The 69,536-nt window shown below is 64.4% G+C and overlaps 1 protein-coding gene across 1 annotated transcript; it reads right to left on the bottom strand.

The window, feature by feature from the left end:
* Window positions 1-19,062: 19,062 nt before the first annotated feature.
* On the bottom strand, window positions 19,063-58,154 carry KIF26A (kinesin family member 26A). Its single transcript, XM_055556204.1, has 16 exons — window positions 57,994-58,154; window positions 57,382-57,627; window positions 45,458-45,892; window positions 39,005-39,171; window positions 33,085-33,274; window positions 29,249-29,461; window positions 27,661-27,754; window positions 27,196-27,458; window positions 26,713-26,872; window positions 26,480-26,621; window positions 25,988-26,150; window positions 22,594-25,435; window positions 21,132-21,337; window positions 21,020-21,040; window positions 20,515-20,665; window positions 19,063-20,327 (listed from the first exon to the last, which is right to left on the bottom strand). The coding sequence occupies exons 1-16, from the start codon at window positions 58,033-58,035 to the stop codon at window positions 20,146-20,148; spliced, it is 5,517 nt and encodes a 1,838-aa protein (XP_055412179.1). The 5' UTR covers window positions 58,036-58,154; the 3' UTR covers window positions 19,063-20,145.
* Window positions 58,155-69,536: the final 11,382 nt, after the last annotated feature.

Raw genomic sequence — 69,536 nt, 5'->3', positions numbered from 1 at the left:
CGCAGCTCCTCACCGGCTTCACAGCAAATCACCCGATCAGACAGACGGCACCACGTTTCGCCTCCTTCTCCTCGGAGCCCCGCCTCGGGCATCACAGTGCCGGCAGCCGGGGCCCGGCACGGCTGCATGAACGCCCGCAGCCCTGGTGTCCAGGACGGGCACGTCTCCTGCCAGGAACCTCGGCACCCTCGCTGGGAGAGTGGAAACGGGGGTCCTTGGGTCGGCACAAATGACTGTTCCTGGCACTGCTTCTCCCCGACTGGAAAGAGGCTCCTGATCAGACGTCTTCAGTGCAGATAACCTGCCCCATCCAAGTCCACAGGTGCCTGTGTGCACACACCCGCCGCCCACAGCCCCTGCAGGAAACTTCGGGCTTCAGTCCCTCAGGTCCAGGGAGCAGCAGAGGGTTCCGAGCCCCCAGGAGTGGCTCCCTGAGCCACACAGCCCCCAGGCTTCCTGCATCCGGGCTCTGGAGCCCCTGAAATCCTAGGGGCCCTTCTGGGCCCCCTACCCCCATACACACCCATGCAGTCAGTTCCAAGAAGCACTAAGTGCCCTGAGCTCCTGGGTCACTGTCCCCAGTTTATAGATGAGAAAATGGAACCTCGTGAGCTCATGAGACTTGCCTGAGGCCACACGCCCGGGTGGCACAGCCCCACCTCTGCAGACCGTCTGGAGACTTCTAGAGGCAGGGCTGGACAGCAGGGTCAGGTGAGACAGACCCAGCAGCAGGTCCTGAAGGCCGGGCAGGGAGCCCAGGGCACAGGCACTGCCTTGGGCCCCTGTGGGGACCAGAGACATCTGCTCTGAATGGAAAGTGGCATCCAGCTATTTGCCTTTAGGGGCAGAGGGTGGCACCAAGGCCTGGGCTCACTGTGTGACCTTAATCACGGCTCTCCCCTCTCTGGCCTGACTTCCACTTTCTCAGGGGCCTCTCTGACCCTCCGTGTCCCCTGGGCTGGGTGTCAGGGAGGTGGGAAGCGGGCCATGATGTACCCTCATAGGAACCCATGGAGTCAGTGCCTAGGGGACCCTTGCCCACCCACCTCCCCACAGAGGACCCTCTCCTGCTGGCAGGTTGGCCAGAGCTCAGCCCCAGCTCCCTCAGGACCCATGTCGCCTGAACACCTTCAGAACTGCACAGACCCCACAGACACACCTCCCACAGGGGCTTCTCCTGCAGGCAGAGGGGTCTCCAAGGATGGGGTGGTGTCCAGCTCCTGCCTGTGCCCTCCTCCCAGCACTGAGGCCAGCACCAAGGAGCCCTAACTGATGTTGGATAAGTGAATGGGTGGGTACTTGGGAGGGTGGGTGGGTGGACAGGTGGACAGAAGGAATGAATGGATGGATGACAGATGGATAGATGGGTAGATGGATGGATGATGGATGACAGATGGATAGATGGGTGGATGGATGGATGATGGATGGATGGATGGATAATGGATGGAAGGATGGATGATGGATGGATGATGGATGGATGGATGGATAATGGATGGAAGGATGGATGATGGATGGATGATGGATGGATGGATGATGGGTGGATGGATGGATGATTGATGGATGGATGGATAATGGGTGGATGGATGGATGATGGATGGATGGATGGATGGATAATGGGTGGATGGATGGATGATGGATAGGTGGGTGGATGATGGATCGATGATGGATGGATGGATGGATGATGGATGGATGGATGATGGATGGGTGGGTGGATGATGGATGGATGATGGATGGATGGATAATGGGTGGATGGATGGATGATGGATGGGTGAGTGGATGATGGATGGGTGGGTGGATGATGGATGGATGATGGATGGATGGATAATGGGTGGATGGATGGATGATGGATGGGTGAGTGGATGATGGATGGGTGGGTGGATGATGGATGGATGATGGATGGATGGATGGATGGATGATGGATGTATGTATGGATGGATGATGGATGGATGGATGGATGGATGATGGATGGATGGATAATGGGTGGATGGATGGATGATGGATGGATGTATGTATGGATGGATGATGGATGGATGGATGGATGATGGATGGATGGATAATGGGTGGATGGATGGATGATGGATGTATGTATGGATGGATGGATGGATGATGGATGGGTGGGTGGATGATGGATGGATGATGGATGGATGATGGATGGATGGATGGATGGATAATGGGTGGATAGATGGATGATGGATGGGTGGATGGATGATGGATGGGTGGGTAGATGATGGATGGATAATGGATGGATGGATGGATAATGGGTGGATGGGTGGATGATGGATGGGTGGGTGGATGATGGATGGGTGGGTGGATGATGGATGGATGACGGATGGATGGATGGATGATGGATGGATGGATAATGGGTGGATGGATGGATGATGGATGTATGTATGGATGGATGGATGATGGATGGATGGATGGATGATGGATGGGTGGGTGGATGATGGATGGATGATGGATGGATGATGGATGGATGGATGGATGGATAATGGGTGGATAGATGGATGATGGATGGGTGGATGGATGATGGATGGGTGAGTGGATGATGGATGGATGATGGATGGATGGATGGATAATGGGTGGATGGATGGATGATGGATGGGTGAGTGGATGATGGATGGGTGGGTGGATGATGGATGGATGATGGATGGATGGATGGATGGATAATGGGTGGATGGATGGATGATGGATGTATGTATGGATGGATGGATGATGGATGGATGGATGGATGATGGATGGATGGATAATGGGTGGATGGATGGATGATGGATGTATGTATGGATGGATGGATGATGGATGGATGGATGGATGGATGATGGATGGATGGATGGATGATGGATGGGTGGGTGGATGATGGATGGATGATGGATGGATGATGGATGGATAATGGGTGGATAGATGGATGATGGATGGGTGGATGGATGATGGATGGGTGGGTAGATGATGGATGGATAATGGGTGGATGGGTGGATGATGGATGGGTGGGTGGATGATGGATGGATGATGGATGGATGATGGATGGATGGATGGATAATAGGTGGATGGAGGGATGATGGATGGATGATGGATGGATAATGGATGGATGATGGATGGATAATGGATGGATGGATGGATAATGGGTGGATGGGTGGATGATGGATGGGTGGATGGATGATGGATCGATGGGTGGGTGGATGATGGATGGATGATGGATGGACGGATGGATAATGGGTGGACGGATGGATGATGGATGGATGGATGGATGATGGGTGGGTGGGTGGATGATGGATGGGTGGGTGGATGATGGATGGATGATGGATGGATGGATAATAGGTGGATGGATAGATGATGGATGGGTGGGTGGATGATGGATGGATGATGGATGGATGATGGATGGGTGGGTGGATGACGGATGGATGATGGATGGATGGATAATAGGTAGATGGATAGATGATGGATGGGTGGGTGGATGATGGATGGATGGATAGATGATGGATGGGTGGGTGGATGATGGATGGATGATGGATGGATGGATGGATGGATAATAGGTGGATGGAGGGATGCTGGATGGGTGGATGGATAAATGGGTATATGAATGACAGACGGATGAGTGGACTGTGGATGGATGGAAGGGTGAAGGGTAAATAAGTGGGTGGCTGAATAGATAGGTGAGGATATGGGAAAGAGTGGGGAGCTGGACACACAGCTGCATGCCAAGGAACTGGAGGACAAGGAACAGAGAAGTCAGAGTGTCCGTGAGTGCTGGACAGAACAAGAGGAAGAGTGGATAGCTGGGTAGATGGGTAGATGGGCGTATGGGGAGCATGGTCCACGGAGTCCTGGTGCTCCGTAGATATTTATCAAATGAGTGAATGAGCGCCCAGGTGGAAGTGGGCCCCTGGAGCAGCAACTCCACCCCTCTCACCACATTGGAACAACAGAAGAGCCCATCGAAGGCTCTGACCCTTCAATTTCCCCCCAGTGGTGGAGGGCGAAGCTGGAGCAGACCTCAGGGCCAGCTCCCCAGGCCCCGCCACATCAGTGGCCAGCGTGGCCCCTGGCCCAGCCCGGCCTCTTGGTCTACTTGCCGCCCCTCCTGCTGCTCGGGTCTCAGCTGGTGCCATGAGCTCCTGGGGGCCGCTGGAGGCAGAGACCCCGCACTCTCTGCTCACCCCCTGGAGGCCCTACTGCAGGCAAGAGGGCCGGGTAGACCCCTGGGGCCATCAGACGGCTGCCCCTTGGAGGGCACCGCCACACCCCCGACTGACAGGCATCCTGATGTCTCATCACAGCCACGAGGCTCAGTCAGATGTGCCGCTCCTCACAGCGAGCTCGGCGGGGCACCTGTCAGCGCGGGGGCAGGCCGAGGCGGCCGAGGGCGGGCAGGGCAGGCCGCCCGTCTGGGGGCTGGGCTGATGTCTGTCATCACAAAAGCTGGGAGATTGAGACGGCTGGAAATGGCCTGCAGGGAAACTGGATGGCGCTTTGGGCATGAGCCACCTCGGTTTCAAAAAGAGAATGCAAGACAGTGAGTCTCTGGGGCCCCTGCCACCCACCCACCCCTCCCCACCTGACCCCACCAAAGTCAGCCCCGCCATGTCTGGGCCCCTCCCCTTAGCAAGTCCTGTCTCTGATTTATCCCCACCACCCTCCCCACGATCAGCGCTAGGTGCCTCCAAATACCTTCCAGGTGACTCGGTAAAGAACCCGCCTGTAGTGCATGAGACGCGGGTTCCATCCCTGGCTCGGGAAGATCCCTTGGAGAAGAGAATGGCAACCCACTCCAGTATTCTTGCCTGGAGACTCCCATGGACAGAGGAGCCCGGCGGGCCCAGAGGGTAGCAAAGAGTTGGACACGACTGAGTGACAAGCACCCTGGGAAGCAGCTCCTTCTACCCGCCCCCACCTGTGCTAAGTCCAACAATCAGCTGGCCAAGAAAACAGCTTTCCCAACACAGGCACACAGCTTATCACCAACCTTACCTCCGTAAAGGACGTGCACGTGCAGTTTAAAGACAACAGGAGAGGACACCCCACTCTGCCCTCTGATTCCCACCTGGCCTCTGGACGACTCCCCGCTCCTCGAGTTTCCAGCGCCAACCCCGTGGATGCCACGGTTCCACCTACGAGGCCACGTCCCACACCAAACTCTCCAGACTCGGCTTGTGGTCGTTAGGTCCGCCATGTGAGCCACGGTCCCACAGTCTCTTGCCCTCCTGCAAGGGGCAGCCACTCAGCCCAAGCCTCTTTCTGCACCAGCACTAAGGCCTGCAGTTATCAGCTTTCCACACCAAGGCAGGGATTGGGACGTGACTCCGTTCCACATTTTTCAATGACAAATGTGCTTCACAGATGGTTCACAAAAGCCCTGAAAATGTCGCAGCTCTCGCTGGCTGAGAGGACCCAGCCCTCAGCTCGGCCTCTACCTCCACACCTGCCTGGCGTGAGCAATTGAATGAATGGATGAGAATGAATGAGCGAGTGAATGAGTGAATGAATGAATGAGTGAGTGAATGAGTGAGTGAGTGAATGAGTGAATGAATGAATGAAATGACGAATTTTGGTCTCAGCCCAAAGCTTCCTTCTGAAGCCTTCTGTGGGTCCCCTGGAATGTCTAAAACATTCCAGACTACGTGAGAGCCGCTCATTCATGTCCGACCCTTTGTGACCCCATGGACCGTAGCCCGCTAGGTTCCTGTATCCATGGAATTCTCTCGGCAAGAATACTGGAGTGGGTAGCCGTTCCCTTCTCCAGGGGATCTTCCCAATCCAGGAATCAAGCCCAGATCTCCTGCATCTCAGGCAAATTCTTAACCAGCTGAGCCACCAGGGAAGCCGTATTCAGACCAAACAGGTTCCCAAAACAGCACTGGCAATCCCATACTCTGGGGCTGCCCACTTGGCCGGTCTCCTACCCCAGAATAGCTGAGGACAAGGCCATGCCCAGAGGCCCTGCATGCAGCTCACCGGCTCTATGCTGGGTCCCGTCCCTGTCCTCCCTAGGTGGAGGGTCTAGGAGAGAGCTGGAGCCATGGGCAGGGGTGCTGCGAAGGCTGAATGAGGTCTCAGGGGCTCAGCGAACTGCACGCTGCTGTCCTCCCAAGGCCCCTTCTCGGCCTGGCCACCCCCGATGGGCCCCCCTCCTCCTGCAACCAAGGCAGGAGTGGAACAGAGCTTCCCGCCTCACCAGGGACATACCTGCTGTCAGGAGGACCCTCACCCCTGCCAGTCTATCCTCTGCCCCCCAGGATCCAACTACCTCTGCCTCAGGCGGAAAAACTCCCCTTCCCCTGAGTGTCCCACCTATGCTCTCTGCTTCTCTCCTAGCCTAGGTCACCTGGCTGATGGCAGGTCACCTGCTGGACCGTACCTCCTGCTTCTGGACCCACAGGCGCTCAGCCTGGGCAGCGGTGAGACAGGTGGCAGGCACCTCTCCCGGCAACACAGCCTCACCCCCACATTGATCAGGCATGTGGGGCAGAGGTGGGGTCTCTGTGAATGGTTCTCCCTGACCTGCCCCAGCCTTAGCCAGACCTTGACCACTCCCTGCACAGGGCGTGGCATCCCCCTTGGCCAGAGGCCCGCCAGGGGGCTGAGCTGATAACAGAGCAAATGTCTGTTTCCTTGAAACAGCAGGAGACCCTCAGGGGCATCCCTGAGGAAGTTGTCAGACAGACCACGAAATCCACTCTAGGCCCACCCGGCTGGTCCACTATGAGCAGCCGATCAGCAAACGCAGCGATGACCGAAAGGAGGCCGACAAGAGCCGGCCAGACTTCACGGGAAATACGTGTTCTCTCTCTGTGAGACGCTACGTTGTGAGCCGAGACACCGGGCTCTCTCCCACCCCACCCGTCGCGTGTCTGGGGGCCAGGGGCAGGGCGGGTTTGGCTGTGGGTGGTGGAGGGGGGGCCTCATGGGCAGAGGGAGCCCAGGTCACCCCAGATTCTGGGGGGAGGATGGAGTTGACACAGTGGGGGGGGGGGCAGGATAAGGGGCAAGGGCAGGCTGAGGGAAGAGGAAGCCCTGGGTTTGATCCTGCAGGTCTGGGGAGTCTGAGGGGGCACAGGGCGGGGGTGGGGGGGTGTCAGAATCACAGATCGGGGGACGTGAAGTCACCAGGTGGGACAAGGAGGTCCAGGGGGAGAGGGAGAGGCAGGAGGGTCCCTGCAAGGACTGGGCAAGGACACCCACAGGGCCGGGAGTCGGGAGCATCCAGGAGGAGGGGCCCAGACATCAGGGGCAGCGGCCCCGTGTGGCGCCTTCATCTGCAGCCTGTGACCTTGGCAGGGGGGCAGCCCTGAAAGAGGGCCCCCACCTCAGTCTCAACCCCCCCAAGCCCCTCTCCCCTGAACACCCCGCCTGCCTGCCTTGCAATGGGGTGCCACCTCCGCTAGGAGGACCAGTCTCACCCTGGGCCCCGCTCCTGGGCTGTGGGTCCATTTGCAAGTCTAACTGCCTTGCTCCCTGTTCACACCCCATATATTGGCACCCCCAGCAGAGATGCCACCTGGGTGAGCCCACAAGTAAGGGGGCCCCTCCTCACCTGACTTACACACAGGAGCCAGCCACCCCCCCACCAGGGGCAGGCAGGAAGGTGTGGGGAGAGGACCCAGGCCAGGCTGGGGCCTAGGGGCTTCCAGGAGGAGGGGGCCTGGAAGAAGCCAGGGTAGGGCTCTCTCCCCACCCTGCTTCCCCACCTCCCACTGCTCACAGCGGGACCACCCCCTCCCCCATCACAGCCCTCATCCCAGGCCTCCTGCAGTATCTGCTGGGCCTCAAGTCCCCCAGCAAGCTCAGCTCCGGAGGCCGAGCTGCCCCAGGAATCATGGAACTGACGGGAACCCGGCCCCTGGGCCAGCCCCCCGGGGACTGCCAGGTCTCAGCGGAGCAGGGGCAGAGCCCTGGCCAAGCGGAGGAGGCCCTCTGCTCCCCCGCAGTGGCCTGCGGCTCTACCTGACACATTCCAGGGGCAGACACAGCCCGGCGTGTGGGCCCCAGTCCAGGGGCCTCCCCACCCCACTGTCTCAGGGTCCCCGGGTCCTTGATAGGGAAACCGAGGCCTCGAGGGCTGAGGTCACAGATCAGAGCCAGCGCTGAGACCGAAGGGTCAGTGTTCTCACTTCATCACAGAGGACGGTCAGAGAGGTCAGGGCGCTTTCCTAGGTCACACAGCTGTGTTTGATGACGCGTCTGGGACTGGAGCCCACCCTCTAGACGTCACAGAGTCTGCTGGGTCAGCTCTGGGCCTGGCTCAGGGGCAGGGGACGGGGCAGGAGAGGAGGGACCGGGGTTCAAGCAGGGAACAGGTGGGGCCTCCCTCCCCCAGGACCAGGATTGGAGAATTTCAAGGTGGCCGCAGCTGAGCATTAGCGCAGCGGCCGAGCTGCCCCAGTCCTGACCCTGCCCCTCCAGCCAGCTCCACCCGTTCCAGCCTAGAAGCTTCCCTGCCCCTCCCCTGAGCCCTACGCCTGCTGCCTTCACGCAGGCCCACTGGCACCGCCTTTCGGGGGCTCTGGGCCAGGCTGCCCAGAACTCTACACTGCGAGGCCAGGGCCCCTGGAGACCACCACCCTTGCCCGGCCAGCTGGGTGCCAGCCCACGGTCAGTGGTGGCCAATAGAAGCTTCTAAGAGAAAATCCTTGTACAAAACTCAAGGTACAAGGGAGACCAAAGAGCCCAAGGCCCTGAGCTACACCCTCGGACCCCAGACTCCCCTAAATCTGCCCCCCTCAGTTCACAGACCCTGAGACACCTGGAACCTCATTGCCCCCCTACCCCAGACCCCTATAACCCCAGACCCCCCTTCACGCAGGCCTTCAGGCCCCAGACCCCGAGCCCCAGATCCCCAGACCGTCACAGGCAGAGGCTCCCACACCCAGAGGCAGAAGTTCTCATTCCTACAGGTCAGAGCTTGGGCCCCACTGGGGAGCAGTGGGATAGAGTCAGCGGTTTGAGCAGAGCTCAGGGTGGAGGACTGGAGTAGATGAAAAGCTTCTAGAAGCTTCCATCACCCACCTAAAGGGATGACCCCCTCACCTACACCTCCTTCCCTGCGAGGCAGTCTGTCCTGACCCCAGCACTGGGTTGGGGGACACAGGGGCCTGCCAGTCAGGGGTGCGAGACCCTACCCTGCTCCCTGAGGCCCCGTTCCAGGAGGGGTTCTGCTGGGGGTTGAGAGGGAGGCAGGGAGGCCAGAGAGCAGGGCGAGAGGAGGCTGGCTCTGTGGGAGGCCGGGAGGGAAGCGGCCTGAGCCAGAGCCGTCTCCCATCCCCCTCCCACACCCCCCTCCTCCCCGGCCCCATTCCCGGGGCCCAGGGACAGACGGGGGCCTCCCGGGGAGTGGCCACTCTGTGCTCTAAGTGCCAGGACCCGTCCTCACTCACAGCACCCGCGGAAGGCCGGCCAGGGGCTGGGCAGGTGGCCACTCCTTGGGAGGGTTCTAAACCAGCCGGCGACAGAGGAGAGGGGGCGAGCGGCAGCGGGCAAGGGCTGGGGGCCAGGCAGGATGGATAAGAGAGGGAACAGAGACCCGGAGGCCTGGGAGCCAGTCCTGACCCCTCTAACTGCCTGGGCAACCCCGGCCCCCCGCACCCCCACCCCCTGGCCGCAGTTGCCCTCCCCTTGCTGAAGGAGATGTCCAGACTCTGCCGTTCTGAGCTGAACCCCACCCCCCAGCTCCCACCAGACCCCGGGAAAGCAACAGGAACTACAGAAACCTGGGGAAGGTGGGCAGCGGGGAGTCCTCCCTGGAGCCGGGCCCCTCTCTGCCCATGGAGCCACGTGCATTCCAGAGACAAACGCTTCTGGAGAAACAAGCCTGGATAGAGGATGGAGGAATACTCATGTTTTAAAAGGTACGTGCCTTCCAGACAGTACCGACTCAGCCAGCCAGACAGAGGCTGGAGTGCCGTCTTCTGCAGCCTCCCTGACCCCTGCTCCTCCCAGCCCCTGGGCCTCCAGAGAGGAAGGGTGCCAGGACTTGCCTGACGATCCAGTGGTCCCCCGGGAGAGGCGGGGGCGGTGACTGGGGGGAAGGAGGGTTCCCCTGAAGAACTTCCTCACCTCGGCTTTGGCTGCCAGGAGCCGGGACCCCTGCCCACCCCTCTGCAGCGTGGAAACCCACCCCAGCCCCCTTCCCCCCAGCAGCTCAGGGGCCCTCCTGCTACCTGCTTGCCCCAGACCCTGGATGGACCCTTCATCCCTACAGCCCCAGGCATCCAGCCATGCCAAGTTTGGGACCCTCAGCCCACTCACCCTCTGCCCCAGGGTCACACGCTCACTGATCGGAGGTCACCGCAGAGCCCCTGAGCCGGCGGCCAGCTGTCCCACCAGGACCAGGGCAGGAGGGAAAAGAGGCCGGGGTTCCTGGTGGGGATTCCAAGAGCCCTGAGCACAGAGCTCAGGGGCAGAAACTCCACACATGCGTGCGTGTGTGTGTGCCCCGCATACCAAGTAACGCATCTGTCCTTCTTGGGGGGCGTGCTTCCCACCAGCTATTCCCTTTCCGGCTTATTAACAAATCGCATGGTCTGACACGCGTTTCCCCCGGGACTAAATCTCCCCACTAAATCAGCATAATGTGAACTAAGTAAACACTGGGATGCTCAGGCCACGCTCGGCCGGCGGCCACCTCCCCGCCCAGCCACCCCCCAACCCCCACCCCCACCCCGGGGCCCTGCCGCAGGACTGGCTGAGTCCAGGCCCTCCTCCCAGGGCTCACAACCTTCCTGATTCTCAGCCCACACTGCCTGTCGAGGCCCATGTGGGGAGCCTGGGACCCCTGAAACTGTCCCTCAGACACCCTAGTTCCCCTCACACATCCACCATCCCTGGGAACCTGCCCCCGCCCATGCCCCTGCATGAAGATAACTGAGGGTCTTCAGAGCAGGCCCTTGGTATCACTGTGGCATCTGCAGGGAGGCAGTAAAGTATGTGTGGAAGGGTCCAGCCTCGGCTCTCACAAGGGTCCTCAGGCTGGAGCATGAGGCTGGCCTTGCCCTCCCAGGCCTGGCAGGGGCACCAGCCCACCCGCACCACGGCCACTGCCTCCCGGACCCCCGATTCCCTTCCGGATGGTGGAGGAGGAGGGGGTGGGAGGAGCCCCAAGCCAATGGGAACTTGCTGTGCTCCCTAGGACCCGGGACTCGGAGGAGGGGTACCTGCCAGGTGCGCAGGTCACAGCCGTCTGCTCTGCTGCTCCGAGGCCCCGGGATCTAGGGACTAGGAGGCACGATTTCAGGGTCTCCCTCAGGCTGGGGTCTCCAGGGCCAAAGGGCCTGAGGACAGTAGCCCCCAGCTGACGCTCATGAGGCCCAGAGGGAACCTCAGCACCCCCCTGCCCAGCCCATGATACAGCCCAGAACAGTCCAAATCCCAGGCCTCCCGCTGCCCGGTGCCCCCTCCAAGGGGACCTGTTCAGGGTTCAGACGTTTGCAAGATACATGAACATCTAGGCATATGTTCCTGAAAGGGACAGTCCTGCCTGGCTTCCAGAAAGCCCAGAAACCCCCAGAAGGCCCCAGGAACTCCAACCGAGAAGCAGGTGTCAGGACGCCCATGGCTGCCTGAGCTTCGCCCCGAAGCCCTGGCAGGGCCCAGAGGTGTCGGCCGGGAAGGTCAGACCCTGGGGGGCTGAGTGCTCCCTGGGTCCCTTGTTGCCATCCTGAGGGCCAGGCTGCGTATCCTCTTTACTTCCCCAGTGAGCAGACTGAGGCTCAGAGAGGTGAAGTTGACCCTCATACGGCAGGAAGGGCAGGAACCAGGCCAGCCTGGCTCTGTCCTGCTCCAGAGTCGGGGGCAGAACTGTGCTCCCTGGCGTGGGAGCAATGCCCGCCAGCACACACACAGACCAGCCTTCTGTGACAGGCTCAGGGGGTGAGCGTGTCGGCTGAGCCTGTCTCCCTCCCAAGCAAAGTCTCAGGCTCAGCCAGAAAGAGACCCCGGCAGACCATCTCTCACAGAGGCAAGCGCGGGGTCCCCGCCCCCCCATCTGCAGGATCCCAGATATGGGCCACACTGCAGGCAGAGGGTGGTCTCGCAGTCAGGAGTGGCCAGCAGGCCTGGGGATAGAGTGGGTGCCAGGCAGGGACCTTCCCTGCAGCCGGTCCAGGCAGATAGCCGGCCAGGTCCCCCGCAGGGCTGAGGTTGTTGTACTGGGTGGATGCTAGGGGCTCGGAGGGAGCCCCGGGGAGGGGGGCGGGGCGGGGGGGGCAGGTGGTATGGAGGCTCAGAGGATTCCGAACATGTCCTGCTGGAATGTCACTGATGGGCGGTGACCACAGGGACCAGTAGGTGACGTCACAGCTGGGAACTAGGGTGTCCTGGAGACAGTCCCCCGAGCAGTTCCCTCGAGCAGTTCCCTGTCCCAGGCCTGGCACTCCTCGCCCACTTGTCAGAGGCAGACACGCAGGACCCACCTTCCCGCCTCTAGCCCTGCCCACAGGCGCCAAGCTCCGCCTACATGCGCCAGGCCCCGCCCACATGCGCCAGGCCCCGCCTCTGCGCATCCACTTAGGACTGGTTGCCGCTCAGCGCTTCGTTAGAACTGTGTCCACTTCTGGGCAAATCAAGTCACCCAAAGATGAGCCTCCACAGACTGGAGCGGGCCCTTTGCTCTGGGAAGGAGGTAGAAGGTTCTCGGGGTCGGGGGGGAAGCGACACCCCAGCCCTACCCCTGGGGGGCGAGGGGGGGTGGTGCCCAGCTTTCCAGGAGGCTGCACTCCCCAGGTGGCAGGGTTGGGGGCAGGACCGTGAGTCCAGGACCCTCTCAGGCGCTGGTGCTTGCTGACACACGTGAAGAATTGTGCGGGTGGAGCCCCCATGATCCTCGCCTGGCCACATCTCCGTTTTGGAGATAGTGAGATCCCAGGTGCAGAGCTGGGGTTCACGCCCAGGTGCAGAGCTGGGGTTCACGCCCAGGCACAGTGCCAGAGCCCACCTGTGGCGTCAGCGTCCCTGGGAAGCACTGCTCAGGACGCCCTCCTCAGGCCCCCAGGCTCCAGGCCAGACCCCCACAGACCTCTGCTGCCCCCATGCCCAGGAAGCCCTGTCCCTTGCTGTTGGATTTGCGTCTTCAAAATCTGCTCCCCTGGGTTCAGCCCCGGACACACGGCTGGACACACGGAGCTGGACACACAGGGCTCGGGAAGTCCCCACCAAAGACTTGTGTCCCAGGAGAATTCCTTCCTGAAGCCAAATTTCAAGGTCCCTGGAGCAAGCACCAGCCTCTTCTCACCCTCAGTCTGGGGCCCAGACGGCAGCTGATCTGGGCCCGGCTCAGAGGACACACTGGGGACGGTGAGCGGATGGGCAGGGCCGGCTCGGGCTGTAGATCACCCCCGTCCTGTCCCAAGTTCTCAGCTGAGGCTCATCCCGCCTCGTAAAGATGCCAGCGAGCCCCGGGCCAGCTCGGGCAGGCCCACAAATCAGCAGCAGGCGCTGGATTTAGAGCATCACCCCTCTGCCAGGCGGATCAGCCTCGGCAGACGGCCACCGAGGCCGCAAGAAATACGGCTGCACGTCTCGGCTGCTGGAGAAACGGGAGAGATTTATTCCAAACCAAGGAGGCTGTGTGCACTGTCGGGGCGGCTCAGACACAGCCCGCAGCGGCTCCTCCTTCCACGGGAGGGGAAACCAAAGCAGAAGAGGGGGAGCTGCCGGGACCCACGTGCCGCGGCGGTCTGGTCCTAGGGTTGCTTGGCTGACTGGCAGCCCCCGCGTCGGGAGTTTTCTCTCAGTGGAGCCCCTGGGCCGTCTTCTGAGGACAGCTGAACCAGTTACTCACTTGGACCACGTTTTCCCAGATGGCTGAGAAAAGCGGAAGTCAGTACAGATGGGGGACGCTGCCCTGCTCTGGGTTGGGGGTGGGGGCAAACGGCTGCCCCTGGAGGTGACTGGGCAGGAATGGGGTGGGGACGTGCAGACCAGCTGGCTGATGGCTGCCCAGGGGTGGGCGGCTGACCTCACATTCCCCAGGTGGCGGCAGCATGCAGGCAGGTATCGGGTGACCTCACCCAGAGCCGCCCTGTGAGTTCTCAGGGACGCCACTGCCCCTTCGCCAGCCCCAGGGCCGGGCCGGGCAGCCAGGTCACAGCAGCAATGAGACAGGCATCATCACAGACGTTGAGGATGCAGCCCCAAGCCCTCCAGCCGGCAGACAGGCTCCTGGGTGCCCCTCCCCAACGGACAGCCACTGAGTTCCCGGTGAGACCCAGAGCCTGGCAGGGGCTGCGGCCGCGTGGGGGACAGACCCAGCCTCAGACAGGCCCCAGGGACCCCATCACCACTCCCAGGTCTCCGTGGCTGCCTCCCCAGCACAGCCCCTGACCCTGGAAGCTCCCCCCAACTGGGGAGCCCCAGGAGAGGGCCCACGTCGACTGCTCCCCGGACCTGGACACTCAGAGATCACAGCCCCCCTTCCCCAGTGCCCCGGAGGTTCCCAGTGACCCGGACCGTGCTTGCAGACGGATTGTCAAGTGTGGCCACCAACGGAGTCAGCAGAAAGCCCAGGCTGGGTGGAGGGGGCCCAGAGTTGCCCCTAGATGGCTGGTGGGCCCCCCGGTCCAGACCGGACCACACGGGGAAGGTACAGGGGCCTCCAGGCAATCGTCAAGGACCTTAAACATGACTCCGGCCAAACACAAGGGCTCCCAGGGGCCAAAGATGGAGGATTTTAGTCACAAAATTCAGTAGTATTGGGGTGCAGCCCAGCGTATAAAACAAATATCCTCAAGTCCACTCCTATAGACGGGAGTGATGGTGTAAACCAGCAGGGGAGAAGAGCCCGCCCCCTCGTGCAGGACAGTAATTAATGGAGGCGCTCTCGTCCTTCCTCCCTGTATCCTGGGCAGGACCCTGGACCAGAAAAAGGACATGCGGGGAAATCTGAAGCAAGTACGGACTCCAGTCACTAATAATTATAAGCCAGCACTCTGGCGTGAGGTGTCAACGTGAGAGGAGTGTCGGGTGTATGGGAGGTCTCTGCTCTAGCTTTCAAATTTTGCTATAAACCGAAGATTACGTTTATTTTTGAAGATGATTCTGAAACAAAAACAGGACTGAGGGAGGCTAAGGTTGGGTGCAGCTGGGTGCTCGGCACATAGTCAAGTTCTGCGCTTGCGTCTGTGGGGCTGTTCCTGGTGGTACAGAGATGGGGGCAGGGAGGGGGTCCGGGCTGGCTGCCAGGCCCCCCTTTGTCTGGAAGGCTGAGCAGAGCACTTATGGTGTTTGATGCCTGAGTCAGGACGACCCCCTGGAGGAGGGCATGCCAGCCCACTCCAGCATTCTTGCCTGGACGATCCCATGGACAGAGGGGCCTGGCGGGCTACGGTCCACGGGGTCACAGAGTCGGACACAACTGAGTGACTGAGCACACTCCTGACTGCCCCAGGGGGAGAGGAGTGCAGAGGGGGTGGCCCTCAGGCAGGGCAGTGGGCCTGGAGGGAAGCCCCCGCCGGGGCCCCACCTCATCCGGATGGCCTCCCCTGAGACCTCCCGAAGTCCCCTCGAGCCCACCTGCCCCTAGGCCAGGCCGTGCTGGACTCGGGATGGGGAGACGCAATGCCCCTGGGCCCATTCCCTACCTGGTGGGGAAATAATAGTCCCTGGGCCTCAGCGTTGTGAAACACAAGGCCTCCCGGGCACCCCCCACCCCCACCCCTCGCCCAGGGGCTCTCTCAGCTCGTGGCTGACCCTCCCCCAGCCGGCACTCCACAGACCCACAGGAAGCCCGGCTTCTTGGCCAGCCCAGGGAATTCCTTCCCGGCCCCCTCCCAGCCTCCCAGGCTTCCTGTGTGGAAACGGGTCTGGATCCTGCCTTGGTAAACACAATGTCAGGAGGGACAGATCACCCTTTGAGCTTCCTGTTTGCTGGGAGCAGACTCCAGCCCCTGGGGGCTTCCGGGCACCCCCCTCCCAGCCGAGACAAACCCTCCCCCACCCAGGGCTGCAGGACCCCCTGGGACCACACGGCCAGGGACCCCACGTGAGTGCCGTGCACCCTGAGGCTGGCCTGCACCCCTGGGTGGCCCTGCACAGCAGGAGGCTGGGCAGGCGTTGGCACTAGGGGGGACCAGGGGGAGCACTGACGCCCAGTCACGAACGCACAAATTACACCAACAGAGGGCCCCGCCCTCCCGCCCCAGACCTCAGGAGAGCACGAGGTGGGGAGCAGGCCGGTGGGCACTGGGCAGAGACCTCCTGCTGCCTATCTAGGGCCCCAGGTCCCCCAGACCACCGCCCTCAGGCCCAGTGGGAGCCGCACAGAGGCTGCTGCCGTGACTTCAGCCCCGTTTCCCGGGGGAACAGGGCCAGGAGGGGACAAGGCCTCACAGCTGGCCTCCCTGGGGCCGGAGCCCAGGAGACAGATGGCCCCACGGGCAGAGGAGGCCCCAGCGATCTGGGCTCCAGGAGGCCGTCTGCCGGCACCCCACCTCTGACCCTGCCCCACCACCATCCTCACCACTGCTCCCGGCCCCAGGGCCCCTGTGGGTGAGCACGGGGTGGGGGGAGGGGGCGGGCGGGGCTCAAAGGCTCACTCTGCGGACTCTTCTCCCAGCCTCTGACCCTGAGCATGGTCGCCGGGCCCCCTGGTCCAGACACAGCCCAGGAAGGAGGCAGGATGCTCCTGGGGGGGCTCAGGCCCAGAGCTCAGTTCCTGCCCCCACCCATCCACCCTCCCTGGCTCCGGCCTGTTCCCAGCCATGCACTGGGCCCATTGAGCCCCGTGACCCTGTCACCGGCCCAGCGCGACCCCCGCCTGGCTCCTCCTCCCCTTGCGGGTAGGGCGAGCAGAGCAGGCCTGGACTGGCGGGGTGAGTCAGGCAGGCACCTCGCCCAGGGGAGCCAGCTGGAGGTGCGCCAGGCCGGCCTCAGAGGCCGTGAGAGACGCCTCCCTGGGGGGCCTGGCTCCCAGGCCTGGCTGATCCCCGCCTCCAGTGGGAATGGCCCTCTTCCCAGCCCTGCCTCCTTTCCCAGGAGAGGGGACACCTGAGCAACCCCGCCCGCCCTGGGTCTCGGCTTCCCCGGGTGTTGAACAAGCGGGGTGCCCACAGCCTTCCGGGGCGGCTGGGTCCAGGCGGCTCTGCCTTCCCATCCGTAAAATGGGCGTCTCGCCCTCAGCTGCTCCCTGCCCATAATGACAGGGCTTTGATGACCAGATGAGAGGCTGCCCAGGCTCCCGGGCCCCAGGACGGGGCTCCCCTCTCCCGGGGATGAAAGGCTGCCCAGGCTCCCAGGCCCCAGGACGGGGGCTCCCCTCTCCCGGGGATGAAAGGCTGCCCAGGCTCCCGGGTCCCAGGATGGGGGCTCCCCTCTCCCGGGGATGAAAGGCTGCCCAGGCTCCCGGGCTGGCCCCAGGACGGGGGCTCCCCTCTCCAGGGGATGAAAGGCAGCCCAGGCTCCCGGGCTGGCCCCAGGACGGGGGCTCCCCTCTCCCGGGGATGAAAGGCTGCCCAGGCTCCCGGGCCCCAGGATGGGGGCTCCCCTCTCCCGGGGATGAAAGGCTGCCCAGGCTCCCGGGCTGGCCCCAGGATGGGGGCTCCCCTCTCCCGGGGATGAAAGGCTGCCCAGGCTCCTGGGCCCCAGGATGGGGGCTCCCCTCTCCCGGGACAGGCAGGCACCGCCTCCCGAGCCTCCCCCGGACTGGGGAAGTGGGCTCCACTGGCCCTGAAGGTCACCTGCCCCAGCCTCAGCTGGCTCCACAGAGGACCCCGCCCAGGACGGGTGCTGGGGTAGGGGGCCGGGGGGGGTGGGTCTTGGTGTAAAGCAGGCTCTGGGCCCCTCAGTGACTGAGGGAGGGGGGTGGGGAGGAGGGGCTTGTGCACAAGGAAGGGGTCTACCCAGCAAGGCCCCCACATCACCGTGAGTTCTCCCACGACCCCCAAATTCAGTGATGGAGAAGCAGCTTGGGAGGTGCCTGTCTGGGTCCCTCTGGAAACCAGACCTGACCCCGGAACAGACACCTGCAGGGAGTGGAGGGGGTGGGTGTCCAGAGTCCCCCAACCTCCCAGCCAACAAGTGATCCCGATCCCAGGGGTCCCAGTGCCATCGACTGCAGAGAGCAAGGAGGCAGCCTGGGGCAGGGGCTTGGTACGGGCGCCCCTGCGGTGGACCGGGGTCCACAGGAAGGACCAGGCCCTCTTAAGGATGGGGAGGGGCCTGCAGACTCTGGAGAGCTCAGGGCCGCTGGACCCTCCTCTGGGAGAGGCCGTGATCACGGGGCTCACGCGTCTGTTCAGCTTGTGCCCCGAGGCCCACGGGGCCCAGCCCTGCATCCAATGAGGGGAGCAAGAGTGAGTCACTCACCACGCCCCCGGGGGGCCCCCACGACGCCAGGAGACAGGCGGAGAGCACACACAAGACGCCCCGGTCGGGGGCTGCACCCCGGGACAGCGAGGCCACCGAGCAGTGGGCCCCACGCTGGCCGGCTGGAGGTGGGGGTCCCAGGCATAGCGTCTGCGAGAGGCCCAGCGGGCTGGGAGGAGCCTCCAGGTGCCTGCCTGGGTGCATGGGATGGGGGCACCCAGAGGAGACGAGCGCGGCCACCGGGAAGCACCCAGGGCCACGGGACAGGAGGCCTGAGCACAGGAGAGGGGAGGGTGACGGTGCTGGGTGAGGGGCTCCTGCCGGCTCAGGTGGTCCTGGACCCTGACCCCGTGGAGTGTCCGGGGGTTTGTATTCTGGAAAAGCAGATGGGGTGCGGAGGTGGGGGGCAAAGGAAGGAGCTTGGGTGTCCCAGAGGGGCTCCTCCTCGCCACTGCCAGGGTTCCCAGCTAACACAGCCTCTGGGAAGAGGCCAGGGACCCCCAGAAAGCGCTGTTTCCTGTCGGCCAAGCCCCCCGGGAGCTGAGCCGGTCTGGGCAACTACAGACAAAGGGGCTGGGAGCAGGGACAGAGCGCAGATAGGGGCTGGAGCCCCGGGCTTGCAGCAGGGCCTCCTCCCCATCCGCACCCTCTTGCCGACGGCTGGCCCCCACTGTGGGGTTTGTGGATGGGAGGTGCCCCCCGCAGCCTCCTTGCCCCACCTCGCCCCGGAACCCTTGGAGGACGGCCCGCCAGGTGGACTCAGGAGCCTCGTGAACAAGGGATGCATCTTTTATTCACAAATAAAAACTGCAGCAAGCTGTTATCTACATGTTTGTACAAAGGTTCGGACGACCCTAGAAAATCCACAACGGTCAGAAAAAAAGAACCCGTCGTGATGGGAACGTCCCGCTCCTGTAAGCAGGCTCATCCCGGTCTGCATTTGGCCTCCCAAGGACCCTCGCCCTGCCCAGGGACCTCCCCCGCCCCGGCAAGAGCCCGGCCGCAGGAACACCTTCCATAGAAAACCATAAAAACATAGATCATTTATCTTCAAGTTCCCACTGCAAATACCGCATTTGTAGGCAAAATGATACAAAAATATGAGCCTGACAGCACCTTTACAAAACCCTCATCCCCCAATCTGTGTGTGTGGGTTGGTCTGTTTTGTTTTTTTGCTTGTGGTTTGGTAAGAATTCCTGCCGTGGAAGAAGGCGCCAGGTGCCTTCAGTTCAGCCCTTGGGCGCTGCCCTCCTGGTGACGTCAGGACAGAGCAGGTCCCGGGGACGGAGAGTCAGCCACCCCGCCCAGGAGACCCACCCTCTCCAGGCTCCATCCGAGATCAGCAGAGAGAACACACGGGGTCTGCAGACCCCTAAGGTCGGCTCTGTCGAGAGGAAACGGCTGTGAAGGAAAAGTAACCCTGAACCTAAAGCAGAGAGCCTGGCGAGCCCAGGGCTGCTCTGCTGCACGGAAACCGCTTAGCTGTACACAAGGCGTGATCCGATCCGACACAGTCCGGCGGCCCCCGGACGGCCGCAGGCACCGACCAGGGGCCGCTGTATGCTGGTGGCCTGAGTCCTTAGCACCAAATGCAGAAAGGAGAGAAACCCAGTCCAAGGTTAAAGGCACTTGCGTCACAGTCCTCCCGAGTCCTGCACACTCGCTCCTCCGCCCGCGGGCTCGGCCAGCCCCTCCCGTCCCTCACGCTCCCTCGCCTCCAAGACCCCTCCCCGCCCTGTCCCGCAAGGGACCCTGCACATCCTCCTCCCTCCGACCCCCAGCACATCCTCGCTCCATCCCAGGTCCCATCCACGAGCCCCCGACGCCCTGTGCCCTCCCCCAGGGGCCCGTGGCCCAGCCTCAGACGTCCACCTCCTGGGGCCCCGGGGCGGTGGCGGGGGCGGCCACGCTGATGTCGAAGCAGGTGACCATCATGATGTGGGCCTTGCACAGGTTCACGCACTGCTCCAGGGCGGCAGTGGCGTGCTCCAGGGCCACCAGGTACTCAGCCGACTCGGGCTCCAGCCCCGGGTCCACCTCGACTGCAGGCGTCGGGGGGAGAGGAGAGCCGGTCAGGCCCAGGTCCCCGCATGGCCGAGGCGTCGCCCCTCCCCCTCCCGGCCTCCGGGTCCCCACCCCCCGCCCCCTGGGCCTGGGGTGAAATGGTTGGACCAGGGTGCTGGGCAGGGCTGGCAGTCCGGGGTCCCCAGGCAGGGCTGGAAGACTCACACTGCTCCAGCCAGCGGCCGGGCTCCAGCATCAGCCGGCCCTGGGTCTCGGCCAGCTCCCCGCGCAACAGCTCCCGCTTCGCCCGCACCTCCTGCAGCCGCTGCAGCCTGCGCTCGGCCAGCCGCAGCCTGGCACTGGCGCACACCGGGCCCTGAGCATGGGGGTGGGGGCGTGGAGGGGCTCAGGCATGGACGACAGCCTGCTCCCCAGGGTTCCGGCACCCCAGCCTTGACCCTAGCCCTGCTCCACCCTCCAGGCCTGGACAGGCGCACGGTGGGGCCTCCAAGGTGGGCAGGGGTTAGGCCCTGCCCCTCCCTTACCACCCCGCTCCCCACCCGCATGGGGCTCAGACCATGGGCCCACAAGGAACCCAGGAACCCAGGCCCAGGATGAGTGCCGTGGCTGTGGGAAGGCCCCCCACCGAGCGCAATTCCAGGGCACAAGGGAGGTGGCCACAGGACCCCCTCCACTGCCAGGGGCTCAGGACCAGTGGGGCTGTTCCTACCTTTTCCAAGCTCTGGGAGGGCTGCGGACGAGAGGGGAAGGTGAGGTTGGCGGGCTGCCGGTCGCACCGAGAAGCCCCCCTGCCCTCCCAGCCACACCCCCGCTGTCCCCACCTCCGCCGGGCCCTCCCTGGGGGGCAAACGGCGCCGCTGCAGCCGTTCCACATCGTCAATCTCGTACACCTTGATCTCGAAGGGCTCCTTCAGTGCGCCGGCCAGGGGTGGGGGCAGGTCCACCCACTGCCCCGGGAGGCTGGGCTTGCGGCCCAGGGCGGCGGTGTCGGGCATGGGGGCCTGGTTCAGCCGTCGCCGCTGCAGACCTGGAACAGACAGCCAGGCGCTGGGCGTGCAGAGGCCAGATCCCCAGCCCCCAGCCTGGCCACGGCTCTGACGGGCAGAGCCCACAGGGGCCCCATCCCGAAATGCTCAGCCTAGCGCTGGCCAGAAACCCTGACCAGCCCTGCCCCATGGAACACATAGGACTCCAGCCGCCCCCTAGCACCTCCCTCCTGGACAGCCACACACCAGCCTCCTCGCACGGCACAGCCTCGAGGCCACAGCCCGTGACCCCTGGCGGTCACCCTTGAACACCCTAATGGGCTGCATGGCCTCCTAACTCACAGGAGTCTCTACTCCCACTGCCCCCGGACAGACCGCGAAGCCAGGCCCACACTGGCACCCCCACGTCGCCCGGGACGCCCCTCTCTACCACCTCCGCCAGCCTCCGGCTTTCCCGTGCACCTTCCTTCATTCAGAGCGTGCGTGCCTCACTCACAATGCCCTGGAAAACGTCCACCAGTGCCCAAATCCCCCAGCCACACTCGGCCTGCAAAACAGCCCACCCTAGCTGGGTCCGCAGAGATGGGGGTCCAGGGGACGGACACGGGGCTTCCAGACAGCCAGCGGACTTGGTAGCCTCCCATCCTCTCCCAGCCCTGCACGCCTCGGCAGGGTAACCTCAGGGGGCCCACCCTCGCCAGCCCACTCTGACAGGACGGGGACCAGCCTGGGGGCAGCGCAGGGGGGCAGAGAAGGACACACGTAGGGTGCGTTTACAAACCGCAGAGGGCGGGGCACGCCTATCCCTTCGGCCTGCGTCTGAACCCGTCAAGGGTGCGGCGACCCACAGACGGAAGGGCAGATGAAACCCAGGAGGGCCTGGGAACGCGGGAACTGAAATACCAGACCCTCATCGCCCTTCCGTCCCCGGTGGTGTTGCTGTTAATGGAGCAGTATAGCCTGTCTCCCCTCCTGGCCCACAGGGAGAAGGGGTCTGCCCTGCCCATGCCTCATCCAATCAGCAAACGACCCACAAGACCCCTATCCCACCCCCTGTACCCCGGGTATAAAAGCGGAATAAAGACCCCTGTGCGTCTTCGGTTCTCCCTTGAGCTGGCCCGCTGTTCTAACGGCGTCTCCCGCTCTAATAAACTTTATTCTTCTTTCATTCTGTCTCACGTCTGGAAATTCTTTCCCAACCCACGCCCGGACCACGACAAGGGGCTGCCTACACCTGGGATCCGCCAAGGGGATGCCCGGCGGTGCAGGGTGGCCCGCGGCCGAGACGGACACCCACCTGTGGCCCTCTTCTTGGGGGACTTGAGGCTGCGGGAGCGGGCGCCCGGGGAGGCAGCCCCGCTGTCGCTCATGGAGTCGGGGGCCGAGGAGGCGCTGCCCGTGGCCTCGCTGTCCCGCAGAACGCTCTCGTAGCCGCTGCTGCCGCCGCTGTGGTAGAAGAGCGCCGTGCGGCCCATGGCGGGCGGCAGCTCCCCGCTCAGCACGCTGCTGTTGTCGCTGCCGTGCCCGCTGCTGTAGCGCTGAGGCCGCCGCGGCGCCGTCACCTTGCTGTACGGCGAGGGCAGCGCCGGGCTGGCGGGCGGCCGCTCCTCCGAAACGTTCACGCCGCTGTCGTTGCCGCTGTCCGAGTCGGCCGAGCCCCAGGAGGGGCCGCCCCGGCCGCGGGTGCCCCCGGCCGCCAGCTCGTGCACGCGGCTGTGGGTGGCCCGGAGCGCCTGCTTGGTGCCCATGATGGTGCCCCGGCTGGCCTTGGCCCCGACACCCGGCGCCACCCGCGGGGCTGCCCTGGGGCCCGTCACGGGGCCGCAAGGGGCCCTCCCCACCGTGGGGGCCAGCGGCTTCGCCGAAGAGCCCAGGGCCCGGGGCCCGCCAGCCGCTACGCTGCGGCCCTTGCTCCCACTGCTGGGGGGCTTGGGGGCCCCGGCGCCCTTGGCGGGGCTGCTCCTACAGGCAGGCGCGGGCCCAGGCGTGGGGCTGGTGGGTGGGACACCCAGCCGGGGCACTGCGCGGGCTGGCCGACCGGGGGCTTCCCTGGCCTTGCTGCTGCCGTGCGCCAGGCCCTCACAGCGCTCCAGAGATCCATGGGTGGCAGGTCGGCACGCTGTCTCTGCCTTGCCAGTCCGGGCCTTCAGGCTGGACGTGGCCCTGGGGATGGAGTGGTCAGCCCGGCCACCAGGCCTGGCCTCCCCGTCCCCTCGGAGGAAGGCAGCAGCCCCGGGCCAAGCCGGGCTCCCGGCCTGCGGAGAGGACGGCCCGGGGCCGGTCTTGTGCTCCAGGCTGGACTTGCGCACGGGGGGTGCTGGGGGGGCCACACCTCCAGGCCTCGCACAGAAGCCCCCCTTGGGAGCCGCGCTCTTCTTGCTGGCGGGGGTGGCCTTGGGGCTGCCCAGGCAGGCCGCTGCCTCTGCCGGGGCGTCCCCAAAGGAGGCGGAGGGCGTGCTCACCCCCAGTGTGGTGGCCCCCCTCCGCAGGGGTGGGATTGGGGCCACAACTTCTGGCCTGTGGGCCATGCGGCCCACCTCACAGCCATCCACCACCCTGCGGGCACAAGCCAGCGTCGGGGCTGGGCTGGGGGCCCTGCCGGCTGAAGCCAGGGGTGGCGGGCCACAGTCGTCAGCCCGGAGCAGCCAAGGGTCCTCGAAGAGGCCTCCAGGGCCAGGTGGGCCTGTGGCCAGGCGGGGGCAGCCCACGCGACCGGCTGCGGAGGTAGTCCTCGGTGTGCGGGGCAGGCTGGAGTGGAGGGTCTGTGCAGAGGCTGGCCCCCGGGGAGACACAGCAGATGGCTCCCGGCCATGTCGGCCGGGGTCTGCCACGGCCTCCTCCGTGGGACAAGGACCCTGGGCGGGCAAGGGACTGTCCAGTCTGCCACGCTCTGAGCGCTGAAGGCCACTGTCCTCCGGAGACCCACCGTCCGGGACGGAGGAGCCCAGCAAGGGGGCCCCTGCCGGCACCTCAGAGCCGACGGAGTCCGGGGGGCCCGCTGGCGTGCGGCCAAAGCTGTCGGCCGTGCACATGCTGACCTCGCTGAGCCAGGAGCTGCCAGACGAGCTCTGGCTGCCACTCGCCCAGGCTGCCCCGTCCAGGGCCCCGCCGGGGGGTGGTGAGGTGTATGCGTCGAACTCATCGTTGATGCTGCTGATGATGCTCACTGGCCTCGAGCCCGAGGCCAGGGCCTGCAGGGAGCAGTCACTGCCAAGGCTGGCCAGGCTGGAGGGGCGCCCGGGGCCGGCAAGGCCCCCCAGCGACAGCTCTTCCACCAGCGTGAACACCAGCTCGTCCTCCCCGTTCAGCTCCACGGGCTGCTGCAGGGTTACCGTGGTGGTCAGCAGGCCCCGTTCCAGCCGGTGGCCGCGTGCAGGCGGGCAGCGGCGCTCGGCCTGCCCGCTCCTGCCCACGGGGGGCGTCCGTATCGCACCCCCACCATCACCCCCGCCAGGCTCCTCAGAGGCCCCGCCAGCTTCCGGCTGCCAAGGCGGGGGTGGGGCCGGGTTGGGCAGCAGCCTCCTGCCTCCGCCCGACGTGGTCTTATCTGGCAGAGTGGGCAGCTCAGGCCTGGTGGTGCCCTCCTCTTTCTGGTCAGCGCTGGCCTTGGGGGGCTCCGGGGCACCCCGCTGAGTGTCTGGGCTAGGGCTGCCACGAGGCGTGCTGGCGGCCAGCGGAGCGCCCACGGGCGTCCTGGGGGCCGCGGCCTCGGGCGGCGAGGGCTTCCTGCCTGTGCGGGCTGGGCCGGCCTGGGCCCCAGGGTGGCCCTCGGTGCCGGGAATGCAGCCCAGCCGCTCCTGCAGCTCCGCGAAGGTGCTGCAGCGGAAGTGGTCGGCCTCCCGCGGGCCCGGGGTGGGGCGGGGGTGGCTCAGCGCGGGGATGATGGGCACGAAGTCAGGCGGGCCCTCGCTGTCCGTGAGCTCGCGGTCCGACAGCGCCGTCCCGCCAGGCCCCACGTAGATGACCGTGTCACAGGACTGCTCACTGCTTGAGGAGTAGTCGGGGTCGCCGGGCGAGCTGGCGGCCAGGTGGTCGGGGTCCGGGGCCACGGCGCGGGGATGGAAGGGGCGCAGGTGCGGGGGGCGACGGGCACGGCCTTCCTCACACGAGCTGTCCCCACCGGAGGAGCTGGATGCGTACTGGGGACAGAGCAGGGCCCCCCTGAGCGTCATCCCGCCTGCCCCTCTCCCCCAGCACCCCCAGCCGCACGCGCCACACTCAAGGGACAGAAGTGATGGCGTGGCCACCAGACTCGTCCCTGCCCCCAGCAAGGTCTCAGGTTCCCAACACAACCGGACCTTCTCAGCAACACCCTAGAAAGTGGTAAGCTGAGTCGCAGGGAGGCAAGGATACGCCCTAGGCACACACAGCGTCAACTGCAAACCCAGGATTCAGACCCAGGGCCCGGGCCCCAGGGCACCCCAACTCCATCCTCCAGACCCAGTGAGGGTCCCAGGGCGTGCCCTGTAGGACCAGGCCTGGGAGGGTACAGGCCACGGTGGTCCGGTAGGCTGCCCTGGCCACACACCTCCCCGGGGCCGGGTGAACAGAGACCAGGCCACCACAGCCCCCAACGTGAGCCACTCTGGTTCTCCTGGGGGCGACCATGGGCACGGACCCGGCCTCCTCTGGGGCAGGAGGAGCGCCGGCACCTCCGCCATGTAGGCAGGGGCCCAGGAAGCGAAACCAACCTTGACCTTCTTCCTGCGTAGGCGGTGGATACGGGCAGCCAGCTGCACGGTGCTGAGCGTCTCGGCGTGGCGGGCTGGCGCATCGGACACATGGGCAATCATGGTGGTTCGGCAGTTGGCGGTGGCCAGGGTCTCCCGCAGCAGTGCAGTAAGCCTGTGCTCCCTGGGGACCGGGGGGTGCGAGGCTCAGAGGCGGAGGGCCTGGGGGGCTGCTGGGGGACCACTGGGCTTGAGGGCTGCTACAGGGCTGGAGGGAGGGGGGAGGAGGGCCTCTAGCTAGACATGGGCCATGCCTGGGGCCCCGGGGTTGGGTCTGACACCCACCTCTGCCCCCCGGGCCCTGGGAGCAGGACTCCCTGCCAGCCCTTGGGTAGCAAAGCCGGTCACACAATGAGGAAGAAAGGACAGAGGGGTCAGGGACCATGGGCACAGTGGACACGCCTGACGTGGGCTGGGCCGGTTCCCCAGGCCCACCCAGGAGCCCGCACGTACCTGCAGGGCACGTGCTTGGCTCCGCTAACCAGCGCCAGAATGACGCTGCCCAAGGCCGACAACGACAGTGATGGGGGGCCCCCGGGGGCCTCTTCACAGCTGCCCAGGTCAATGAGGTGCAGGCGGCTGCGGCCTCCAGACACTGAAACCACAGGGCGGGAGGTGAAGGCTCAGCCCCAGGGCCCCCAGACCCAGGGCGCCCGACCCCACGACGCAGGCACACGGCCACCTACTTCCGCCTCTGCCGCACTTCTCCACGCGGTACTGGTACACGTGCAGCGTGAAGAGCACGTGGGAGCCTCCCCGGGCGTCCTCGCGGGCGGCCAGTGCCGCATCCAGGTAGAAGGCCGCCTTCTCGGCCGTGGGCGCCCGCAGCTCACTCTGGTTCTGGAGCTGAGGACGGACGGATGGACGGACAGTGGGGTAGGCACCAGAGTAACTTGGGGCTGAGCTGTCCCCACGGCGCCTCGCTAACCAGCCTGCGGCCCCGCCCCCTAGCCTGCGGCCCCGCCTCCGTCCCAGCCCGCGGCCCCGCCTCCGCCCCAGCCCGCGGCCCCGCCTCCGTCCCAGCCCGCGGCCCCGCCCTCCAGCCCGCGGCCCCGCCTCCGCCCCAGCCCGCGGCCCCGCCTCCGTCCCAGCCCGCGGCCCCGCCCTCCAGCCCGCGGCCCCGCCTCCGCCCCAGCCCGCAGCCCCGCCCCCCGGTGCGGTGAGGGTACCTGTGCCCCGCACGCCAGGTCCTCCCGCAGGTACACGCCCGGGGACTGGGTGTCCTGCAGGCTGCCGGAGGCCACCTCGGCCAGCAGGTCCCGCAGGCTCTGGCCCCGGCTGCACACCTCCACGGCCGAGACGCGGACGGAGAAGCGGGCGCCCGTCCTCTCCCTGCGCTCGTCCATGAGCCTGAAGAGCCAAGAGATGGCGCAGGGCACGACGCCCAGGCTCTGCGGCGAGCTGTCCCTCCCAATCATGGTGTAGGACTTGCCTGTGGGCCGGTGGATGGGTCCTCAGAGCTAGCCGGGCCGGCACCCTGGCGGCCCGCTCTCACCTGCTCCACTGGGCGCCTGATGTCCAGGCCTGTAGTCTGGGCTTCCTCTCCCACTGCCCGTAGGGGACAAGCCCAGCCCCGCCACCCCCCCCCGAAATGGCCTCCAGAGACTGCAGAGCGGGTGGTCAGGGGCACTTACCGAGGCTTGCATGGCCAAAGGAGAAAATGCAGCCATCAGCCCCACCCACCACCGACTGGAGCACGTCGGCCACGGTCCCCGAGCAGACCTCGGCCTGCGGGAGGGGCACAGAGTCAGGCCGCCACCCTGCCTCCTGCCTCTTCCATCGCATCACACATGGACAGTGAGTCCACGAGGTGGCCGGGAGGTCACCAGGACCAAGGACACAGAGATCTCCACGTGGACACATAACACACACGGACCGGACACAGACACACACATTTGCAGCGTGAGCCGACAGACACAGCTGACAGGCACACAATGCGCACACACAGAAGTCACACTGCCACTGTGGCCACACCAGGCACACAGCACACCACACGCATGATCACAGTGAGCACACACACCACACACGTGTTCACAGAAAGCACACACCACACCAGATGTGTGATCACAATGGGCACACACCACACCACACGTGTGATCACAGAGAGCACACACCACACCACACTTGCGTGATCACAGAGAGCATACACCACAGCACACGTGTGATCACAGAGAGCACACACCACAGCACACGTGTGATCACAGAAAGCACACACCACACCGGACGTGTGATCACAGAGAGCACACACCACAGCACACGTGTGATCACAGAAAGCACACACCACACCGGACGTGTGATCACGATGGGCACACACATCACACCACACACATGTTCACAGAGAGCACACACCACAGCACATGTGTGATCATGGCGGGCACACACCACACTGCACGTGTGATCACGGCGGGCACACACCACAGCACACGTGTGATCACAGAGAGCACACACCATAGCACATGTGTGATCACGATGGGCACACACCAGACCACACGTGTGATCACAGCGGGCACACACCACACCACACTCGTGATCACAGTGAGCACACATGTGTTCACAGAGCACACACCACACTGCACATGTGATCACAGTGGGCACACAACACACTGCACGTGTTCACAGTGGGCACACAGCACACCACATGTGTCATCACAGCGGGCACACATACCACACATGTTCACGGCGGGCACACACCACACTGCACACATGACCACGGCAGGCACACACCACAGCACACGTGTTCACGGTGGGCACACACCACACCACAGACGTATTCACAGAGAGCACACACCACACCGCACCGCACCACACCACACGTGTGATCACAGAAAGCACACACACCGCATGCATGATCACGGCAGGCACACATCACAGCACACGTGTGATCACAGCGGACACACAGCACACCACACGCATGATCACGGCACGCACAGGACACACAGAGGAGCATCCTGGGGAAAACAAGCTCTGCACGGAAAGCTTCGGAGGGCGGGCTCTGGAAACGGCCTGAGAAGCAGCCCAGGAGCTGGTGGATGCACGTGAGGGTGGGGAGGCCAGCAGGGAAGGGGAAACACAGACGGTCTGCCAGCCGCACCCAGCCCCCTGCACCCGGGCCTCCTCTCATCCTCTCCTGCCCACCCTGCATGAGAAGGGGTGCAGGTCTGACCATCTCCCGTCGTCCTGCGCTGCCAACCCGCCCCGCCCAAGGCCGCCCCGCCACCTCACCTGCTCCGAGTCCTGGGGGAAGACCGCGTCGAAGGCGAACATCTTGGGGACGGCAGCTGTAGGGGCACGTCGGGGGCCCGTGCTGCCCGGGGGCCCGGCAGCTGGGTCGTAGAGGGTCACCTGCTTCTTGCGAGGGTCCACCTTGAGGAAGGACGTGGACTCGGCCGAGCGCTGGGCCCCCTGCTCAGGCCAGATCCGCAGCATGACCTTCACCTGGGGAGGCGGGCGGAGCGGGCCTCTGAGCAGCGCTAATTACAGGGCAGGGGCAGCCTTGCGCGAGTCGGGACAGCGGGCCCGGCCGGCACGGGGTCCCCACCGGAGGAATGCGGCATCCGCGCCCCAGCCCCAGGCGGGAGCACGTCCCACATGAGGTCAGCGAGGCAGGGAGGCGGTGAGGCCTGGCGGGAGGAGCACGCCAGCACAGATCAGGGAGCCCATGAAGGGGGGCACAGGGCAGACAGAGGAAGCAGACCCCAGCTGCTCCTGTGGGCAGAGAGAGAAGACGAGGACGGGACCCAGAGGGCAACCCCGCGACTCAGGGGTCCTCACACCCTCTCGCTGGCCCCGATGCAGAGCCAGGACCAGGGGAGTAAGCCCCAAGACCCGGGCCTTCAAGAGCAGAGTCACCTGCATGGGCTCCCCGCCAGCTCTGCCAGCTCCCCGGCCTCGCCAGCCATTACAGGGACTCCTCTCCCCCAGGCCTGCGCAGGCTTGAGAAGGGAGGAAACCCACTTAGAGAGGTCAACTGTCCCACCTGCATCACACAGCCTGCGAGCAGGTCCCCTGAAATCCCGAACCCCAAATCTGAGGATGGAGCGAGAAGGGGAGAGGGGGCAGTGGAAGCAAGACCCGGGCCCTCCCACAGGGCCCCCATCAGAGCCTCAGGAGTGCTCCCGAGGACGTGTCCTTCCCCAACCCCCTGCTCCCGCGCCATGGGTGGACAGAGGCTGCCCCTGAGCAAGGCCCTCCCCACACCCCCAACTCCCGACCTCGGGCAGGCTCTGCACACAGCAAGGTGCAGCCCCAAAGAGAGATGGTGGTGCGCGGATGCAGGGCAGAGGGAGGGCGTGGGCCACGCCCCACCCCAATCTCGGTCCAGCCTCACCTCCTCCAGGGAGCCCTTCCGGCCAGCTCCCAGCCCCAGGCCAGAGGCCTTCAGGGCCCTGAGCACATCCTCCCCAGCCCGCGGCCCAGGGTGGGCAGCAAGAGCGCGGGGAACGAAGGGACAAACTACGAAGCAGGACAGGCTGAGGCCACGCGGCCCCCGGGAGAAACGGGTTCCGGTACTTCTGACCCCAGAGCCGCCGGAGGCCAGACTCACACTCAGGACCAGGCAGGACCCAGAGGCAAACCCGTCAGCACAGGACCGGGAGGAAGAGGGCAGATTGATCCAGGAGGAGACGGGTATTCTGAGGTCAGGGGTCAGGGGACTTGATGGGGAGACCGAGGCCGGGGTGACCGGGCGGGACAGGCTCAGCTGAGCTCAGGGCCCAGCAGGCCACCCAGCAGCCTCTGCCACCATGTGTCCCCCAAACCCAAAACAGATGCAAAGCTCGCCCGTGCTGCCCATCTGCCTTTACGCCCAGCTTCCGGAGCTGGACCCTGAGCCCCAAGGCCCCCAGGCGAACAGGAGCCTGGGGGCGGGGGACCCAGAAACTTAAGATGCAAGAGCCCAGAGTAAGCTGCACTGCAGACACCCCAAAACCTGCACAGAGAACACAGACCCCGGGCTGAGAGGGGCCCAGAGCTGCCGGGCGAGCCGCCCCGGGTGAGCCCCCCACCCCCCAGGAGAAAGCATTAGACCCCGGCTTCCGCAGGAGGACACAGGCCTCCGCTGAAACCTCCGATTTCTCCACCACAGTGTAAATCAAATTACCAGGCTCATCTCAGAGCCAGTATTTTTCACAGATTTAATTGTAAGTGACAGATACATAACGCCGGCAAAATTGGTTTACCGTGGGTAGTTCGCGCAAGGCGCCACCGACACCCCTTCGGCATGTGGCAAATTGACATGCAAACCGCTCTGCTAAGGAGAGGCGGTCCTGGGGGAGACGCAGGGAGAAATACTCCTCTACTGAGCTCCTCCAACCCGGGCTCCATTAGGCGAGAATCGATTCTTTTATTCCCTGACGACACGAACAAAACTATTTCATTTCCAAACGCCGCTGCCAAGCAGACGAAAATGTGCACTTTCCAGTAATTTTTGGCAATTTTTTTTCAGCGTGAACACCAGGCCACTTCAGGAGCCAAATGGGTCCTGCAGATTGGAGCGTGTTCCCTGCGGGGAAAAGCCCGACTGGGCTGCCCCACTGGGGTCCCCACCCCCATGCCAGCCCCATGGCTGGGTCCTGGTCTGTGAGGGCCTTTCGTTACCAGGGGAAATGACAGGGTCTCCCCACCAGACAAGCACGTCTCCCCCTAAATGTTCAGCTATTGCAAAGCACCCGCTGAGTAGCTTCCAGGTAGGGAACAAATACATTTTGCATAAAAACGGGCTTCCACTCCTAAGAGGGGCCCCGGGCGGGCATGGGGGGAGGGACCGTCTTCTGTAATTCCGCACAATGATGAATTATCTTAAGTGGCACATTAATGTCAAGAATCGAGTGTAATCTAACTTCTTTTCTCTGACAATATTAAATGCCTTTCAGAAGGCATTTCTGACTATGTGATATTCGTGCAAATAACATCGTCCAGGGAGGCAGGGAGGGGGGCCTGGTGGGGGAGGGGAGTGGGGAGAGGGCTAGGACAGTGGCCACAGGCTTCCTGCCTCCGGGGGTGGGGGTCTGCCAGAGAGCGGGGGCAGGGGCCTGCCCTGGAATACTTGGGGGGGCTGGTCCCCCCGGGGGAGGGGGAGGCCTGTGCATCCCAAGTAACACAGGGCAGCAGGAGAAAGCCAGGTCTGTGCCTGAGGCTCCTCAACCCTCCAGCCGCCCGGCCCCACCGGGATGGGCCCAGGGCCCAGGGTCCAGCGACAGGCCCAGGTCAGAGCCAGGCCCATAGTGTTTAAAGCCCCTTCCCCACGGCCAGTTCCCTCTCCAGACCCAGAGCAGAAGCCCCCTGGGGCGCGACCTAGGCAGCAGGATGGACTGAGCCCAGGGGTGTGGGCCTCTGGGGGCTGCAGAGGCCGGGCCCAGGGCCTGGGTGGGAGGCGCAGAGGGGGCCGAAGGGGTCCATCCTCAGGGCCAGGGTCCCGCCCTCCCCCCGCGGCCCTCTGCGGCTCGGGCTCCCCGCCTAAAACAGCCCAGAGCCCCCCCGCACTAAGGTGCTCACGCAGCTGGACGCGGGTCTGGGGGCAGTCACGAGCAGCCCAGGCGCCGCCCGGACGGAAACCGTCTCAGCAGAAGGGACAGGAGCTGAGAGCCGGCCGGCTGTGACGGGCAGGGCCCTTCATGCTGTGGGCCTGGCCCCCCTCCCGTTATCGTGTCAGGATGCGGCGGGGCTTTGCCCAGACTCTGGCAAGCCGAGGGGCCCCAGCCGTGCCCCCGCCCTGCCTGAGAGACAAGGCACGGGGGTTCCTGGAGTCGGACCCCAGCCCTGAGTCCCAGGAAGGCTTGGTCGCCCCACCCTACTCTAGGAGTAGCTAGTGCTCCTGGGACACCCCCCCACCCATTTCCCGTATTGCCCCCCCCACCCCCAGTCCCCCAGGCTCCCCGCCACCGTCTGGAGTGTCCAGGCGGCCCGGGCCTCAGTCAGCCCATCTGGACACAGACCCCCCCTGATCCAGCCCCAGAGAAGGCAGCAGGGTCTCTCACCACCCACTCCCCCACCCCGCTCATGCCCAGATAGCCAAGCCTAGTCCCACCCACAGGTCACCGCCGACTCGGGGTGGGGCCTACCTTGCCAACACTGCTTGGGTTGTCCTTGGCCTTGGAGGTGGCCCTGAGCAGGCAAGGGGGTGCGGGGGGCGGCCACAGTTGCAGGACCCCGCTGAAGTCCGTGGGGTAGGTGGAGGCCCGGCGCGGGGCGGAGGGCGGCGGCGGGGGGGGTTTCTTGCGCTTGGAAGCCAGGCTGAGCTTCTGGGCGGCCCTGGGGGGAACAAGGGGGCAGGGCACTCAGTGCTGCCCTGATGCCTGCCCCGCCTTGCAAGCAGCTGCTCGGCCCGCACTTCATTTCCCATCAGCCACGCAGAGGCCTCCGGAGCTGCGGGCAGCCACGTCCAGCCCCTGGCAGCTCGGCCCGTTCAGGCCAGGCGACCGGGCCCGGGCAGACACGGGACCCGGACCCTCCTGCACCAAGCGCCAAGCACATCCTTTTTTTTCCACTGTCCTCCCCCAACTCAGCTGCTGGGCTCTGTCACTCACAGGCCGTGTGACCGCACGTGGTGCCTCAGTCTCCCCACCTCTAACGTGGGAGGACGTGACCCCCCCCACAGGGGGCCTTGTGAGCGGCCCTGATAATCTAATGCGTTCAAGGTGACACCAGGCAACAGAGGAAGCACATATGCTGGGCCTGGGTCCAGAGGGCCCCAGCCTCCATCAGCCACCCCGACCTGCCTCCCCAGCACCCCCTCCACCACCTCCATCAGCCACCCCCACCCGCCTCCCCAGCACCCCTCCACCTCCCCACCCCCACCTCCCAGCGAAAGGGACCAGAGACCAGGGCGTGTCCAGGCTCGGGGCGGAAGAACCCGCCCAGCCCGGCTCCCCGGCCTGCTCCTGCCACACACACCGTCCTCGTCCCACAGCCCCGGCCCTGGTCCCCCCGTCAGCCTCCAAAGGTCCCAACAGGAGGCCCCGCATAGTGCGGGCAGCGTGGCCCCTCAGTCAGCCTCCCGCTCGGTGCAGCGACTGGCGTTTTGCTGAACTCCTCTCATCTTTAATAGGAGTTGTCTTTTAAGAGACCCCAGGGACAGCTTTCCTCCTAGCGCGGTGTCATCCAGGAAAATAAAAGTAATCTACGGTGCGTGGCGGCTCCTTAATAGCGTGGTGGGGCGGCCGGTGCGCGCGGGACGGGGAGGGCCCGGGGCGCATGAGCGGGCCGGGACCCTCAGCCAGGGAGGGCCGCGGCTTCTCCGGCCACGAGCAGACGTAGACCCGGTTTTCACCTGAGGCCGTGTGTCCTAAACCTGAAGCTTCCTGGACAGCGGAGTCCCGCGTCCCCCTCCCCACACATGCATCACACCCAGGGCAGGATGGAGGCTAAGAGTGTCTGCAGGCGCAGAGCGAGAAGCCAGAGGACTCAGAAGGCAGGACGGGGCTGCACGGAACCGCAGCACGACTGTCTGTGGAGGCGGCTGGACTGGGCTGGGTGGGTGCCAGGGCACCAGGCAGGGGGCCCGTCCAGCTGAACTCTCGGGGCTCCTCCCGCCCTGCCCCCTCCCCAGCCCAGCCTGCTACCCTGGACCCCGGCCACCCTGAGTGAGGCCACAGCTCCCCACCCACCGCCCCGACGGCAAGACGCGACCGCCCGACCCAGAGGCTTGCAGTGCAGCGGGCAGCCCTGCCCCAGGCCCTGCCCAGGGACAACCAGGGCAGGTGGGCTGGCTCCCAGCCTGCCTGGACAGGACAGGGGGCCACAGATGTGCACCAGTGGGGTCGGCTCGCCTCCACGTGGGCGCCGGGGCCCCATGGCCTGGACGTCAGGAAAGGGCATCACGAGGACCGCCCAGAACCAGCCTGCCCAGGGGACTCCGGCTGGGCCCTCAGGGTGACCAGATAGATCGGCAGACGCCCACAGCTGAGGTGAGTCCCCCGCCCCGCCACAGCTAGCTCCCTGCTCCTCCCAGAACCAGCCGGGCCCCCTCCTCCAAGGCTGGGGGCACATCCAGAACCCGCACCCCCGAGGCTCGAGAGCTCGTGGAGACCAGGAGGACGGGTGGGGCGCTGGGGGAGGCCGGACACCATGCGGCAGTGGAGCCCACAAGCAGCGGGCAGGGCTCGGCCTGCTGGGGCACCTGCCCGCTCCGTGACCCTCTCGGGAGCCCAAGTTCCGGCACGGGTCTCACTCAGCCCCGCCCCAACACCTCCATGGCTCTGGCAGCGCCCCAGAAGGTGTCCATCCCCACTGGACACGCCCAGGTCTCACCACTAGACAGACACTGGGCCCTCGGCCATCTGCGGCCCCACAAGTCCCAGGAGGCTGGAACGTCCCTGGCCAGCGTCTCTGCCCCCTGGTCTGATGGAACTCAGGTGCCCCCTCCTCCCTGCCTGCCCTGGGTCAGCCCCCGCAGGGCGGGGAGCCAAGAGGCTGCGCCCCAGCCTGCCGGCCCTCCAGGTCTCCGCTCCTACAGGCTCAGCTCACCAGGGGTGACTCAGAGCGCCCCGGGACAGCATGCTCCCCTTTGATGAAATCCAGGGCCCTTCACACCCAGGACAAGCCCATCAGCCACTAGGGACTGCGTCTCAGCTCACACAGCCTGGGGTGGGTGGGGGGCGTCTCTGCAGGGGCCGGCCCGCTAGGGGCACAGGCCTGGTTTCTGGGCAGTGGGGATGGGGGAGGAGACCCCACACTCAGGACTACGAACACCCACTGCTCTGCTGGGGAGCGTGGGCAGGGGGACTCAGGTGGGACCCATGGGGGCTGTGTGGGCACCTCGGCGTGGGCACCTCCGCATGGTCCGGTTGTGAAGGGAAGACTTGCTGCACCCACAATTCTCATCCTCAGAGGACACCTCCCCCAGGAAGCCTGTCCTGATGCCCCCACACTTGGCTTCCCCAAACCCTGTGCCGCCTGCTACACGGGAGCCCCGCTCTGCCCTGAGCTTACACAGCTGTGCCCCACCCCGAGGGGGCTCTGCAGGGCCGGTGTTGGCCCAGGCCTAGGACCCAGGGGAAGCTGAGGATGGGGCCATGAGGGCAGGCGTGAGAGAACGGGTGAGGGAGGAAGGGCCCCAGCCCTCCAAGCATCGCCCTGAGCCCCCAGCCCTCTCACTGAATCCCAGAGCCCTTTCCAAGGCTCGCAGGCCCTGCTCGCTGATTCATGTGAACAGGAAGGAAAATATTTGCCTTTTTACAAAGAAAAATTGCCTCTTCCAAACAAGAAGGTAATTTCACAGACAGTTGGCCTTGACGGTGAGGCCTTTACTCACCCCGAGGAGACCCAGGGCCCGTGTGGATGTGAGTGGGGCTCAGTTACCAGCTTCAGACCTGGGCCGCCAGGAGGTAGGAGGACCGGGCCACGCCCCGCATGCCTGGCCTGCCCCACCCCCGGAGGGGCCCTCAGGGTTCACGGGTGCAGGGCGGCTAAGGGGGCGCTGGAGCCCCTGAGGTCAAGGCCCACAGCCCCAGCCACCCTGACGCATGCCGTGCCTGCCTGCATTCTCCTGTCACCTGGGGCCTTCACCCCGAGGCTCCCAGGCTCCTCGCCAGCCCTGCGGGTGAGGGACACCTCTGTGGAGCCCCACTGGCGGGGGCCTCTGTTCAGCACCCTTCCCACCCCGGGCCCCTGCCGGGTACCAACCTGATGTCCTGTGGCCTGGCCATCCGGGCAGACATGGGGGGGGCGCCCCCGAGGCGGCAGTGGAGCAGATGGGGGGTGCCTGGGAGCGCCGCCCAGAGGGAGCCCACCACTGCCCTGCCGAGGGGGCTCACAGCTGTCCTTCCCATGCCGTCGAGCTTCGTGGGTCCAGGGGATGACCCCACTGTATCCCACCTCTAGCTTCAGGGGTCTTGGAGGGGACCCCCCCCGCCCTGGCATCCCACCCAAGAAAGGCCCAGAGGAGGACAGGGGGGAGACTGCAGAGACAGGAAGGACATTACACAGCCTTGGGGGGGACTCTAAAGGGGCGTCAAGGTTACCAGAGCTCCCAGAGAAACGTAATTGCGGGGGCGGCCTGTGCAGGGCCCTGGGGGGGGCTGGCATGCGGAGCCCTCGTTTGCCACGGCAGCTGCCATGCCCAAGTCATGACCGAGCTGCCCACCCGGGCCCAGCAGGGCGTGCAGGGCGCCAGGCCTCATCCGTGCCCTGTGTCCCACAGGCCTGGTCCCCAAGCCGCCCCCCAGAATCACCCTCTGCCGCGGCTCACCCACGGCGGGTAAGGGGCTCTCGGGAAGACCCGGGAGAGCCCGAGGCTAGTGTGCCGGCCCCCAGGGGGTGCTCAGGGACCCCTGGCCCCTGAGCCCACCCTATTCTGCCTCCACTGGGCAGACACCAGGCTCCTACTCAAGCCTCAAAGCCCGCCTGTGCCCTCAGAGCGTGGGCAACGCCGCGTGGCGCCTTCAAAGACGGCATGCAGCCACCCTGCCCCCGACCAACCGGAAACTTCCAGGGCCAGGGTACAGGTTCGGGGTCAGCTTTGTCCCCCGGGGGCCCAGTGACGGGCCACAGAATGTGCCCTCAGCTCATTCCTGAGGCTCCCCTGCCCGGGGGTCCAGGAGCTCCTCACCTCCGAGGGACTCCGGACAAGCGCCTCCCCGACACAGAACAAAGAGGGGCACGCAAAACTGAGACCACCCCTCTCAGGCTGACGGTGAAGCATCCACACCCCCAACAAGCAGAGGGCCTCAGGACCAAATCAGGCGCGAGCCAGGGCGGTGTCCCAGCTGCAACACCACCCCTGGACCCGGCCCACGACCCTCAGGAAGCCGCTGCGAGCAGGGGTGTCCCACAGGCTGGCAGTAAGGACTGCCAGCAATGCCCCCAGCCCCAGCCCCCACGCTTGTTTCTATGGTAACTTCCCAAGGTCAGCGGAGGCAGCCTCGCTTGCTGGAGACAAAAGGAGCGCCCCATCCCACAGGCCCTGGGTCGCTAAGGAGCCAGGGTGGCCCCAGATCCCCAGGACTGGCCTTCCTCCCCAGGGGCCCTCAGGCTGGCAATCCTCCAGCAAGCGCGGCCTGGCAGGGCGTGACCGCTACCCCAAAGGCCGGGCAGAGACCGCAGAGACCACCGGGGCCGGGACCCCCAGGCGTCCAGATCGGCCCTCTGTCCCCTTCACGGGGCTCCTGGCCCACGAGGCAGGCCCTACCCACCCCACAGCAGAAGGCCCTGCCCGGCGCCTGGTACCCACCTGGGGCTGTGGGCCCACACGTGTGCCCACCGGCCCAGCGCCCCCACCACGCCCCCCATTTCCCAGTCAGCCCCACAGCCGCAGGCCGCGCTGATAAGACGCTGGCTCCTGCGATACAGGGACGCGCTTATCACACCCGCAGGGGCTGCTGATGGGACAGCGACCTGCAGGACCGGCCATCACGACTCATAGCCACCACCATGCCCCAGGACCCCCAACCGCAGGGGGCGCTTGGCACCCAAGGGCACCACCAGTGAGGCGATGTGCTGGGGGCCCCCGGGCAACAGAAGGCCCCCCCAGGACACCCTCCCCGGCTCACGCCAACCTCCCCAGTGGCCCAGGGACGCTCCCTCGGGCCGCTGTCTCGAGGCCTGCCTGCCCCTGCTTCCCGTCCATGCCACCCACCCCCTGCCGCCGGCACCGGCCCAGGACCACCTGGGGATGTCCACCGGCCGCGGCTGAGGTCCTCTGGCTGTCAGCTCACGACGCCTCCCAGGAAGCGCCACCTGATAAATGAGGAAACCGAGGCACAGAGCACCAGAGACCAGACGCACCTGCCTGAGACCACCCAGCTGGGAGGGGTGGAGACTGCGGGGAACCCCGCCCTTGGCTGCACCCCATGCCGGGCAAGAGGCCTCTGGACGTGCAGTTGACACAGTGCCCTGGGAGGCCCGGAGAACCCCGCTCCGCTCGGCTGGACGGCAGGCAGGCCACAGCCCTCCCCGGAGAGGCCCGTAGGCCGCCAGGCCCAGAGCCCGAGGGCCCCCGACAGGCCACCCCCAGGCCAGGCACAGGCCCCCAGGAGGACGTACCTGAGGAAGAAGGAGGCTGCAGCTGACGGGCCCGTGGAGCCCCCCGGGGGGGCGCCCGGGGCAGGCCTGACCAGGCCCCACGTCTTCGACGCGCCATCGGAGCCCACGGGAGGGGGCCCGTCCCGGACCGTGTCTGCCACTGCCACGGCGGCCACCGCTGCTTCAGCCTGGAGGGAAGGAGGAGCCGGCGTGAGGCTCGGGCGCCCTCCCCTCGCCAGGGAGCCGGGGGGGGGGGCAGACCCCTGGTCCCTGGAGACCAGCATGCTCCCTGAACCCCACGCACACAGGACCGCCAGCTCGGGGCCCTGTGGAGGAGAGGTGGGCACAGGTGTCTCCCGCCCGGAGGCCTGACACCCCCCCCCCCCACTTCAAGCTCCAGAATCGCAGGGACCACATGGTCAGGCAGATGGACAGGGACCCTCCGTCACCCCCGGGTCGGCCGGCTTGGGGCACCCAGAGGCACGCTTAGAGAAAAATACCACCATAAATATTTGTCAGGGGCGCTAATTGCCCCGTGTATGATAATGTATGATCTTCCCATCATCTGAAATACTACTCTGGCATTTCCAACTAATTAGCTAAAATAAATTCCAGAAAGGGAGACAGCCTCGTAACACAGCACAAATGTAATTAACCGCTCCCCAGGACGGCGCTGGCCAACTGGAGACCTGGCCACCGTATATTACATTTATGCATGTGTGTCGGGCGCTGGACCCCGCAGCGGGACCTGGCCTCGGAGGGTGGGTGGACATGGCCCCCTGGCAGGGAAGGGAAGCGGCCTGCCTCAGCCCGGCTACTCTGGCCCCAGCCCCTCCCCAAGGGCCCAGCCTCTAGGGCTCCCCAGGCACCAAGGCCTGGTCTGGGGGCTCCTGGCTACACGTGGCCCTGAGTGCGATGACAACCACCGTCCAAGGCGTCCTCTCTGCTCGGCCTGGCAGAGGACAAGGGTCTGTCTGGTGACCCTGCGGGTGAGGAGCCCAGGTAGCAGCCACACTCTAGAGGGCCCAGCGTCCTTGGGGTCTCCCAAGTGACACGGCCACAGGCCAAGGTGACGCTTCAGCAGAATAAGCCCCCACAGGCCTCAGGAAGAACGTCCCAGCAGGAAGGCTGGCCGCCTCCCCACAGGACACCCCTCACCAGGGTGGAGGGTCTCACCACCACCCCCAGCCCACGGTCAGCACCAGCTCCTGACACCTCCCCTGGGACACAGCAAAACCACGTCTGCAAAGGAAGTTCAAAGGGAGCCCCAGAGCTTGGGCTGGAAGGAAGCCCAGCACCCCACCCTCACCCCCACAGCACCAGCAGCTCCCCCAAGGCTGCGAGGACAGGTCCCAGCCTGGAACGGCCCAGACCCCCACCAGGCCCTGTGCTGATGCACCACGCCCTGCCACCTGCCTACAGGGCAGGAACTCCTATGCATCCCTCAGAACCCAAAACAGCCAGCCCTCTCCTCTAGGCCACTCCCTGTGCCTGCCCTGGCCTCCCGCAGCCCTGAGACCTCCCCCTGCTTCTCCCGGTCTACCCAGGGCTGCCCACTCACAGAGAAACCAGGCCGCGCTCAGCTACTCAGCACTGCATTCCCCTAGCACCCCCAGCTTGCACAAGCGCCTAGCGCATGCCAGGAATCCAGAGGCCCAGAGGAAGCCTCTATGCCTGCCTGGTCGCCTCCACATCCCTGTTACCCTGCCCAGCACACAGCAGCTGTTCAATACACCTGCCCTCCAGGCGTGCACAGCCTGGCACGAGACACGCAGGGCCCACAGCCGGGAGGTGAGCCCCATGGCCCGGGGGAGGAGGCTGCAGGCACAGGGGTACCCGCTCCTAGGGAACATTCCCGAGGAGGGGTCAGCCAGGCCCAGACCTGGGCCACTGGGTACTGTTTCTCCTCCTCCAAGCGGTGCTGGGGCTCAAGGCAAATGAGTGACAGGGCAACCGAGGCGCCAGCGGCCTGGGCACAGCCTGGCCCCCCTGCAGCCCCCCAGGGCTCCATGCAGCACGTCCAGGCCTCAAATGTCAGTCCCTTCTGTCACCTAACAGACGTGCTCCCCTTGACAGCTCTAAACGCCTCCGTCGAGCAGAGTGGTGGAGAACCAGACTAACGTTAAAAGCTGCGGCATCCTCAGGGCCTGGGCCGAATCTGGTTGTGGGCTCCCGAGGCTCACCCCCCACAGCACCCTGCTATCTACTGCTCCAAGCAGCCCGAGGTGTGCACTCCACCCAGCAGCCCAGGCCCGCCCCGCCACGCTGCCCCGCACGACCACCTGGACGGCGGCCACGGCCCCCGAGGGCCCCTCCACTCACCCCCGTGGGGCCCGAGCCAGCCCACCTCCCACGCCTGCATCTGTGCCTCCAGCCGGAACGTCCGGCCCCACGGGCAATGGTGCAAGCCACGCGGCATGCCTGCGGCCGGCTGGGCCCCACACTGACCTGTCAGGGGTCCCGCACGCGCCGCGGCTCCGCCGGCCGGTGAGCTGCCGACACCCGGCTCCGGCCACCGGGAGGCCGCTGCCAGTTCCTGCCGGAAGCAGAGCCCGGACGCGCCAAAAGAAGCCGGGGGGGCAGGGGAGGGCAGCGGGGAGGGCGGAGGGGGAGACCACACATACACGGGGACAGGAGACAGGGGGCCGGGGCGGGCGGGCGGCCGAACAGAAAGCGTGATGGAGGCGCCAGGGCAGCAACGAAAGAAAAGCGTGAAGAGAGGAGAGCGTGAGGGGGGCCCGCCGTCTCTGCAGGGTGCCCGCCACCGGGCGCCAGGGTTCCACCAAGCACCGTTTGGGAAACACCAAGTTAACCCACTCCTCAGGAGCCCTCTGGGCCTGAACTCCACATCGGCAAGATCGGGGCCCAGGAAAGACAGCGTTCCCCAGCTCCCTCAGGGGCTTTTTCGTGCCGAAAGGTGGGGAGGGCAGAGGAAGGGGCGGCCAAGGGGCACAGAGCTGCACCTGGCCCTGCAGGGTGCACGGGGCCTGCGCTGGGCACCGGGGCCCCCCTCAGAGCCCTGCCTGGTCACCCCGGGGCCCCAGGCTCAGACTGTCCCTCCCCCACATCACAGAAGCAGCCTCACGTGGAAGTGCGGGGGCATCTAGTCCAAACTCTACTCCTCGGGTGGGTAAACTGAGGCTCAGAGGGGGCACCCGTGACAGTTGGCCAGGTCAGAGCTCCCCCCACTCCACACCATCCCCACCACATCCCCAAGGACAGGTGGGTACCCACCAGGGACCTGGCCAGGGTTCACAGGAAGTGGGGGCAGCACGCCGGCTGGCACAGGGGCAGCAGGAGCAAGGTCCCCAAGCCAGTGCCAGCCTACCTCCACAGACAGAAGGAAATCCTCGCTCCACCAGAAACGACCTCACCTCCCACTCAGAGCAGCACCTCCTCCAGGAAGCCCTCCTGTAGCACCTGCACTGCTCCGGGCCCCGTGGCTGACTGCGAGCCCTCCGCTCCAAGTCCTCTTCCCCCGGACCCTGGGGGGCGGCCTGGCCCATGTCTACAAGACTACAGAGGGTTTGCGGAAGAGTCCCTGGCAGGGAACGGAGGTGGCTGCACCTTTCACCGTCTTACTCATCCGCACCCTCGGTGGCCCCAGGCTATGCTACCTCTAGCCGACTTGTGGGGTCAGGAGGCCAAAGCCACAATCTCCAGGCATCTGGCTGCAAAGGGACTGCAGGTGTCCTGTGAACGAACACCTGAAGGGACCCTGCGCTCCTCGGGGAGACCCCATGGTTCACAGCTGTGTCCCCGTGTGGCCGGCTGGGGCAGAGCATCTCGGGGTGGGGGCAGCCCACGGGCACCTCCAGCCCCCAGAGCGGCAAAGCTGCTGGAAAGCAACTGCCCAACTGTCCCCCTGGGCGGCCCCCGCCACCAGGAATCATCACAGGACACTTTCCAGGAGGTGGATGACCCAGACAGGGCCGAGTTCTGTGCTGCAGACCGCGGTGTGGGCTGCAGTCGCGATCACAGAATGGCTGGCCGACACGGGGCCCTCTAGACGGCCATGTGCACAGAAGAACCCCCGGCAGTCCACGGGGCAGGCACCCAGAACACGCCAGACCCTCACTGCCCACCTGGCCGGCCCAGACCCACATCCTCCTGGAGACAGTCACGCCGGAGTGGGGGGCGGGGGGTTGCGCCTGATGGGCTGTGGCCGGGATTCACAGCACGTCCCTCCAGAAGTATTTAATTCTACAGCCTAACACCCAGTGTTTTAACACTCCAGGGCCACCTCTAATGATCAATGCCCGGGTTCAGGGGAAATAGCCTCATCTCAGTCCTAAAGTTCTATTTATGGTTCTAATAATCTCTCTATTGATCGCCAGGACTGCTGTCTAATTATAAATCCATTCCCACCCAGCCTGAACACAATCAATGCACACATAAAACCAAGAGCGAGCCTTAAACGCTCACGTTTTATGATGTGCAGGCCGCCAGGGGGCTGCCCAGCAAGAGCCCAGTGACCACCCCCCGCTACCCGGCACCAGGCACAGAGAGGCAAACAGACCGCCAACGGGGCTGTGCCAACCCGCCTTCTCCCACCGCCAGCTCACACACGCCTCTGCCTCCTGGGGGTCTCTCTCTACCTGCGAGACTGCGCTCAGCTCCCTCCCCAGATAAGGAGCCCCCTGGCTGCTCTCACACACCTCTGGCCCACCATCTCTGACACTTACCCCACGCCCAGCTCAATACCACCTCCTCCAGGAAGCCGCCCAGCTCTCTGGAGCTCTCGCGGCACATTCCTCCTGGGCAGCCCCGCTCTCGGCCAGTAGACACCACGGGACAGCAGAGAGGCCGCCTCCCTCTCCCTGGTCTCGCCCCAGGCCTCAGCAAATGCAGGAGTCAGGCGCAGCGAGGCCACATCCAGGTGCACCGTCAAGCCAGCCAAAGGCTAGCTCAGAACCAGAAGCTCTTCCTGGAAGCCCCCTGTGCCCCCAGCTACCAAAGGCCAGGGAGGGCCCCAGGACAGGGCAGCCTCAGACAGACTGGCCCCAGCAGCGAGTGCCCAGGGGCCCGCTCCCAGCTCCGGCAGGATCTTGTCAAAGGCCACAGGGAAGGCGGCAATGTCTGGTCAGCACAGCTCAGCGCCTTCAGAGGGGCCAGCCAGCCCAGAGGTGGGGCCGGCTGGGGTCTGCCCTGCAGCGGGGGCTGTGTGGGATTTGGTCCCAAGAGCTGGGGGCCCTTTCCAGGGCCTCCACCCCCCACAGCCCCTCGGGTGACATACGGACCCCAGGAGGTGTCTGCCTGGTGCTATTTCAGAGACGCCCACTGGCGAGACGGTGCAGCCCACTCGGGCAACTGGGAAGTTTCCCCGGCCACTTCAGATCTGACCTCCTATCCCCAGGGCTCCATGGGGCGGGGCAGAGACACAGCCACAGACACCCGTGTGGGGCTGGCCAGACGACCCTCAGCGCTGTCTCCTGGTGAGGCCTCCAGGCCCCCACATGGACCCTGCCCTCCGCTGGGAGAGCTCGTCCTACTTTGTCCGCTTTACAAGGGTCTGTTGGGCCCTGGGTCTCAGCCCCCAGCTGAGTAGCCGTGCAGCTGAGGCACCCCCACCCCATTACGAAGCAAGGAGCCCTCTGGGGCAAGACCCTCCCGGCCCTCAGCTGGCCCCGTGTACCACCAAATCCAAACCAACCCCCCAGCATCCCTGTCCTGCAACCCATCCTCTCCTGCCCAACCCCGTCCTGGTACCCCCCTCCTCCTAGATGGGAAACTGGGGGTCACGGAGACACTGGGGAGAGACTCCCACCAGCATAGCCCTGTGACCCACGGGGGTGAGGACCCAGCTCCACCCTCCAGAGCTGGGGTTTCCTCAGACCTTGGGGGCCCCCCCCCCCGAGCACACACAGTCCCCCTGGTGCCCAGAGCTGGTTCCACGAGGCCATTCCACGGCTGTGGGTGACAATCGGGCGGCCCTAGGCGGGGAGCCCTGGAGGGCGGGGGGCAGGGGAGCGTCCCAGGGTCAGAGGACGCCGGGGAAAAAGAGGAGGCCAGGCCCCGGGTCGGCCCCCCTGACTCTCTCGGTTCTGGCGCCTGTCCACGGGGCAGGTGTGACCCCAGGGACGCCTGTGCTCCAAGCAGCAGAGGCCTGGACGGGGCGGGACCAGGGGAGATGCTAGATGGCGGCCTGACCTCCTCCCAGGAGCCTGCAGGCCCTTCTGCCAAGCCCCGGTGCCACAGGGGGTCTCAGAGTGACCGGACCACCTCGGAGGTGCGCTGCGCAGGGCAGGAGCGAGGCTCCAGGGGATGGGAGCGGGCCCTGCCCACGTGACCTTGCCCGCACACCTGATGTGCGCCGTGGGAAGGTCTGGGGCCTCCCCCAACACGCACAGCCCCCCTGCCCTCACGGAAACCACACCGAGGGGCCCCCATTCGCACCTGGGCACTCAGCCCGGCGGAGTCCAGCCCTGCCTGGTGTCCCGGGGGCCCCCAGCCCACCGGACGCAGGGCACTCACCAGGCACGTTGGCGGCAGGAAGCTGTTGACCCTGGAGACGCTCCACATGCCCTCCAGGCACTGCTGGGCCTGGATGGTGACCGTGCTCAGGGCCCCGCCCAGGCCAGCGGGCGCCACCGACACCTGGACGCTGGGCCCGGAAGGCCAGGCCAGCCCCTTCCTCCTGTCGGGCCCCGCCCGGCCTGACTGCCTCCCCGCAGGGCCCGCCGCCGCCGCAGGTCCGTCCCTGGGGCTGGGGGCGGTGCTGGGGCCAGGGGGCGCGGGGCTGGGGCCTCCCGGGGCGTCAGGGTCCTCGCGGCTGGCGGGCGCCTGCAGCAGCTGCAGGGCCTCCTGCGTGAGCTGGGTCAGGTGCGCGGCACAGACATCACAGCGGCGCTCAGCCTCCGGGCCACACGCGGGCAGCTTGTCCAGAAGCAGAGCCGAGAGGCAGGGGTCCTGGGGGAACAAGAGATGGGGGCAGTCAGGGTCCGGGCGCCAGGACCCACCGCCCAGTGCTCAGGTCCACAGCAGCCGCCGCACCATCCATAACTGACTGATAAGCCTCGAGTAGCGCTGCCCACCAAACCCACCAGAAAGCAATCATCGGGGCTTGAGACGCCCTCAGTGCCCGTGACAGCTGCCCACCTCCTCCCCGGTCATGACCGTCCCACTCTTGGCTAACCAGGCATCTAGCGGATCCCAGACGACCCACCTCCAACAGCCAAGGCCGCGTGCCTAAGCAGCAGCCAGAGGGCTGGCAGAAGCGGGGCGGCCACAGCGGGCTGGGGGCAGCCGGTGCCAGGGCCCCAGCTGGAAGCAAATCTATTCCGAAGCCCATGGACGTGGGACTGTGGGGTTGGACACCTCTTCCTGCCTTTGCGCCTTCTCTGGCCCTGGTCTACAGGACCGAGTGGGCAATTCCAGGCCCACAGGAGGACCGAGGCTGGGCATGGCTGGCAGGAGGCCGACGAGATGGCCGCCACGCTTCACCACAGGTGTGGACTTGGCCCCTGCAGCCCACCCCCTGCCCTGCACTGAAGGGGACACCTGGGTCTCCTTGTAACTGCAAGCCTAGTATCAGGAGCCCAAGAACAGGAGCTGGGGAGCCCAGCAGAGGCCCTCACCTAGCCTGGAGGGTCAGGGAGGGATTCCTGCAGGAGGTGACATCTCTGGAAGAAAAAATACGAGGAGGAGGGAGCCAGTTCTCAGAAGGAGCCTCACTGGAGGGAAGCTAGTAAGAGTCCCACTCCCGGGGCCCAGGCCCAGTGCCTCAAGAGCCCACCGGGCTCTGCCTCAGCCCCTCCCCGGGGTCAGTCCCACAGGGCTCAGCGTCTGCACCAGGGCCAGCCCCTCAGCATTTGTGCCCTTCCCCAGGGACGAGCCCCAACCACGTGCAGGGTCGGAACACTCCCTCCGTGACCACCCAGGATGTTCCCACCACCAGCTGACACTGCAAACCCACATGTGGGCCGGGGTCTCCACTCCGGCAGCTGGTGGGCTCAGCCCTCCCTGTCACCCCCAGTCTGCAGAATGGGGGCCTCCCTGTCCCTGATCATACAGGCTCTGGCTGCAGTCCAGCTGCCCAGTTGGCCACAAAAGGCACTATGACCTCCTCAAACCCTCAGATGCAAAGGCCAATGGCACCGTGCAAATGGGGGTGCCTCAGTCACCCCAGCTGGGACCCCCCGAGCCTGACCTGCGACCGGCCAGACCAGTGTCCACAGACACCTGGGAGGGCTTCACGGGGGTGACGGCTGAGGTCGGGTGGCCTCGCCACGAGGGGACAGTCTCTGGTCCAGCATTAGCTGGCGATCGCCCTCCTCTGTGTCCCCAGGACAGGTAGACTCAGAAATAGTTCCGGTTCGGTCCACATCACTGTGATAGAGTGAGGACTGAAATAAATTGAATCAGGTGACTTTTTTAGTTTCCCAATTTCACAAGCTTTATGTTCACACTCTACCACAGGTTCTTCGGCGTGCAACAGCATCGAGTCTAAAAAAACAATCCAAGGCTGAAAACCAACGTGAATTAGAAAACAAAGTCGTTAGGAAAACTGCGTTGATAGACTTCCTCAACGCAGGGTGGCCACAGGTTTGTGCAAAAACGCCGTATCCAAAAAGCTCGATGAAACGAGGTGAGCCTGTGCCGCCCACACTCCCTGCAGGCTGGGCCACAGAGCTGTCCCCTCAGAACGCCCCACCCTCCCCGGGACCAGGTCGCAGGAGGGCTGACCTGGCCAGGCCGGCCTCGCCAGCTGACTGATCCACGGGCTGTTCCGGAAGGCCTGGCTTTGCTCTGGCCGGGGCTGGCGGGCCCCAGAGCCTCTGAAGTGCCTGGCGGGCCTGGTCCCAATTAACAGACACCCCCGCCCCCCAGCTCCCCCGTGGAGCCCTGGAAACGCTTCGGGGACTTCACTCAGGTTGTCCACAGGCCACAGATGGAAGCCAGACGCCCCATCCCCAAGCCACACGGGGCTCAGACAGGCCGCGGCTGTCACTGTCCCCCCACCACCCCCCTGCCCGTTTTTTCCAGACCTGACTCTGATGACTCTGGTTTTTCCACTCAGCGGGAGGCGGCTAATGGTGGGCTGGCGAGGGGAAGGGAGGGCCGCCTGCTACAGCCATTAACCCGACTTGAAAGGCGGCCCCGCCCCGCCCGCCCCAGGCCCAGCCGCCCATTGTTCTAGGGCCTCTGCCTGCCGTGGGGAGCCTGGCCCCCAGGGAGCATGCCCTGGTGCCCCTTCCACGTTAGGCTGGCTCTGCAAGCCAACTGCAGGGGCTTCCGTGCTTGTGGAAACCCCCCAGACCACAGACGTCTCCCCGGAGTTCCCAGGAGGGCCGGCCACAACTTACTCAGGCCCCATCCTGTGGCCAAAGCCCCCGTGAGGGGCCAAGCCCCTCTTCTAGCACCAGCAGCCAAGCCCACTCCCCTAGGGGACCCTCACCACCATCACTGCATAGGGCCCACTGAGCCCCCCAGTCCTCGGGGGGCTCCCAGCGTGGGGCAGGCCCACCGCTCCAAGCCCTGTAACACACGCAACACCAGCAAGGAGGAGAGGCCCGTCTGGGATGACCACACAGAGAGCAGGGAGCCCTGAGCCCTTCACCGAGGCCAGGCAGCGTGGGGTGGGCCACCACGGGGGCCAGAGGGCGGCTCGGGTGGAAGCTGGGCCGCTGAGCATCCCGGGACAGTCACTGCCCTCCGCTCACTCGGACCCACAGCCCACCCCTGGAGACCACCCCTGCGGACCAGCGAGCCTCGGGCGGGACTGACCTAGAGCAGACCCCCTGCCCCCAGAACCCTGGCCTGGGGCTCGGGGACTCCATGAGGGGGCTTCTCCTGGGGGCTGGCACTGGCCACTCCCAAGATGGGCCTCCCGGACACAGGAACGCGAGGTGCTGACGCTGGGCAGCCCCCAGAGAGACAAAAGCCCTCCCCCATCCTCAGCCACACCCCTGTCCCAGCAGAGCCCAACACAGCGAGAGCTGGGGGCGGGCGGGAGGGGCGGCCCACCCTCCTGGGCCTGGTCTCCTCCCCCAACCCTGGGGCAGCTCAGGGCAGCACCCTGGGCCCAGGCCCCTGAGGGGTCACAGCCTCAAGTTGCACAATTTTAACACCCCCCACCCTGAAAGGCCCAGCCAAGGCACCCACCCCTCCCCTCAGGAGCCCTGCACCTTCAGAAAGACAGTAATTACCCCACCACAAAATATTACTGTTAATTTCCTCCTTATGGTCTAATTAAACAGATACTTTACTTGCATGTGGAAAATGTTTTTCTTCATTTGATTCAATTTAGCATAGTATAACCCACCCTTGCACGCTGCCTGGCTTTCGGGGAGTTCCCCCCACTTAAAAATGATGCCTCTCCATTCTTCATCTTGTTTCCAGGGTCTCCAAGCTGCTTTAAGTAATCCTTCCATTCTCTCCTGTGAGGGAGCCTCAGGGGGGTGGTCACGCTGCCCCACCACAACTGCCAGGACGGGCTGCCCCCGCCCAGGCCGGCCAGGCCCACCCAGAAGGTGGGTGGGAGTGACCAGCAACTGCCCCCCGCCCCCATGAGCGACCCACGGGAAGGGGTGGGGGATCAGGTCAGAAAAGCCCCAGGACTCAGGGCTGTGAGACCATCCTGTTGAGCCCCCATCACGCTGGGTTTTAAAAGGGGGCCCGGCCCCCATTGGCGGGGCAGCCAGAAGGCCCAGGGCCCAGAGGCCGAGTCTGGATGAGCGCCTGAGGCCGCTGCTTGGTCAGGCTCCGCGAGCGGGCACCGGGCACGGCCCGTCGGCCACAGACCCCTCCTGCCCACCCCCCTTCCCTCCGCAAACAAAGCAGCTGGGCCATGACCCTGTGCGGCCCCCGTTTCCCGAGCTGACAACAGGTCCAGGAAGGGATCCCAGGCCACCGGGTGCTGCTGTCGAGGACGTGCCCAGGTCCCGTGCAGCCGGGCGGGCTGGGGCTGCGGGTCGGGGGCTCAGCTTTCCAGCCACCTGCCTCAGCCATCCCGGGTCCTCCCACCGCAGGGTGCCTCACCAGGGGCCCGCCCCCAGCCCAGGGCCCTGCCACCCACTGAGGCCCAGGGGAGACCTGAGCCTCCCTTTGCCACCTCGACCTGCAAGCCTGCAGTTCTGAGGCCCTGAGTTGGCGCTGGAGGGGGGTCAGGGGGGGCACAGCCTGGCCCACCCAGCACTGCCCGGCACCCATCCCCAAGGCCCTGTGCCAGGCGCCGGCCAGCTGGGCAGCTCGGGGTACACACTAGCTCATTGAGACCTCCTCCCCTCAATGGCCTCCCTGTCCTCCTCCCGGCGGGTGCCCCAGGGGGCAAGAGGCCAGACGGGCAGGAGGGTCCAGATGGGCAAGGGTGATGGAGAAGCAGCTCCGTCAGGACCCCGGCTGTTGGGGGCGGGGGCACAGTGGGCAGGGTGCCTGGAGCACAGCTGGACACGGCCTTCAGTCCAACCATCCACCCTGGGTTCAGGCACTGCGATGGACGTCAGTCTCCTCATCTGGACCACCAGGTGATAGAGCACCTCCACGGGCTGCCCAGACCCACCCAGGGTGGGGTGTGCTGCCCCCCACAAGCCCAGTCACGGCCCAGGCCCCCCAACACCACTTGGGGGGTCTGAGAGCCATGGCTGGGCACCCGACCCTTCCCACCAGCCACCTCGCAGGGAGGACAGGTGCCCGGCAGGACGACTGGCATCACATCGACAACCAGCAGCCCAGGCCTCCCACAGGCCGCCTGCCCTGGCTGGAGAGTGCCCTCGGGGCTCCAGGATGACTAGCCTCTCAGGCACCACCACCTGGGAACCACCCTACCCGCGGCTGCTTTACAGACGGAGGCTCAGAGACACTGAGACCCTGAGGCCAGGCCACATAGTTTGGGGAGCAGACCTGAGGCCTAGAGGGTGGGCCACACGGGAAGGGACGGGGCCAAGGACAGGGGCCCCAGGGAGGAGACCGGGGGGTCTGTGTCTGGGTCAAGGGTAGCCACCGAGCAGGTCAAGCTGAGAGGGCTTCCGGACAGTCCCTTGGGTTGGTTTCGAAAAGGCCAGGCGTGTGGGGCTGGCGGGAGGGTTCCAGGAGGCAAAGTTGGGGGCGGCCTTGCACCGAGGCCGTGGGGGGCGAACGGGGCCAGGGCGCCTAGGACGGGACCGTTAGGAAGGAGCAGGCCCAGGGCCTGGCAGGCTCCACCCAGAAACAGCGCCGGCCCACACCCATCACATGGGGTCAGAGGGGAGCGGGCACGGCGGGGCCGGGACAGCCCCCTACCGAGGCAGGCGCGGCAGGTGCTGGGCAGCGGGCACTGTGCCATGGAGGACTCTAAGTCCGCCATCCCTGGGCCAGTCCAGCCCCCACGGCTGAAGCCAGGGAAGCTACCCAGGGCAGGGGCCAGACCAGATGAGGCCAGGGAGCTCCCAGAGGGCCAGGAACCCTCCAGTCCACACGGTCCCTCACGCACAAGACCAGAAGCAAAATCGCCCCCTCACCCGGAGGGGCCAGAGGGCTACTCGGCCAAGGACGCTGTCCCCAGACGGGGAGGGTCTGCCCGGGAGCAGCCACGCCACAGACCAGGAGAGTGTCTCGACAGCCCCGCGTCCACCCAGCGGGAAGGGGAACCACGGAGGTCAGAGCTCCGGGGTGGACGCCGGGGGCAGCTCCCAGAGGCCAGGCCTCCCAGCCTGGCTGCTTCCAGAAGCTTGACAGGAGCCGACCCGCCCTGACCACCACCGCCCAAGGTCCCCAGCCCCAGGGAACAGATGAGTGGATGCCAGGCCTGCTTCTACCTGAGGGACGCCGGGCCCGCTTCCGTCCAAGGGACGCCGGGCCCGCTCCTACCTGAGGGACGTCGGGCCGGCTCCCACCTGAGGGACGCCAGGTCCGCTCCCACCTGAGGGACGCCGGGCCCGCTCCCACCTGAGGGACGCCGGGCCCGCTCCTATCCTGTTTATTTACTCACACCCTGCCTCTCCTTCCACATAAACTGCAGTGGCTTCCAGGAACTAGTCGGCATGAATTGGAAGCAAAACCACGTGGCTAATGACCATTCATGTTAGAACAAGCAGGAGCGACCAGTTCTGACAGACAAGTAAGAAAGGGCCCATGTGACGGGCAGACGCTGGAGAGTACATTGCTGTGAGCTTCCTGGCAGGCAAAGGAAAAAGAAAACCAGATTTTGCTCACCATTTAAGACAAGAACCAGCTCTTCTGACTTCCAGATTCAAGATTCCTTCAGGACACCTGATGGGGCCTTGAAGAGGCCCCAGTGACAGTGTCAGTCCCCAAGCCGTGCCCCACTCTTTGTGACCCTGTGGACTGGAGCCTGCCTGGCCCCTCTGTCCATGAAATTCTGTGGGCAAGAATACACTCACCCCCTGACCCCCATCTCAGACCAACACAAGCCCCCGCGAGGCTCTGAGCAGCTGAGAGGCCGGGCTGACCGCTGGCTCCCCGGCTCAGCAGAGGGCCAGTGAGCCACCTCACACTCCCCTGCTGGGCCCCACCACTGACCGCAGCTGGCTCCCTCAGGAAGCTCCCTCCTGCAAGACGCAAAGCCCCCTCACCAGACCCCGGCCCCGAAGCCCCATCCCTGCTTCAGAGGGCTCATGACCCAAAGCTCAGTCCCGCCCCCCACAGCCTGGCCTCACCCCCTAACCCCAGACCAGCAAGGACACAGGACGGACACACGGAGCCCGTCATTTCATCACGGGGCCCAAGGAAGCCCCCAGAGACAGCAGGAGACACCAGCCAGACCGCCATTCCTCCAGGGAGCAGGGGCGGCCCAGGCTCGAGCCCCGGAGTAGCCAGGAGCCTCCAGGTCCCACGGCCTGCGCCCTCCCCAGCTGAGTCACCAGGCCCTTGCCAGCTGGGAAGATGCCTGGCCGCCACCCCCAGGGAGCACCGCCCCGCTGCTCTGGGGCCTGCCAACACCCGGCTCAGCTGCTGACGGCAGGCGCCCCGCCCCAGGGAGCCCCTGGAAGCTGGTGGGGCTCTGGCCAGGCTTCAGACAGCACGGGGGGCCGGATCCAGGGATCTGACTGCAGACAGCAAACACTCAGCATCAGCTCGGCCTAGCCCCGGCCCGCCCCGGAGCCCACCACTGCACGCCAGTGTGGCTCAGCATCAGATCAGCCTAGCCCCGGCCCGCCCCGGAGCCCACCACTGCACGCCAGTGTGGCTCAGCATCAGCTCGGCCTAGCCCCGGCCCGCCCCAGAGCCCACCACTGCACGCCAGTGTGGTCACAGCTGGGGCCGTGGGGACAGGGCACACAGAGGCCCGCCACCCCCAAGCCAGCATGGAACGCTGTCCAGGGTGGATGGGTCTTCCCGGACGGAGGTGGAAGGGTCTCCCGGCCTCCAATCTTAGAAACCTGGCCACATCACCCTGGGCCGTGCACGGGACGAGCCCACAGCCTCCTTGGCAGCCTTCAGACTCAACGTCCAGCTCGGGGAAAACATGAAGCAGTGCTGGGCCCGCAGGGCTGGGCAGTGGTTCTGGAATTCGCAGGGCCAGGGAAGACAAGAACCCCCCTGCCCGGGTGAGCGAGAGAGTCACAAGCGTGAAAGGAGGGTTGATCCCTTTTCCCCATCAGGGCGATAATCCATTCAGCGCTGATACTGACACATGGAAGTCATGGTTCCCGAGTCGCCCCCTCAGCATGGCGCATCTGGATGGCAGCAGGAGCCCTCCCCCCTCCGGCAGCCGGGGCCCGCTGTCCTCCCTGGGGCGCTCGTCAGGGCGGGGCTGGGCCCAGGGTCCAGCTCAGCAGCCCTCCAGGCGAACCCAGCCGGCGTGGGAGGGACAGTCGGGGCCCTCCGTCATTCAGCAAACTTCTCTGGGGTCCCGGCCCCCTGCCTGCTCTGACATGGCGCCCGGCCTGGGAAAGGGACACTGGCCGCAGAGACCACACAGCAGCCATGTGAAGGAAAGGGGGCGGTGGGAAGCAGGGATGATGAAAGTGGTCTGCGGGAACCCAGGGACCAATTTGCCAAGGGAGGACGGGGCCTCGGTTCTGACCCCGGACACAGAGCGGCCAGTGCTAAGCTGGAGGGCACTAGGCTGCGGCTGAGGAGAAAGACCCAGCTTCGGGCCCTAGTTGCAGGGCGGGGGGGCGCTGGGAGCCCCCAGCAGAGGCCACTCAGAGGCAGGGGCAGGGAGAACAGAGCAGTGCCAGGGGAGGTGGGGGCACTGGGGAGGAGCGGCCCGGGGAGACCACGGGACAGTCCAAACCACAGGCTCCGGGCCCTGCAGGGCCCCAGGGGTCACTCAGAAACGAGGCCCAGGACCTGTGAGAGGAGAGGTGCCTCTGTAGGGGCCCAGGGGCCCCAGCCTGGCCCCTTCCCGCCAGGCCCGCCTCCCGTCTGGGTCCAGGCGGGACAGCCTCTGGGTGGGCTCCAACCTGGGCAGGCAGAGCGTGTCCCCTCCCCCATGTCCTCAGGGGCACTGAGGCTCAGAGGGGACAGGGGACATGTCCTATCCACCCTGGGGAGGAGGTCCCTGGACGGGAACCTCAATTACCATCACTGCCCAGATGGAGAAACTGAGGCACGCAGAGGAGAAGGGGGCACAGGCAGCCAGGGAGACGCGAGCTCTCCACCCAGGTCACCCAACAGCTGGGCAGGCCTCAACCACCACCCACCTCCGGTGGGCACCAAAGACCCGGACACAGAATGACCCTGAGCCCACATCCCAGAAGAGCAGCCAGGGCCAAGGCATGCAGGTACACGTATGCCAGATATGGCCCCTCACACCTGGGGAAGGGGTGTAAAGGTGGTCCTGGGCACTGTTCTTCAGTCGCTCAGTCGGGTCCGACTCTTTGCAATCCCATGGACTGCAGCACACCAGCACTCCCTGTCCCTCACCACCTCCCGGAGCCTGCTCAAACTCATGTCCATTGAGTCGGTGATGTCATCCAACCATCTCATCTTCTGCGACCGCCTTCTCCTCCCTCCTATCTTTCCCAGCATCACGGTCTTTCCCAATGAGTCAGGTCTTTGCATCAGGTGGCCAAAGTATTGGTCACGGTACAGAGAGGGAAATCGAGGCCACAAGCTCTCAGCGAACCTGCCCGAGGTCCCACAGCAGGGAGCCGTCCGTCTACCGGCAGGATGGTGTATGAGAAGCCAGCAAGGAGTCAAGTCCTGGCCGGGATTCTGAGGGCAGAGGATGGGGTGGCTGCGGGCTGGCGGAAAGATCAGCCTCTGTCCACACCTGAGACCCAGCAGGGACCCCTGAGGCGAGGGCCTCTGGGCCAGGTGGGGGCCCCAGCTGCACCCTCACTCACCCCCTGCCCCGGGAGCCCAGCAAGCCACCTCCTGCCCTGGGCATCCCCAGATGCCCCGAGCGTGAGACTGGGTGAGATGACAGCCGACAAAGCTCTCTGTGAACTGCAGAGCGCTGTCCCCACAAAGCTCATCTCCTCAGGACCAGAAGCAAGAAAGGGCCCCCCAGGAAAATTCTAGGAACCACCTCTGCATTCCAGCGCCTCAACTTCTGAGCAGAGCCCAGTGCCCCTGGACCCTGGGGCCAGACTCCTGGGAGGACCCGCAGGTGCTCAGCCAGAGCCAGTCACCCAGCCCTCCAGCAGCCCGGCCATCACCCAGGGATGCCCCGCCATCCCTCCCATTCCGAAAGCAGACGCAGCCATCCAGGCACCACCTGCCCTACTGCCCCAAGGGAAGCTCCGGGCAGGCCAGGAAAGGCCTGCTCACCCAGGACAAGGACACCCGCCGAGACCTGACCGCCCGTCCCAGGGCCCGGGAGGCTCCGCTGGAGAGCCTGCAGCCCCGTTGGGCCTGCCTGCAAACCCTCCGGAGAAACAGAGAACAACAGGGCCTTCCCTCCCCCGGGCACAGCACCCCCAGATTGAACAGCACCCCCAAGAAAGACCGCTGGAGGCTACCCCCATCTGACAAAGGAGGAAACGGGGGGGAGGGGGCCATAGAGAGGAACCGAGCTTAGGACCTCGGTCTGCTGGCTTGCCAGGGACAGCTGGGGAAGTGGGTGAGCCCTCAGCTGGCACTTAGGGGTACCTGTTGCCAAACTCAAACTTGGAGAGGCCACGGGAGGTGGAAGTGAGCACTCTGGGTGATCGGGGCCTTTCCTGATGAGCTTGTCTGCAGGAAGAGACCGCTGAGACCTCCCAGGTGAGGGACCCTGAGTCCACCAGCGACTGGTTACCTGGAGCTCTCGCCACCAGGATCAGCTGCCCACCTGCGACCCGCCAGCCGCACGTCCAGCACCACCAGGCAAAGCCTGGCTCCGTCAATAAAGCCCCTCCTCTCTATGGCCTCGTCTGCCCCTAATGGGGGAGCAAGATGGCCCTGTGGCTCTGACAGGTCTCCAGCGTATATCCGCAAACATGCTCTCCTGGGGCCTGAAGGTGGTGTGTTCTTAAGCAAACTCAGGCCATCCGGGGCACAGAAATTGGCTAGACTGTACCCCCCCACCGCCCCAGCTCAGAACAGCAGATGTGGGAGGTTCCAGCCCCAACCCAGGCCAGGCCACAGGCCCCTCCCTCCCCTGACCACCGAGAAAGGGTGCCCCGGACACACACCAGACTCACGTTCCCCTCCTGCCCCCTGCCCACGCCCACACTACAGGGAACACAGATGGACTCCAGGAGGCCAGGGTCTCGCCCAAGACCGCAGGGCCTCCTTGGAGAACTATATTTAGATTCAATTGGGATTATTCGGCCTTACTTCCCAGGACAGCTTTCAGAAAGGCTGCAGGTCAGGCGGGAAGGGCTTCCTCTGGAGACCCCCACCCCCCCACCTTCCCAGGCTGTGCAAACTTCCAGGGCGCATTGTTCCTGGAACAATGGTCCCCGCTCCTTCCAAGACCAGGGCGAGCCCATTGGCTGCAGATCTCAGCAGGGCCCAGGCCCCTGGCAAACACCTTGGCAGCTGGACCGGAGCCTGGGGGAGCACTCGGGTGACCATGGCCCCCAGTGGCAGCGCCCCAGAGTGTGTCCCTCACACGGCTCTCACCCACGAAGCAGGAAGGGAGCAGCGAGGGCCCCCTCACAGCGGGGGGCCCACCCCCGGCCCTCCAAGCCCTCCTGCCCCAGGTGTGTAGTTTCCAGACACTTGGCTGGGGGCCCAGGTGCCCCAAGGGCAACAACGCACGGGGTGACCTCTTCTGCAGGCAGGGCAGGAGCTGTCCCGCCCAGGGTGGAGGCCTCCCCACCTCCCTCTCTCCCCTCCCCCTCCCACACACAGACGGTTCCAGCTGCCTGTCTGCAGCAGGAACCCGGCCCAAGCCCCCTCCAATCAGACCGTAGGACCCTCTGAGGATGAAGCCCCCCAGGGGTGTTACAGACGGAAACCGAGGAGGCAGGAGATTGGCCAAAAATCCACGGTGGAGCTTTGCGCCTGCCTCCAGCACCCGAGTCTCCCAAGTTCCAGCATGGGCCCTGCCCTGGGGACCGGCCCGAGGAAGAGTCACTTACCCGGAGGGGTGTCCCAGGACCGCTGACCAGCTTCCAGGCCTGTCGCTTGAGCTCGGCGAGCTTCGTGTGGCAGTGACGGCACCATCCGCCTCCACCGGCCGAGTGGCCTTGCTCTGCGCCCGGCCCGGCGCCCTCGGGCGCAGGGCGGCTGCCGCATGGGTCCTGCTCCGGCCCGGAGGTCAGCCTCTTGCGGGGGGACACTTCCAGCAGCTGCAGCGGCTCGCGGGCCGGGCCGCCCTCGGCCACCTGCGGGGGGGAAAGGGGACAGTGAGCCTGAGTCGCTGGGCGGGGCCACCCCAAGGACCCAGGCCCGGTAACTCCAGATCTCAGAGCGCCCCGGCCCGAGAGCGACGCGCTCGACAAAAGTTAGGAGCGCTGGGCGCCGACCTGCAGCCCACCGCGTTCTTCCATCCCAGGAGATCCTGATGGGGCTGCCCCCACCCCAGCAGGAGGCCCGGCGCCACCCGCTCGGTGCTCCAGGCCCCGCCCCCAGGGGAACGCCGCGCGCCCCCCGCCCGCCCGCCCGCCAGCATCCTCGGGGTCCCGGGATCGGTCCCGCACCGCCCGGAGGCCCGCAGTCGCCCGCCTTCCTCTCGGGCCCTCAGCGCGTACCGCGGGTTGCGCAGCGCACAGGGGGCCGCCGCGGCTGCCCATGGCCCGGACGCAGGAAGGGCTGGGCGGGCGCTTCGGGGCCACCCGGGCTCTCCAGGGGCGCCGCGGCTACGTGATCCGGCCCAGAGACGCCCCCATGGCCCGTCCGGTCGCTCCGAAGTTCGCAGCTCGGGCGAGTGGAGAACAGAGCTCCGCAGCTGCGGCGGCGGCGGGCGCGCACGGAGGCGAGGGCGGGGCCGGGGCGGGGCCGGGGACTCCGGGGCGGGGAGGGGCGGGGCTCCGGGAGCGCGACCCCCCCCGCCTCCGCCCCTGCCCTGCAGGCCTTCGCTCCGCAGCGCGTGGGGGAAGGGGTCCCGCATCGCAGCGCGGCCCCACCCGCTCCAAGGCCCCCCAACCTGTTAGGCGAGTCTCAGTCCCAGGGAGGGGCGCTGGGGGCCCGCGGTGAGATACCCTGTATACGCGCGCGCGCGCGCCTGGCCGTTCCGCTCCCAGGACACTGGGGTCTCCTTGGGAGACACCAACCCACTCATCACTTTACAAGCGGGGAAACTGAGACCGCCGTGGGGAAAATCTTGCCCAAGGTCACACATCGAAGTGGAAGGGGACAAGCCCCGGCTCCCGGACTCCCGATCGCTTTCCCCCGAAAATCCAGGGCACTCTGCGTCTGGGTCTGTCGCGCGTGGGTGAGGGTCGCCGCGGTCTACGCCCCGGAACATGCGCCGCTCACGCCGGTGCATCTGCTGTGTCTAGGCGTGTCGGCAGACAGCACGCGGGGCTTCGCAGCCGCGCGCGTGCAAGAAGGCGAGTGTGCGCGCCGTGCGCCCGGGAAGCGGGAGGAGGTGGCCCCGGGGGTGCGCGCGGGACCTGTTGTCAGCCGGCCTGGCAGATGGGAACTTAGCTGCGGAATTAATTGCCTGTTTGTCTCCGGCTGGGAGGTCGCCCCGCACCCCCCGCCCTGCTCCGGCGACCAGTTGCTCCCGCTCCGGCTCGGGCCTCGGGGTCGCCGCTCTCCGAGACGGCGGGCTGCGCGGCGTCCGGCGTCTGGATCCGCCCGAAGCCCCGGGTCCGGGTCAGCGGGCGCGGCCGCCCGGCTGCTCGTGACGCGGGCGCCCCCTGCTGGTCGCCGCGCCCCCGCCGCCGCCAGGCTCCGGGGAGACCGACCGCGCGCCACGCGTCCCGGGCGGAGAGGCGCGCCTAGGAAAACCGTGGTCCTGGTGGAGACCTCAGCCGCTGCGCTCTCCCCGGCACGCAAGGAGACCCTCACACAGATTCCACCCGCTCCCCGCCTCTCCTGAGCCTCTCAAAGCGACTCCTCCTTTATGTTTTGCCCCCACCATCCCTGTCGCTTGAACGGGCCTCACTCCCCAAAAATAGAGGAGCGCGGTGATCATGCCCCTCCCGCCTCTCCGAGTCTTTAATGGCCTGCAACGCGGCGGGGGGCGCACAAAGTGGACAGAGGCTCCCCACTCTCACTCCACGGTCCCACGCCGTCCAGCCCGTTTCCACCCTGCCCGGCGGCCGAAGATGCCTTCTTTCCCAGCTCCTCTAAGCCTCGTAAAGGACAAGGGGCGTCAGCACCCCGTCCGCATCCCCCGCCCCGCAACTGCTCCGGGACACGGACACACACACACGCAGGCCCGGGAAGCATGGCTATCCGTAGCACACCTACGGGCACACTCCCCACCTGCGCCTCGAGAAACACGTCGGCTCAGGAGCCCCGGTCCTGTGTCCGGGACCGGCCACGCCCGCAACTTTGTCCGCATGGTTGCGACGCTTCCAGAAGCACACGCTCGCACCCTGCACGCGGGTTCCCAGGAGTGATCAGACTCAGCCCCGAGGAATCTGGACCACCTCGGGACTCAGGATCAGCCACGAGACCCCCGGCCCTCTGCCTCGCCCTCCCCAGCAAGGCGCGCGGTGGGAGGCCGACGGTCCCGCTGAGCGGAGACAGATCAGCCCTGACGCGGGAAAGTGCGGCCCGGCCTGCTGGACGCTGCTCGGAACCTGCCACCTCTTTCCCGCACCGCGAGCCGTGGGAGCCGCGCCGCGAAGTCGCGGGACGGCGCCGCTGCCGCCAGCGGGGGTCTGCCGCCTGGCCCTCACCTTGGTTCGGCGCCGCAGGAGGTGGCTGGTGAACCCCAGGATGATCTCCGAGTCCAGGCACAGCGCCCCCATCTCCAGCAGGCTGGGCACCTTGCGGGGCGCGCCGCGGGGCGGCTCGGGCGGCCCCGGCAGCGCCATGGAGGAGCCGAGCGCGGGGAGCGCAGCGCGGGGAGCTGGCCCGAGCTCCTCCCGCGGCTGCAGCTGCCGCCTCCTTCCCGCCCGCGCGCTCACTGGCCGCGCTCCCGCCGCCGCCGCGCTCCGCACGGGACCGCCCGCCGTGTCCCCAGTCCTCGGCGGCCCGCGCCCGCCGCCCCTGCGCTCGCTCCGTGCCGCGCGCCCCCGCGCTTCGGCCCCTCCCGCCCGCGCCGACAGCGCCCCCTTCGCCCGCGCGGCGAGCTAGACTCCCGGACACGCAGACTCGAGGAGCCGGGCGAGGGGCGAAAACCCTGCAGGCCATGGGGCCGAGGATGGGGGCCAGGACCTGGCCTGGGTCTGCACCCCTCTGCTTCACGCGCCTCCTACTCGCTGCTCTGACTGCGAAGCACAGCGACCGGGAGGCCGCGCCAAGCGGGATTCCGCCAAACCGACCTCCAATCCGCCCAGGGGACCCCGCACCTTGGGTCCCCAGTCCCTGGCCACGTGTAGGGAGCCCAGTGACCTTGCGATCCCTCCTCTGCCCACAGCTACCCTGTCCGGGGTCCCTCCTCGGAAGCCCTCCATCCCACACCCCAGCCTGAGCCTACGGACTCCTAAAGCCCGCCCCGCCAGGACCTCAGAGTGCCTCCACTCCAGGGACCCTGATTCCGCACCCATCTGCAGCCTTCTCTGCCCTTGACCTGGGCCGCTCCGGCCGATCCTGGGACTCACCACTGGCTGGAGGATCCCTGCTCTTCGCCGGGCGCGACCAAGGGTCGGAGTCAGAAGCAGGACCCTCTGGGAGCAGGGGGTGGATTCTACCGGAATACAACTCGGGCCGAATCCCGCGCTCCTACTATGCGCAGCCCCCAGCCTCGCAGGGGCGCAGGCCGGGCGGCGGGACGCCTGCCTGGGGAGGATGGCGCCCCAGGACAGGGTAGACTAAATAAGTTAGGCCCACGGGGAGGTCTTTGGGAGTTAAGGCAAGGGAGGGGGGTATTAGGGACCCCGCCAGGGGGAGATGAACCTGAACAGGACCTGGAAGGTAAGCAGGTGCAGAGAGACGAACGAAGCACCGAGGACCTGGAGGTCTCAGCGCCTGGACCTTCCAGAGGCGCAGACGTGCTGTTGGCCTGACCTGTCGCCGGGCCAGCTTCGCAGCCCCCTCTGCGCCCTGGGAAGGACCATGAATCTCTCGCCCCCCATTCTTCGTCTGCCAGGAGACCCTCCTGCTTCCCGGAGTTCCACTGCTGACATTCCTAGAGGCAGACGGAAGACTTTATCTCCACCTGACTACACCGATGGGCTTGCCATAAACGCCTTATCTGCCAGACACAGGACTGCATGACCACTGCTCTGCCCCACCAGGGCCTCGGGTCAGGAGAGACACCCGGGGGAGCTGCCCGCCTCCCTGTCCTTGAGGCCAACCCTGGCCTGGGGCAGAGATCGGGACAAGCCGTAAAGGGGGCCACTATCCTCCCCTTCCCCTACTCTCCCCCTTCAGCCCCCTCAGTCCCCTCCTCTCTGCTCCAGAAGGCCACCCCAGGGACCTCCCAGCCTCCTCCCTCCCACTCAGACAGGCTCTGCAGAGGACTGTCCGGCCTCCCCTGTCCTCCAGCACCCTGAGCCTGAGGGGGCTTCCTCCAGTGAGCCCTGCTCTTCTGGGAGGCAGCCACCACCATCTCGGCGGATTGATTAAAGCCATCATGGGGATTTTTTTAACATTTAATTTACCAAGCACGCCGCGGCCAGTCAGAGCTGTCCCCAGGGAAATCTAGGCCAAGGGAGCAAAAGAGAAAAACCCCTGCAACTGAGCAGAGCTCTGACAGGATTAATTGCGGGACTCAGCTTCCAATCAGACCCCACGTGGCAATATTTCAGGAAGGCGGGAGGACACCAGGCTGCAGTGGTCAGATTCCTGAACTGGATGTGGGGAACCCAAGCTCACCATACCACTGCCACCATGATCTGCTGGGGACATTGGAAACCCCCCCATACACACACACAGTGCCACATGCCACCCAAGTTCCTGCCAGAGGTTTCCAGTCCACCCCCAGCCAGCCTTTCAAAGAGAGGTTAGGGTTAGGGCACCCTGCCCAGCATCCACATTGCACTTCAGAAGATGAACACCTGCAGCCATTTCTCTGTGATGGTGGGAAACTGGACCAGTGGGGCAGTGGGCAACAAACCCTAACAGCTGATCCCTGGTGAAAGTGGACACAGGTCAGAGACCGGGGCTCCTGGAAAGATGCCCCGTGTGCACTGCGTGGTCAAGTGTGTGCTTCTGGAGAGCGTTTATGCCCATAAAAGCCCAGGCCTTTTCTGGGGGAGATGCTGCACACAGGTAGGAGTTGCTGCTTCAGTACAGAGGAGAGGATGGGCCAGGGAGAGGCCATGTGGCCTTAACTCTCATCCAGTTTTTAGCCATGAGTCTGGGTATTTAATCAAGAGGTCAGGAGGGGCTGGAGTGCCTACGCTGCCAGACATAAAATGCTCTGAGATCTGAGACCTAGAACCACACTCAGCATGGAGCAGCCCCTCCTCCCCCTTCCACGGGCAAGGTGGGGGAGGAAAAGGGGGCTTGCAACCCTCCCAGCCTCCCCACGTCTGGTCAGCTCCCCAGGCTCCCCATCAGTGCCCCTCCAGAAGGCTGGGCTCATGTCTGGAGCGGGAACTTTGCCTCCAGGGGGCAGCCCATGATGACAGCCCCATTGTGTCCGTGAGAGAAGCCCACCTCAGCTCAGGACAGGGGCCCCTGGCCAGGCTTTGTCCCTCCTCCTCCTCCTCAGCTCCCAGGGTGGGGTGGGGCAGGCTTCAGGTTGGGAGCAAGTCAGCCTTTTTGCCAGTTCTCCTGGGGTGGCTGAGTGTGTGACAGGGTTCGGGGTGAGGGGGGAGGCACTCATCTTATTCTTACAACAACCCTAGAAGTGGGCATTGTTTCGACCCCTACCACACAGGAGAGGAAACAGGCAGAGCGTGAAGTTGCCAGTTAGTCTGCATCCCAGTTAGTCTGGTTTGAGAATGTGTGCAGGGAACCCCTTCCCCCTGGGGCCTGGCCTCAGTAGTGCCGCTGTGTGGGGCAGGACAGGACCTTGGCCTGGGGGCTCCCCTCCTGCGTTCAGAAGAGGAGGTGAGGGTGGTCACCTCTCCCATTCCACCCACACCCCTCCAGAGTGAACGGCAGGATAAGGCAGTCAAGCAGTAGGAGAGCGAGAACAGCAGGGTGGGGCTGGCTCCCTGAAGGACAAGGACCCTCACAGGGGCCAGCCCCTGCCCCCTACCCACCCTCCGCCCTGCACCCCTGCCCAGCACCCCAGGCCAGGAGGAGCCTCAGGCCCAGAGCAAAGGGACCCCCTCCGGCACGGTGGGTTCAGCACCTTGGCCAGCACCAGCAGAGAGGCTCCAGCTGACCCAGAACCACCCCTCCACTCTCTCTACAAGTCAGGTGGGGTGGGCTCAGGGAAGGGCAGCGGACAAGGCGGGGGGGGGGGGGGGGTGGGGGGTGGGGGGGGGTCCTGGGTGTTGGTTTCCATCACCACCTGCTCATTCATTCACTCAGTTCAATCACCCTGGAGCCATCCTTGACTCTTGCTGGCTCTCACCACCCTTGGGTCCTATCCATCAGCATTTCCTCTTCCTGCTCCCTTGACAGAATGTCCAGAGTCGGGCTGCTTTTCCCAGCCTGCGCTGCCCAGGCTCCCTCTCAGCCATGCTCACGTTTATTGCAGAGGCCTCTCTCTGGAGGCTCTGTGACCACTGCCATCCCCTTGGATCTGGTCTCAACTCAGCAGCCAGGAGGGGCTTTTAGCAGGTGAGTGAGCTCACACTGCCTCTGCTCACAACCTTTGCTTCCTTCCCATGCCCCGGGAGCCCCCGCATCCCACAGACTCCTCGCTGTCACTGGGCACACCCCCTCTGGGGCTCACTCTGCTGTTCCCGCCACAGGGGACGCTGGTCCCCAGACATCCACTCTGCTCTCTCTCTTTTCTGGAAGGTAATCTTCACAGCAAAACCCTCCTTACCCACCTTACCTAAATCCCCAACCCCTCCCAACTTTCTCCAGCACTCCAATGCTCTAATTTTCCTCCTCAGCACCTACCATGCTTACTGTGAATGTTTCTTTTTTGTTTTGTTTATGGTCTATAATCCCCATTAGATTCATTGGAAGGACTGACACTGAAGCTTCAATACTTGGGCCACCTGATGTGAAGAGCCGACTCATTGGAAAAGACCCTGATGCTGGGAAAGAGGAGGACAGGAGGAGACAGGGACGACAGAGGATGAGATGGTTGGATGGCATCACCGACTCAGTGGACATGAGTTTGAGCAAGCTCCAGGAGACAGTGAAGGACTGGGAAGCCTGGCCTGCTGCAGTCCATGGGGTCACAAAGAGTCAGACATGACTGAGCAACTGAACAACAATCCTTATTAGAATAGCAGCTGTTCCTCCCACACCTGACACAGAGTGGAAACACACTGATAGCTGTTGAAGAAACAAAGGCCTGAGTGATTCCCAGGCGTGCTTTTTGTTGCCAATTCTGGGTGATTTCCTATTGCAGAGGGTCCCTGCCCTCCACCCCCACCTAGCTGCAGACCCTGCCAGCCCCCTGCCTGCATGCCTGCTCTGGCCTCCTCACTGGCCCCTCAGTGGTTCCTCCCTGCCTCCCACCCCATCCAGAACAAGGTCACAGGGCCAGACACTGACCCTGGGATGATTTGACCAGACCCACCCAGCCCAGCCCTGAGTTGACCAGCCTGAGGACACGTCCTGGCCCAGATGGAAGCCTTTCTGATCTGTCTGCACCTCTCCAGCTCCTGAGAGGGGGTGTGCGTGACACTGAGAGGTCCCTAAAACCTGTAACCAGTGGCCTCACTGTGACAGGTGCACTCTGGCCCACCATCTCAGCCAGCCAGGGCTCCCAGCCCTGCTAGAAATCCTGAGCCCTTCCACGGTGCCCCACTTAAAGTGGCAGTCTCTCAGCCAGTGAGCCCACAAGGTGCCCAGCCAAGACCTCCTCCTCCTCTTCGGGGCTCAGCTCCTTTGCTTCTTTTGTCCTCTTTGCCTAGATTTCCCCTTCACAGCTGGCCAACTCCAGCTTCGGGTCACAAGCAGATGCCACCTCTTCCAGGAAGGCTTCCAGCCTAGGCAGAACCAGTCCTGGCACTCCTGCCTCACGTGGCACAGACTCCCGGGTGTCAGTGAATGTTTAAGGGAGGCGGGAAATCAGCCCGAAAGGTCACCAGGTAGCAGGAGCAGAGCCCCACTTCCCAGGCTCCCTGGGTTGGTGGGGTGAGACAGGAGAAAGCAGGACTCTGGGAAACCCATCTCCTGCGAAGGCACAGCCACGGATGCAACAGGGACACTGCCACTTACGGCCAGCAGAGGGCGCCCCTTGGCCGCAGTCTCTGATGAAAAAGACTTGGATTTAAGAAACTGGTTTCCCTCTTATACAGACGGGATAACTGAGGCCCCAAGAGGGGCCGGCCCGCAGCATCCCAGAGAGTGAGAGATGCCAGTCCTGAGCCCTCCCCTCAGTGTGCCTTCTGGTGTCCCCTGCCCACCTGCTGCCCACTAAGGCCTGCCAACCCCCCAGGCCTCCCCCAACCCCCAACTCTCTCTTCCCCATCCCCCAGTTCTTGCTCCCTCTCCCCCTAACCCTCAGAGACCTGGGCTCAGCCTCTAGCTCAAGGGCAGGCAATGACCGAGGCAGAGGGACCCGGAGGTCAGGGGTGAAAGCTGGAAAGCTCTGGGAACCCCCTAGTGCAGGCGTATCACCACTGTGCCAACGTGCCAGAAAAGGGCTTGCTGCTTCCTGAGGAAACTGTCTGGGTGACTGTCCCACACAAAGAGCCCTGGGACATCACCTGGGCAGAGTCCAGCTCAGCACTAGATCTGTAGAAACCAGGACTGGACACAAAGGTGGTGGCCTTGTGAGTACAGGCTGTGTGTGTGTGTGTGTGTGTGTACAGTATGATGTATCACATATACTGAGAATGAAAGCATCACGAGCTGGTGTGCTGAATGAATAAAGACAGGGACACTGAAGGAGCCATACCCCCCAGACCCTGGGGTCCAGGCAGCACCGCTGACCATGTCGAGTTCATGCCTCAGGAGCCCCACCCCATAGCCCACCTGGGTGTGGCATGGGGGTTCCTCAGAGAAAGCAGAAAAGACGCTGAGTTCCATGAACTAAAGTACAGATGAAATTCAGATAACATAAAATGAAGCTCTTGGAAAATAAGAATATGAGACAAAATTCAAAAGAAAGACTGAAAGATAAAGTCAAGGAAATAGCCCAGAAAGTAGAGGGAAAAGAAATAGAAAAATAAGAGTGGGAAAAAAGAAAAACATTTCAGGGTTGAGGTAAGTAAGTTCAATGCCTGAATAATAGTAATTGCAGGGGAAAAAAGAACAGAAAAAGTATGGGTAAGGAAATAGTGAAAAACGAAAAACAAAACTAAAGACTGAGGATTTGATGGCTTCCAAGATAGAAAGAAAGAAAGATCAACATCTTTGTGAAATTTCAAAACAACACCAGGAAAAACCACAAGATATTAAAAGCTTGTGGGAGGGACCCACACGGCAAACAAGTTGCAGATTGGCCTCCACCTTCTCAGCAGCAGCAGTGGAAATTGAGAGAGAATGGAGCAAAGTTTCCAAAACTCTGAGGAAAGATAATTCCCTATATAGATTTCTATACCCAGCTAAACTATCAACTGAGTGGAAAACTGGAATAAAGACCCCAGAAAAAGTAGAATAAAAACAAAAAAAAACTTGATTTTCCCCTTTCTCCAAGTTCCCGGCAGATGGACTCCCCACAAATAAGGAGCTAAACTAAGGATAACGGGAACATGGGATCAGGGAAGTGGGACCCCAACCCAGGAAAGAGATGAAAGGCATTTCCAGGATGGTGAGCAGAGGTTCACAGGTGTCTGTTGAGTCGTGAGGATCCAGATTGGAGCAGGCATTCACAGCATCTACACAAAGGCCTTAAAGAAAAGGGAGGGAGGGAGGGAAATAAATTATGTAATGTATTTGGACACATTTAGGAAAGATTTAAACTTTCATCACAGAGGATGGAGTTAGTCACTATTGTGTAGAAAACTATGCAAATTTTAAAAATGAGGAATTAATAAAATGAGGCAATTATTTTTTAATTAGAAAGCTGTAGCAGAAAGGAATGGTGACATAGCATGCTAACTTGGGACCTCCCAGGTAGTTCAGTGGTAAAGAACCCACCTGCCAAGTAGAAGACAGGGGTTTGATCCCTGGGTTGGGACGATCCCCTGGAGAAGGAAATGGTAACCCACCCCCGTATTCTTGATGGGAAATCCCACAGACAGAGGAGCCTGGCACAGTACATACCATGGGGTCACAACGTGTCAGACACGAATGAGTGACTAGGCAACAGCATGCTAACGTGGGGCGAGAATATGTAGGGCAGGAGGCTCCTGTTTTTTCCTAACAAGCTTTACATTGATAATTATTATTTGACTTTTTAAATTATATAAATGCTTGGGGTTCATTTTTAATTTAGAAATGTAAATGAAAGTGAAAACACACTCCTGAACAACTCTAGAGGAAAACCCTGAAGGAAACTACACCAAAAGCAGTGGAGGGCTTTCTGTCACCACCCGTGGGCTGAGGCCAAAGGGACGTCAAAGAAGCTTGAATCCTTATCTGAATGTGTCCAAAACAAGGAAGGTGCTTGCCTGGTGGTCCAATGGTTAGGGCTCCATGTTCTCAATGCAGGTGGCACGGGTTTGGTCCCTGGTCAGGTAACTTAGGTTCTGCATGCTGCACTGCATGGCCGAATAAATAAATAAAAGCTTTTGCAAAAAGGCCAAGTGTCACCTTGCCCGTGGCATGTCACTTGGGGCTGTATGCTGGGGTGTCCTCCCAAGGCACTCTTCAGGCATGGTGGAGATTTAGCCCAGAGCTAAAGAAAGGCTGAATCTTGGAGGGAGGAAGACCAAGTACCTGGAGAGTCCCCTCTCCCAGGACTGAGCTGGCTCTGCCCCTTAGACAACCCCACCCCCAAGGAGTTACTCCTGGGGGTGGCCGTCTCACACGCTTCTGCGGAGGTCAGGCCCTCAGGGAAGTTGTGTGTATGTGTGATGACCTACATGTGGATTTAGGTTATCTGTGATGGAGTCCTCCAGGCTCCAGCCTGAGCCGGCAGAATCCAGCATTGGGGGTGGTCAGCAGGAGGAGCCCAGAAGAGATGGAGCTCCAGGTGAGGGCAGGCTGGAGACCGCTGGGGTGTGTCTGAAATAACCCGTCATCCCTCAGGGACAGCCAGAAGCATTTCTGGGAAAGGACCGTGGCAGAGTGTCAACAGTTGCTGGGGGAGATTTGAGCTGGTGTTCTTGGGGAAACCAGAGGAGGGGGTGATTTTGAGCCAAGATAAAGCATCAGGGACCAGATTCACACCTCCACAAGAAACGTCCTTAAAGGGAGAACATAGATGAAACAACAGTTCACGGGGACATGTAGTCTCAGGCCCGCCAGGACAGAGATCCCTGGACCTGCACCGGCCCCGCCCACTGCCCAGCAATGGCTGACTGGCATCCTCACAGGAAGGAGGCACAGGAGGCGCTCCCGGGCATTGCTGGAAAGAGTGGTCCTGTCGGAAGCCTGGGGAAGTCAAGGCTACAGGGCAGAGTCTCGGAGAGGAGAGCGGCCAGAACCTCCATGGCCCTGGTGGGCAACGGAGACCCCTGAGCCTCTAGCCAAGAGCCCCTCATTGTGTGCAAGAAAGGACGCCCCAAAGCTGAAACAGACACATGCGAATCGCGTCCACAGCAGCATCGCTCACAGTGGCCGGGAGGAACGGGTCAGCAGGCTGTGGTCCAGTCACACAGTGGAACCTCGTGTGTGTGTGTGTGTGTGTGTGTGTGTGTGTGTGCACACGCACACATGCGCATGCATGCGTGCCCAGTCTCTCAGTCATGTTGGACTCTTTGCAACCCACAGACTGTCGCCCGCCAGTCCATGGGATTTTCCGGGCAAGAATATTGGAGTGGGTTGCCGCGTCCTCCTCCAGGAGATCTTCCAGACCCAGGGATCAAACCCATGTCTCTTGTGTCTCCTGCACTGGCATGTGGACTCTACCATTTCGCCACATGGGAAGCCCCAGAGGAACATTGTTCAGCCTTAAATAAATGAAGGACATTCTGGCACCTGCTGCAATATGGATGAACCTTGAGGACTTTTGTTCAGTGAAATGAGCCAGTCACAGAAGAGAGAAATACTGTACAGTTCTGCTCATTTGGGATAACTGTCGTAGTTCTTACAGACAGAA

Source organism: Bubalus kerabau, chromosome 19 (assembly GCF_029407905.1).
Source record: "Bubalus kerabau isolate K-KA32 ecotype Philippines breed swamp buffalo chromosome 19, PCC_UOA_SB_1v2, whole genome shotgun sequence".
NCBI classification, from domain to species: domain Eukaryota; kingdom Metazoa; phylum Chordata; class Mammalia; order Artiodactyla; family Bovidae; genus Bubalus; species Bubalus kerabau.
Note: the sequence above shows the minus strand (reverse complement) of the source record. Positions and strands in the feature narration are given on the sequence as shown.

Excerpts from the sequence above, each read along its gene's own strand:
- KIF26A (XM_055556204.1), bottom strand. The coding sequence starts at position 58,035 with ATGGGCAGCCGCGGCGGCCCCCTGTGCGCTGCGCAACCCGCG. Across the intron at positions 27,755-29,248 it reads TCCCCCAGGACTCGGAGCAG|GCCGAGGTCTGCTCGGGGAC; the intron begins GTGAGGTGGCGG and ends CCCCTCCCGCAG. Across the intron at positions 21,338-22,593 it reads CCCCAAGAAGAGGGCCACAG|GTCTGCAGCGGCGACGGCTG; the intron begins GTGGGTGTCCGT and ends TGTCTGTTCCAG.